The sequence below is a fragment of the Podarcis muralis genome, chromosome 3, assembly GCF_964188315.1.
Source record: "Podarcis muralis chromosome 3, rPodMur119.hap1.1, whole genome shotgun sequence".
Taxonomy (NCBI): domain Eukaryota; kingdom Metazoa; phylum Chordata; class Lepidosauria; order Squamata; family Lacertidae; genus Podarcis; species Podarcis muralis.
Window position 1 is genome coordinate 21222631 of NC_135657.1, and position 72089 is coordinate 21294719.

The 72089-nt window shown below is 44.0% G+C and overlaps 1 long non-coding RNA gene across 3 annotated transcripts; it reads right to left on the reverse strand.

Annotated features, from left to right (window-relative positions):
• Nucleotides 1–4774: 4774 nt before the first annotated feature.
• On the reverse strand, nt 4775–57501 carry LOC114594740 (uncharacterized). 3 transcript variants are annotated; one of them, XR_013392133.1, is made up of 4 exons: nt 57236–57501; nt 54936–55005; nt 8068–8118; nt 4775–5417 (listed from the first exon to the last, which is right to left on the reverse strand). It is a non-coding gene; the product is annotated as an uncharacterized LOC114594740 (long non-coding RNA). The 3 variants fall into 3 exon arrangements; XR_013392134.1 differs by having other exon boundaries at nt 54936–55008; XR_013392135.1 differs by lacking the exons at nt 54936–55005; nt 57236–57501 and adding exons at nt 19471–19576; nt 20140–20297.
• Nucleotides 57502–72089: the final 14588 nt, after the last annotated feature.

The window sequence follows — 72089 nt, forward strand, 5'->3', positions numbered from 1 at the left end:
AAAAGACAAAATTCACTAGATGGCCCCCTCCACAGAAGATAGAAGAACTCCTGTGCTAAGCTAAACTCAGTGCCCCTGGTGATGTTAATAAGCCAAGTGGATTGACAGCACTTGAAAGGATCACCCATTTATTCTGACAACTTAAAGTAGCTGTATGCTTCATGAGCAGATATCTCTCAGTGCATGATCTGGAAAAGAATCGCCTTGAGCAGAAAGGAACTGGCCAAAGTGTGCAGAATATTCTGCGCAGTTGAGGGTTTGCTGTTGTTTTCATGTTCATGTACGAATGCAATGCAAACCTTGAGAAAGTCCATCTTTCTTTGCTATAGTTAACATAAAAAGAAGAATCCTCTGGCTTTGCTAGGTCTCTAGTAGGGTTGGGGAACCTATGGTCCTTTAGATATTTTGGAGCTCTTAACATCTGTCAGGTCCAGGCAGAGTGGCCAAGGCATAGGGGTAATTGAGAGCCCTGTAACATTCTTACAGGCACAGGTTCCCAGATGATAGATAAGGTCCACCAATGGGGCTGCAGAAGCTACACAAGTTAGAACACAGCAGTAAATAAGACTCACTTCTGGGTCAGTTCCCATCTGCACTGTAGGTTTAAAGCAGTCTCATACCACAGTCATGGCTTCCACCTAAGAAACTTGGGATCTGTAGTTATTTAAAGGTGTTAGGAGTTGTTAAGAGACTCTTATTTCCCTGACAGAGCCACAATTTCCATACAGATTCTCAGGTGACCCCACTTTTTATGTCCTCCTATTATGAGAACTTCCCATTTATTCTTGCTTTCTGCTTCCAGCTCTTTAACCAGTTAAAGGTAAAGGTAAAGGGACCCCTGACCATTAGGTCCAGTTGTGGCCGACTCTGGGGTTGCGGCGCTCATCTCGCTTTATTGGCCGAGGGAGCCGGCGTACAGCTTCCGGGTCATGTGGCCAGCATGACTAAGCCGCTTCTGGAGAACCAGAGCAGCGCACGGAAATGCCATTTACCTTCCCACTGGAGAGGTACCTATTTATCTACTTGCACTTTGATGTGCTTTCGAACTGCTAGGTTGGCAGGAGCAGGGACCGAGCAAAGGGAGCTCACCCCATTGCGGGGATTCGAACCACCAACCTTCTGATCAGCAAGTCCTAGGCTCGGTGGTTTAATCCACAGCGCCACTCGCACTGATCCATAAAATGACCTATCCTCTTATCCCAAGGCTTTAAGCTTGCTCATTAGTCTTTGGTGAGAGACTGTATCAAAAACTTTTTGAATGTCCAAGTACACGTCTATTGGATCACCCCTATCCACATGCTTACTGAAACACTCAAATATCTATTAAAATATTAGTTATTTCTAAAAAATTATGTTTGTGGAAGCCATGCTGATCCTTCCTCAGCAAGATTTGTTCTTCTAGATAAGTGGCAATTGCCGTTGCCTATCTTGACCACTCCCTTTGTGTGGTGGCGCAGATTTGGCTCAGAGGGACAGGACAAATGACTAGGGGGTAGCAAAACTGTTGAAGAGGAAGTGGGCTACTCAGGGACAAGAGGCCCTCGAAGGTTTCTTGCCCAAATGCCCCCCAAACCCAGAGCCAACACTGGTCAGAAGCTGGAGGCAGGTTTTGCCTGGACAGGAACAGTGTCTTGGAGTGCAATGCTTCACTTTTGCATACTGCTGTGAATGGCAACCATTTGCTTATGTCCACAGTGACACCAAAGGACATAGGGGAGGCACACTTCCTCCCTTATCCTGGAGTCCCACCCACAGAGAATTAAATATGTTCTTATCTACATAGCCCAATCCTGGCTTCTGCTTCTAGCACTTGTGAGTGACAGGAGAGTGCGATGGAACGGCACACGGCTTTTATTAGGATGCTTCTGATAACTAGGAGCAGTTGAAAGCTATTGTCATTCCTCTTTAGTAGAGGAATTGATGCCAGTGCTTGATTAACTGCTGTTGGAAAGTGTTGAGCACTCTGAGCTCCCAGGCTGTGCTAAATTTCCGAAACAGCATCCCAGCCAATCATTAATGCCTATTCCTAGTGCCATGGACACCATTTACAAAAATAATGGTGCTTCAGATGGAGCTGTAACATAGACACCCCTCTATTTGAGGAATTAGATTAAAATTTTGTGACTGTGGCTTTTTGTTGCTTAGGTAACCACTGTTAACATGGCCTCGTAAAGGTCTACTTCCTCAGTTGAGACTGAAGAGGTAGAATTAATCATGAATATATTGACTGCTGCACTGTTAGAGATAACCTCCAGACAAAATGTCCCCAAATTACTGAGGCTGTCAGTTGATTAGATTTTGTTCATTCATTAATCACCTGTCTTTTAATTGATTAATTGATTATATTTAAATAAATCTGAATACTAGAAAAATCTTAACACATGTTCCTTTTTGAGTCATTTTGCTTGATTTATCTACTAATTAAATCTTGCAACCCAACAAATTACCACTGGAATTTAGAATCTTGTATGTGGCAGAGTTAGTAAAACTAACAAATATCCTACGGATGTTTTAATGGAAGATAAACTAGCAATAACTTTAAATCAATATAGTCTATTTGGTACTGAAAATGTATTTGTTAACTCTCTGGAAGGCTCTGGTTGAACTCAGTGAAGTTTAGTTTTAAGTAACTTGGGGCTAAGAATAGAGTTGCATAATACTGTATTTTGCTATCTCATGGTGACATAAGGTCTCTTCTGCACTTTCCCTGGTTGAATTACATGGGCAATTCATCATCATCATCTTCATCGTCATTTTATTTGTATGCCGTCTTTCCACACACACACAATCACAAAATCATTCTCCTAGGAGCTTCCCTTGGAATACAACAGCTTTAATCAAGCAAATATTGATGAATCTGTTTACATACTAGATCTGGCAAAACAAGCAGCAGCATGAAATCAGCATGGTAGAGAGCCAGTGTGGTGTAGTGGTTAAGAGCGGTAGTCTCGTAATCTGGGGAACCGGGTTCGCGTCTCCGCTCCTCCACATGCAGCTGCTGGGTGACCTTGGGCCAGTCACACTTCTCTGAAGTCTCTCAGCTCCACTCACCTCACAGAGTGTTTGCTGTGGGGGAGGAAGGGAAAGGAGATTGTTAGCCGCTTTGAGACTCCTGAAGGGGAGTGAAAGGCGGGATATCAAATCCAAACTCTTCTTCTTCTTCTTTTTTAAATCAGGCTACAACAGATTGAAAGACCTGGGGAAATCAAAATATATTTGCTTGGCACTGAAATGACATCAAGGTAGGTTCCAGATGAGCCTCTCAGAGGAAAGCATTCCACAATTATGCTGCTGCCACTGAAGGCCCTCATCCTGAAACTACCTTTTGCACCTCATATTGTGAGGAGGCTCCATGTAAGGCCACCATAATTTTCCACATAGACACATATGGAGAGAGCTTACACAGAAGAGAGAGACTGTTAATGTCATCTATTAAGCCAGGAGTAGTCAATGGGTTGTCTCTCCAGATGTTGTTGGACTCCCATCAACCCTAGTCAGGATGGCCAATGGTCAGGGATGATGGGAGTCATAGTCTAACAATTTCAGCAGAACATAAAATTTGCAATCCCTGCACCAAGCTGAAATATGGTTGCACATTGCTTTTCAGGTGTAAGATATTTGCTAAGCTGCTGCAATACATGGAATGTTCATAAATATCCTAACTACCAAGGGGAAAGGTTTCAGCAGCTCCATGTTGAAAAGCAACACTGCTTTTCTGAGAAAAGTGAAAGGTCAGCTTGAGAGAAAACTGTTCCGTGACCTAATGGAATCGCTGTGTGCTTTGGCAATATCTATGGAATGGCAGATGCACCATAGACCAGGGTCTATGTCAGAGTAGACACAGTGAGTCGGAGGCTGAATTTCACATATAGATTTGATCTAACCATAAGAACATTTAGCTGTACACCTCCCCACCTTTTTTTGTTCCATATGAATATGCCTTTGTATCTATATAACTGCATCACTACAGAAATTTAATACAGGGAGAAATGGTCATGTTTTCACTTCATCATCATTTCACCAAGCTGACATGGTGTCGTCTCAATCAAGATTTGATACATCACCTTCACCACAACCTGGACAGCAGCATATCCAAACTGATAAGCTTTTTCGGAGACCGAGACTTGAAGATACGCCGACACTATGCTGACCCTGCACCTAAACAGACTTGGGACGTGTACTTTCTAGCCCAGTAGAACTATGGAAGGGTTTACTGCAAGAGACAGTTTCTCTGTTATTTGAGCACAGGACATGACATGAATTGTCATAACTATTACTCAGTATAATCTGCTCGGCCTGAATCTTGGCTTTGTCAGACACAAAGGTGCAAATTACACAACCATTTCCCCAATGTGGTGGTTGCATGATAAAGTTGCAGAATCAGACGTTTGGAAAGGGCCTTGGAGACCCTATAGTTCAATCCCCTGCCCAATGCAGGAGCATAGCTATCATCTTTTCCCTTTTCTTCAGAGGAATCCTATTCGGAATAAGGGAATTTCCCTTTTTAAAAAAGGGAAACGTTGACAGCTATGTTCAGGAGACAATGACAGCAGCCCAGGCATATGCTCACCCAGCTTCTGCTTCCAGTAAAGGAGAGTCCACCACTTCTCAAGGCAGACTGTTCTTCAATCTGCTAGTTCTTCTGCACAAAGGCATTGAACACAACTGGCTTTAAAAAAAGTGTAATTAGTATGGGGGCTCCTTTATCAGGATAAATGGTAATTCTTCCGTTGGAGCAAAAGTCAGCTTGTGGGGAAGAAGATCCATTGTGGAGCAAGAGAGAAAGGGTTTAATGCCTTTTCCTGTGTGCTACGCTACACACTACAGTGGTACCTCGGGTTACATACGCTTCAGGTTACATACGCTTCAGGTTACAGACTAACCCAGAAATAGTGCTTCAGGTTAAGAACTTTGCTTCAGGATGAGAACAGAAATCAGGCTCCGGAGGTGCGGCGGCAGCGGGAGGCCCCATCAGCTAAAGTGGTGCTTCAGGTTAAGAACAGTTTCAGGTTAAGAATGGACCTCCGGAACGAATTAAGTACTTAACCTGAGGTACCACTGTATTTCTGTATTTGATTTTAAAAAAAATCTATTCAGTACCACAAGATCTGCTTATGGTCACTGTTGTTTTTTTAAAAAGAGGAAGCAGCAGTGGGTACCAGCCATGATAACCAAATGGAACTGCCAAGTTCAAACTTCTGTGTACTTCTGAAGAACAGATGCTGGTGACAAACAACAAGGGAGGGAAAGTTGCCTTCAGGTCCTGCTTTCAGAGGCGTCCAGCTTGATCATGTTTAAAACAGAATGCTGGATTGTATGGCATTTGGTCCAGTCCAGGGGAGGTCTTCTTATTTCTTGCAAATCCCACTTGCTCCCAAGGAATATCCTGACTCACCATTTGACTCCAAGTAAAGTCTCTGGAGAAAATAAAAAAAAGGTATGCACTTGGTATTCAGGATACAGAGCGTTGCAAAACTCAACTCTATGGCACATTCTGGAAAAGTGAATGCAAATCAGACATTTGCCTTTCATTTGACGAACACACAGCCTCCCCCGGATAGTTCTGAGTGGAGTGATTGATTGAATGATTACTTTATAATGATACTTTATAAGCTGTGCCTGTTAATATAGCAGTTTGTTTATAACAGGCACTTATATATAATGTTGTAAATACATAATGCATCAAGAATGATTGAGCTCTGTCTGGAATGCAGCGAGAAACAATACGGTGTCGTGGCACTTCGGGGTATTTTCATTTAGGGCATACTGGAACGCAGTAAGGAACAACAGGACGCTGCGGCAGAGAGGTGTGTTCAGTTGGCTAGGCATGTAGCGAGAAGCGTTAGAGTGCTGTGGTAGACATCTCTGTCTGCTTTGGCCTAGTATGGACTCTGGAATGTAGTCAGGAGCAGCACTATCCTGTTGTGAGTCTTTCCAGGACACAGTAAGAAACAATGGAATGCTGTAGCATGCAGGTATGTTCTCTTTGTTAAGTATGCAAACTGCCTGGCATGCAGTAATAAACAACACAGTGCTATAGTATGCTGGTCTGCTCATTTGACAGAGTGCAAATTCTTGAATATGCAAATTCTTGAATACATGAGGATGTGTTTCTTAGTCTAATTAAATAACTTGGTTGGATTGTTACTGCAGTGAACAGTGCCTTGGCCATCCAACTCAGTATTATCTAGCTCCACTAATGGGCAGGATTCCTTTGTTAAAAATTAAAGGTAAAGGGATCCCTGACCGTTAGGTCCAGTCGTGCCTGACTCTGGGGTTGCGGCACTCATCTCGCTTTATTGGCCGAGGGAGCCAGCGTACAGCTTCCGGGTCATGTGGCCAGCATGACTAAGCCGCTTCTAGCGAACCAGAGCAGTGCACGGAAACACCGTTTACCTTCCCGCCGGAGTGGTACCTATTTATCTACTTGCACTTTGATGTGCTTTCGAACTGCTAGGTTGGCAGGAGCAGGGACCGAGTAACGGGAGCTCACCCCATCGCAGGGATTCGAACCGCCGACCTTCTGATTGGCAAGTCCTAGGCTCTGTGGTTTAACCCACAGCGCCACCTGCGTCCCATATACGTTTCTTAGTCTACTTAAATAACTTGGTTGGATTGATACTGCAGTGCACAGTGCCTTGGCCATCTAACTCAGTATTATCTAGCTCCACTAACAGGCAGGATTCCTTTTTTTAAATTCCTTTTTATTAATGTTTTACCTCCACCTTTTTAAATGTTTCATTAATAACAACCCACATTAATACAATACCAAACCATGCCAAATCTTAATACAACCAAAAGAGCCAATTAAACAATTCCAAACGAAACATTTTTGGACTCTCCAGGACTTCTGTCCCTCAGTCCTATCTGGGGATGCCAGGGATTGAACGTGGAACCTTCTGCACACAAAGAAAATGCTCTTCCAATCAGCTATGAGCATTCTCCATGTGGCACGGTGCAAGGAGAATGCCACTGTAGACAGTGGTGCAGTGGTAAATTGCAAAGTGCAGGAGCCCATCATGACAGCCATCATAGCTACGCCCACAAGGAGAGTCCAAAAATATATGCAACTTGGTTTATTATGTACTCACACACACAGAGAGAGATAGGGCATCAATACATAGCATAATACTCAATATATTAAGATCAGCAGAAAATCATGGAACAGTGAGCTGGGAGTTGGGAAAGGGTGGTGTAGTGGTTAGCCTGCTGTGACTGATCAGCATTTTGAGAGTCAAATCACTGCAAATAGGTTGCCTGGCTTCTCTTCAGATCATATCAGACTGCCATCTTTTTGCAATAAAACCACGAGGATGAAGTAAGAACTCCATCAAAAAAGGGGAACTAAGTATGCAACCTGCTTTTTGGATTTTCCACTGTGCTAAGCTATCAGAAGCAAGAGAGAACTTGGGAGGCTCATTAGCACTGCATTCATCTGCCAGAGCAAGGAAGATCCATCAATAACCCTGGCATTTTGGCACATGAGGCCATCACCCCCGCTCTGAAAATAGTCTCGGAGCAGCACTCCCTTGCATTCCACTTCCACTAAATCGCTGGTAGTAGACAGACATTCATTTGGCTAAGCTGCTGTTTTAATTGGGGTGGCTGAGCGAGGGGTCACAAGGAATAACTGCTACCTGTTCCATCTCATGTGGAGTTCAAGATGAAGTTCATTTCAAACTAAAATGTACATGTCACCATAAATCCCAGATAGTTATGTGTACACACACACACACACAATTTGTGCTTCTTGCAATGTTGTTGCCAGATGTTATCTTTGCTGATAATGGAGCCAGTTAAGACTAGAAAGAGCTATTTTGCTTGCTATATTAGCACTTCCACTTTAGAATAATCCCTCTAGCATGATTCCGTAGTATTTACAATTTTTGTAAGTACCGATTATATTTTCAAAGTCAAAGTGGAATAAAATTAGTGCATTGTAGACAGTCATTGTGCTTTCTTTAGTAGTCAGCCTTACACGTATTTGAATAATGCTCTATGAATGTAATTTGAAAGGTAAGAGCTTGATTCCTTTCCCCCCCTTTTTAAAATAAAAAATACACTTACATGGGCAGTGTGAGCTCTTGCTGAGGATCTTCGGTGCATGGCTATTGTGTCCTTGGAGAGTTAATAAAGAAAAACTTGGTTACGTAAGTTCACAGTGGCATGTGGGTGGCATTCAGGTAAATCAGTATTTATTCGCATTCTTCCAGTAGCCAAGGGGGGGAAACCCCTATTTTGATCATGCCACTTACACAGCCAGTTTCAACTTGAGAAAATGAACAGTATAAATATCTCATTCACAAATGTCAAAAAAATAAGGGAGAGGCTTTATTTTTGGCCATCACCAGCAACTGATTTTTATGAAGGGGCATTTCAAAGGACTTCGTTCTCCATCTGCGATATATGAATAGCTGTCCACAGAAATGATTTAGGAGCATGGGAAACGGTGCTATACCAGAACACCATGCATTTAAAGCACTATAATACCACTGTAAACGCTCCCCCAACTCCAAGAATTCTGGGAGCTACAGTTTGTTAATGTTGTCGACAGGGCTTTTTTTCAGCCGGAACTCACCGGAACTGAGTTCCAGCACCTCTCAGGTGGGCGCCATTGCTATTCTAAGCGAACAAGGGAGGTGTTCATGGTCAGTTCTGGCACCTCTTTCTCTAGAAAAATGGCACTGGTTGTCAAAGACCCCTGCTCCCCTTACAGAACTACAATTTCCCAAGTTGTTTAATAATCATCCTTCTCCACAGGGAATTCTGGGAACTGCAGCTCCTTGAGGGAAATAGGGAGTCTCCTAACAACTCTTGGTATCCTTAACAAACTACAGCTCCCAGAATCCTTTGGGTGAAGCCAGGTCTGTTTAAAATGTAACATAGTGCTTTAAACGTATGGTGTGAATGTCGTCTCTGACCAGCAGCTGAGGTCTTTGAACCTGTCTACCTGTTACCTGATGTTTTAAACAGGTGAATGAACCTGGGGCCTTCTGCATGCAGTATAAGTGAGCCATGGTTTCTCCACATTTGGTAGCAAATGACTTTCCAAATAGGTGCCTTATAAAGTACCCATGACCAATGTCAATAGATTACTCTTTGGCAGCTGAAATACATCTCTGACACTCTTCCCCTCCTCCCCAACCACCACCTCCAATATTATGATGCTGTGGAGCAGGGGGTGGAATTAACAAGCAATGTCATCACTCCTTGTAGATAAACACATGCGTAGAGTGTCAGGCGTAAGTAGGAGATTACAGAACGCATCTTCCTAAGTGCCACTTATAAATACAACACGTGTAGCTTGCGGAAAAATGTCATCTAAAGAGAAAAGCAAGACTTTGCAACCACGGTGGATTATATCATTAGCCAAACTGGAAAGTAATCGCTGCTTGTGGCTGCCAGAATATGTCACTATCCCGGAGTCTGCTGCTTCCTGAGCAGAAAAACAAATCACCAAGTTTAAATTAATACACCAAAGAGCAAGTGGTAAGCTCTATAAAAGGGATATGTAAATTAGACATAGCAAGTGTGTGGGAGAATATGGGAGCAGAACATGGCTTAGGAATGCCAAAGCAAACTCGCAAGATGTGGCAGACAAAAACCTATTTACAAATGCTTATTTGCATTTATTTATTTTCTGTTTAAACCTGTATCATAAAGACAGAAGGGATCTGCTGGTGCTGTGGGCCTCTCACAGACCTCTAGTCGATCAGTGTGAGAACAAGATGCTAGATGGCATCTAAAACTAGCTAAGTTATTTTGGCAATACAATGATAAAGAAACAGTGATGTGCTGTCCTTTCATGACACCACACAACAATTGCCTGAGACAGCCACCTCAGTCTGCCTAAAGATACAGTCATACCTCTTGTTATGTTCAGTTCAGGTTACGTCTTTTCAGGTTGCATCCTGCGGCGACCCGGAAGTACCGGAAAGGGTTATTTCCGGGTTTCGCCGCTCGCGCATGCGCAGACGAGCAAAATGATGTAACGCGCATACGCAGAAGCGGTGAATCACAACCCGCGCGTGCGCAGACGTGGGTTGCATTCCTTTCAGGTTGTGAACGGGGCTCAGGAATGGATCCTGTCTGCAACCAGAGGCCAGTCCAGATAAGCTATTTCATGCCAACTTTTGCCAGCTGAAAGCAAAAACAAACCAACAATGGCAACGTATGGACTCCATTATTTTTCTGGCTCGTTTCAGAAATCTATATTGCCATTGTGCAAATCTATTCTGTTGACACTCTTTCATAAAGTCCCAATGAATCGTACCAACAAAATGAACTTGCTCTTCTTCAAAAGTGAAGCATGCACTGGGTCTCACTTTGTTTTAAATGCATTATATATATACTCAAAGTAGAACCATACTTGTGCAGAAAGTAGAGAGAGAGAGAGAGAGAGAGAGAGAGAGAGAGAGAGAGAGAGAGAGAGAGAGAGACTTGACGGCTTTATGTTTGATTCACAATCGAAACCACAGTAGACGTCACAGGAGGTTTAAGACCAAGCACACACACATATACTTAGTGCACTTGATTACAGATCAGCAGGGAATAAACAAAAACACCCCCTTTTTGTTATATTAAAATCATACTTTTGTTCCCATGTTAGATGCTCATAACACCGCTCTCTCAGAAATGGAACAAGCAGCACGAAGTCGTTGCAGCTGCAAACAAATATCTCATTTACCATTTTCATTTAAATGTATTCTGGAAGGAAATGGTAAAGAGGGTAGCACACTCATTCTTCAAATGAGAAGACGTTTTAGGGGGAGAAAAAACAACAACCCAGAGTCCTTAGGAAGTCTGTCGTAATATGCATAATCCCGAATAATACACAACAATTGGGGAGGGGGAGAGATGAAGAAGATTTGCAGCCACCTCGCCAAGCACTCAGGATGCAGGAGAAAATCAGCACCTGCCTAGAGGGTGATGATGAGCCAGGAAAGCAAGTCCTATTATGAATGGTTGAAAGAGATGGAGAAAAGAAGATTAAGGAGAAACACAACAGTAGCCTTCAAACATCGGAAGGGCTGCCACATAGAACATAGACTGTGTGCGCACCAGCACATTAAAAGCACACTTCTCCAAAGAACCCTGGGAACTGTAGTTAACTCTGCAGCAGAGATACAATTCCCAGGACCTTTAACAAACCACAATTCCCAGGATTCTTTGGGGGAAGTCACATGATTTAAATGCATGGTGCAGAGACAACTTTGTGTGTTCTTCCAGGGCTGGAAATAATGGGTAAGAGTAGCAAGGAAGCAGATTTTGGCTAAAAGCATTAGCAACAACTTCTGGTGGACAGCAGAGCAGGTTGCAAAGCACTCCTGCACTGGAGGGTTTTAAGAAGGGGGATGGTCCCTGCCAGGAGTGCTTTAGTTACATCTTGCATTTATGTCATGCACTGAACAAGGGAGGTGACCTAGATGAACTCTGTGGTCACTTCTGGCTGTAAAATTCTACAAGAGGAGAATTGGAAAGAGGAGCCAAAGAACAGAGGAGGGGGGGTTCTGAAGCACCAAGTAGACATTATAATGCATGTGTATGAAGAGATAGCCGGGACGCGGGTGGCGCTGTGGGTAAAAGCCTCAGCGCCTAGGGCTTGCCGATCGAAAGGTCGGCGGTTCGAATCCCCGTGGCGAGGTGCGCTCCCGTTGCTCGGTCCCAGCGCCTGCCAACCTAGCAGTTCGAAAGCACTCCCGGGTGCAAGTAGATAAATAGGGACCGCTTACTAGCGGGAAGGTAAACGGCGTTTCCGTGTGCTGCGCTGGCCAGATGCAGCTTGTCACGCTGGCCACGTGACCCGGAAGTGTCTCTGGACAGCGCTGGCCCCCGGCCTCTTGAGTGAGATGGGCGCACAACCCCAGAGTCTGTCAAGACTGGCCCGTACGGGCAGGGGTACCTTTACCTTTACCTTTACTAGCGGGAAGGTAAACGGCGTTTCCGTGTGCGGCTCTGGCTCGCCAGAGCAGCGATGTCACGCTGGCCATGTGACCCGGAAGTGTTTCCGGACAGCGCTGGCCCCCGGCCTATAGAGTGAGATGGGCGCACAACCCTAGAGTCTGACAAGACTGGCCCGTACGGGCAGGGGTACCTTTACCTTTTTATGAAGAGATAATTCATAGTTATTAGACATGGGCATTATCAGGTGATGAGTTTATCATTTAATATGTTGCCCCCCCCATGCCAGTTATCCCACTACTGCAATCTGTGGTGACTGATATCTGATAGCCATTTCACACAACCAAGCCAATACAGTGGTACCTCGGGTTAAGAACTTAATTCGTTCTGGAGGTCCGTTCTTAACCTGAAATTGTTCTTAACCTGAGGCAACACTTTAGCTAATGGGGCCTCCTGCTGCTGCCGCGCCACCGGAGCACGATTTCTGTTCTCATCCTGAAGCAAAGTTCTTAACCTGAGGTACTATTTCTGGGTTAGTGGAGCCTGTAACCTAAAGTGTCTGTAACCTGAAGCATCTGTAACCCTAGATACCACTGTATACGGTAGTTTACATTGATCACATGAGATACACACTTTATCAGCAGAAGTGATTTGGAAAACATCTCTAAACTTAGGGATGTTGATGATGAAGAAGAATTTCATTTATTAGTTGCTTCCCACTAGGCACCCTGAAGTGATTTACAAGATAATAAAAACATATATAAGATAGTTACATAATACAGATGGAGACCACATTTATATTGGGTTGGTGGGGTTGTTTAATACATTGGTCCCTTCAATCACAAGGGAGCATCAGGATAATCAGAGGTTGCAGTTTTGGACTGTGCAAATCTTTAACTAAACCTTGCACCGATTGTGCAGCACACAGTTGTGCCCACTCTCCAACTTTGCACCCTGTGACCGTTCAACCAAAAACACCAGTAGTATGGGCCTAAGGTTGCAAACATGAATACGTAGTGGGGCCATATGGTCACTGAGGTTTGTTCCAACAGCTATTGATCACCTGAAGGTAGTCTCTCTCTTTCATGATGTTTGCCCAGAGGGGCGAGAATACCAGGAGGACTCTGCAACAGACAATTGTGTGTCTCTGTGAGGGTTTCTGGTCTTCTAGACAAGGGGCTACCCTGAATGTATTTTGTTGCTGGAAATGAGGGGATATCAGGATCGGTCCTGATGGATCAGAGGAAAAGCTAATCTAGTCCAGCATTCTGTTCTTACAGTGGCCAATGAGAGAGAGAGAAACTTAAAAACATGGTGGATGGGTGAATAGAAAGGAAGAGGGAGTTAGAGTGTAGCCAAGTGGTTGGAGTATTGGCAGAGTGTTGGACTTTGAGAATGGAGAGCAGGATTAAAATTCCGGTACATAGCATGATGTTCCATGGGTGACATTAGACAGCCTAATTCTGGTCACATTCCACATCATACATTTAAAACACATTAAAAGCAGTCAGTGTAGACAACACAAAGATGAATGGACCAATGGGCTCCCATGGTATGAGGCACCTTCCCACGATCTTCTTTATTATTATTATTATTATTATTATTATTATTATTATTATTACTACTACTATTATTATTACTATTATTTTCTTTTAGGATATGCTCATTAGGGAATATGGTACAAGATAGTGACTGATCACCTCATGTGCCCCTGAAGTTGGCTCTAGAAGGTGGGGTTAGGAGAACCCCCCAGAACAGCATATGGGGGAGAGGAGAGGGGAGATTGTTCTGTCTGGTAAGCCAAAATGCATGTCCAGATGGAATGATCGCCTTGGTGTGACACTGAATTCCTCCCTTGGTCTTTCTGTATTCCTAGATACGTTCTCCTGTGAGCTACCCATGCCAACATGAAACAACCTACACACACACACACACCCCAGTGCAGACTCATATAATAGTTGAGTATGTATAACTCTGCTACACTCAATATGCCAGCAAATTTGGAAAACTCAGCAGTGGCCAGAAGATTGGAGAAGATCAGTCTACATCCCAATCCCAAAGAAGGGCAGTGCCAAAGAATGCTCCAACTACCGCACAATTGCACTCATTTCACACGCTAGCAAGGTTATGCTTAAAATTCTACAAGGAAGGCTCAAGCAGTATGTGGATCGAGAACTCCCAGAAGTGCAAGCTGGATTTAGAAGAGGCAGAGGAACCAGAGACCAAATTGCAAACATGCGCTGGATTATGGAGAAAGCTAGAGAGTTCCAGAAAGACATCTACTTCTGTTTCATTGACTATGCAAAAGCCTTTGACTGTGTCGACCACAGCAAACTATGGCAAGTTCTTAAAGAAATGGGAGTGCCTGATCACCTCATCTGTCTCCTGAGAAATCTCTATGTGGGACAAGAAGCTACAGTTAGAACTGGATATGGAACAACTGATTGGTTCAAAATTGGGAAAGGAGTACGACAAGGCTGTATTTTGTCTCCCTGCTTATTTAATTTATATGCAGAATACATCATGCGAAAGGCTGGGCTGGATGAATCCCAAACTGGAATTAAGATTGCCGGAAGAAATATCAACAACCTCAGATATGCAGATGACACAACCTTGATGGCAGAAAGTGAGGAGGAATTAAAGAACCTTTTAATGAGGGTGAAAGAGGAGAGCGCAAAATATGGTCTGAAGCTCAATATCAAAAAAACGAAGATCATGGCCACTGGTCCCATCACCTCCTGGCAAATAGAAGGGGAAGAAATGGAGGCAGTGAGAGATTTTACTTTCTTGGGCTCCATGATCACTGCAGATGGTGACAGCAGCCACGAAATTAAAAGACGCCTGCTTCTTGGGAGAAGGGCAATGACAGGCCTAGACAGCATCTTGAGAAGTAGAGATGTCACCTTGCCAACAAAGGTCCGTATAGTTAAAGCCATGGTCTTCCCAGTAGTGATGTATGGAAGTGAGAGCTGGACCATAAAGAAGGCTGATCGCCGAAGAATTGATGCTTTTGAATTATGGTGCTGGAGAAGACTCTTGAGAGTCCCATGGACGGCAAGAAGATCAAATGCATCCATTCTTAAGGAAATCAGACCTGAGTGCTCACTGGAAGGACAGATCGTGAAGCTGAGGCTCCAGTACTTTGGCCACCTCATGAGAAGAGAAGACTCCCTGGAGAAGACACTGATGCTGGGAAAGATGGAGGGCACAAGGAGAAGGGGGCGACAGAGGACGAGATGGTTGGATAGTGTTTTCGAGGTTACCAGCATGAGTTTGACCAAACTGCGGGAGGTAGTGGAGGACAGAGGTGCCTGGCGTGCTCTGGTCCATGGGGTCACGAAGAGTCGGACACGACTAAACGACTAAACAACAACAATGTATAACTCATGGACATGGGTGGCGCTGTGGGTTAAACTTGCCGATCAGAAGGTCGGCGGTTCGAATCCCCACGACGGGGTGAGCTCCAGTTGCTCAGTCCCTGCTCCTGCCAACCTAGCAGTTTGAAAGCATGTCAAAGTGCAAGGAGATAAATAGGTACCGTTCCGGCAGGAAGGTAAACGGCGTTTCCGTGCACTGCTGTGGTTCGCTAGAAGCGGCTTAGTCATGCTGGCCACATGACCCGGAAGCTGTATGCCAGCTCCCTCGGCCAATAAAGCGAGATGAGCGCCGCAACCCCAGAGTCGGTCACGACTGGACTTAATGGTCAGGGGTCCCTTTACCTTTATGTATAACTCATATAACAGTGCAGACCAGCTTCCTACATATAAACTCAAGCTAGATTTCTGTTATATACGCATTCATATAATGTACGTATATATTATAATTTGCAGCTATATGAGGGTTATTTAGAAACAACAACAACCTGTATTCTTTCTACCCTAGCTAACAAGTTTGTAATTCTGCAAACAAATCCCAACCTGAAAGCAACTGTGCAGGAAGGCGATTGCTGCAAACACGCCACGTAATGAGAAGTTCCCATTTCCTGCATTACGGCGTTAGGCGAGTTGTGTGATATTGCCATTACACTTTGTCGATATTAGGAGAGGGGCCATATTTTAAAAACGTACGCAGGAGTGGAGCACACAAATGGCTGTTTGGTCTCTCCCCCTCCCCCGCCACCCAACAAATCGGGAAGTGGCATTCCGGAGCTACGATGCGGCTGCGATATCTTACAAGTCAATTTGTTCGTCTCATTTTCAGATGATGCAGCTATTTATCTCACATGACTAGGCCTATAGCGAGGTCCCTAAAGAGGAGGCACGCCACCTCACCGATGGCAGCGACAAAAAGGTCAGGTTGTTGGACAGGTCCCTGAAAAAACCATCTCCCTTGTCTTGCAACTTTTCCCTCCCCCGATCTGCTGGACATGTCCAAGCTGAAAAGGTCTAGTTTACCTAAGGGACCAGCACCTCCCCCCCCCAGCCCCATTTTTATATTGCTGTGGGGTTAATAGCTATGTCGTGTGGGGTCAGGGAAGACATCTGTGTCTCAGATAATATGCTTACGGTGATTACCACACATAATTGACTGACCTTCCCTCATTCTTCGCTGGCTGCAGGCCATGCCTGATAGGAGGAGATGCTCTGGAGGAGTTTATTTTCCATCACACACAATTGTGCTGCTGAGCAAATATTTTAGCAAGCTTTGAATGCATCACCTCTCAGGCTCTGGGCTTGACAGTTAAAATATGAAGGCTGCGGCCAACTTAATAATATTAGATTTTAAATCAGCTTGCAGAAGGGAGGGAAAACATGAGCAAATCCTACTTAAAGTACATTTTTAGATACACCTAAATAAGTGCTGAACTCTGGCAGTGGGTTTTTTTTTGGAGTGGGTGGGCAGGGGGGAGAATCTATCTTCCTTGGGTTTCTTTCCTAGCTTCAACCCGCCTTGCCTCAAAGCGTCCGAGGAGAGCTGTATCAAAAGACAGCAGGGGGAAAACTGCAAACAAACCAAATCTGGGAGATGCTGAACCGCAGGTGGTACAAATATGGCAAATGCTGTGTTTGTGCAGCTGCACATTTAAAGTATACCTAAGAGCATCAGGGGAAAGGGGAATGGCTTCAGGAGCGGATTTTAATCTCAGAAGACGTGTGCAAAAAAAAAGGGGGGGAGACTTTCTGCCAAGTTCACCTGACACCTAAGCAACAGTTTGATGCCCTCTCAAAGCATTTCACAGCATCTTCAATCTGTTGTTGTTGTTGTTTAGTCGTTTAGTCGTGTCCGACTCTTTGTGACCCCATGGACCAGAGCACACCAGGCACTCCTGTCTTCCACTGCCTCCCGCAGTTTGGTCAAACTCAGGCTGGTAGCTTTGAGAACACTATCCAACCATCTCATCCTCTGTCGTCCCCTTCCCCTTGTGCCCTCCATCTTTCCCAACATCAGGGTCTTTTCCAGGGAGTCTTCTCTTCTCATGAGGTGGCCAAAGTATTGGAGCCTCAGCTTCAGGATCTGTCCTTCCAGTGAGCACTGAGGGCTGATTTCCTTAAGAATGGATAGGTTTGATCTTCTTGCAGTCCATGGGACTCTCCAGAGTCTCCTCCAGCACCATAATTCAAAAGCATCAATTCTTCAATAGATCTTCAATCTATTGTTTACCTAAAACCCAAGATATGATCATGTGCAAGGGTGCATTCAGACTTGGGGATTATTTCATTAGTTTTCCTGGTTAGAATGCCAGTATTTCTATCCCAAGGTTTCTAACATTTCTTTCATACTGTTCCTTTTAACCTGTTGCATAATGGAGCTGTGGGTGTTAAAAAACTGAAATATGTTGTGCTACATTTAATTCAGTCCCATGGATGTGGTGTGGCGCAATAGCAGATGCCATTGGACATGTCATCACTCATTATGAACACGGGTGCTGCGTCTGTTCCCCCATGGTGAGAACAAAGTGCATGCCAGGAGATCACCCCAAATTTCATCCTGCAGTTTTCCATCTTATATGCGTGTGTTTTTTCTAGATGCAATTAACATGGGAATGGGCATCAGACTTCCACTAGATTCCACTAGATTTCCAGAAGTAGCTTTTACATCATATGAAAGATCACATTAAAAAAAAAAGAAAGTTATCAGGTAAGGAAATGTTAGGAAAATGGAATAAAGTGCTGTCCGAATGCAGCCCAAGACAAGAAACACAATTGATTAAAAAGACACAGCTGGAACAGCTCCACTTCAGTTTTATCATTGGGCCCCAGCACAGTAGTCTTGGTCTCTAGAGAGGGATCTCTTTGTCCTTTTCCAAAAAAGCTGAAGAAAGATAACCAGATGATGCTCCCTTCAAAAAATCTTCTGCAGACAATGTGCCACTACTAAGAAGACCCTGAACGTGATAGCCAGCCACTGGCAAAGGCACCTGTAATGTGGATTCCATTAATAATTAGCCAGAGCAGAGGGAAGAATATAGAAGGAAACCTTGAATGTTCCTCCACCAGTGACTTCAGGGCCAGTGGAATATGAAGATGGGCCACAACCACAGCAGGGCTGGCCAACCACATTTGGAAGTTAATACAGATTACTTCAGAGATGATCCCTGTAAGACCAGAGTTTAAAATTACCCACCTGCAACCCTACCAGTATACCAAGTTTGCTTATTAAAACAGCAACAGATAGATGGCAAGTGTGTTTCTGCTTCAAGAGAACTGAAAGAGAGGACACATTTTAAGGAAAATTTCTGTTGCCTTGGAAAATTGGAGGTCATTTTTGGTGTGGGGGTTTTTTTGGGGGGGGGGGTTCAAAAGAACATGAATCTTCACAGCAGACACATTACCATTGCTGATACTCCCAGTCTTGTGTCACATTGAACTGAGGTGGGCAATGAAACTGTCACAGCAGAGCAAAACAAAGAATATTGCCCTGCAACATGCCGTTGAAAGAACTAGGTCAACACTCTTGCCATGCTTTTTCATTGCTTACCCTCACACCACAGTGCAGAAAAATGGGAAATTTATTCCCCACATCAATAAATTATCCTTTGTGTTGCACTGCCGTGTGAAAACAGGCAATGGAACTGTCACAAGGCAAAGCTGGAAATCTGATTGGCACCCTGCCTCTCTGACATCATCACAGTGAACCCTGACTGGCTGGGATCATGCAGTGGTTGAGAAAGTTGGCCTAATAATAGGGGAGGAAATATCACTGAAGGAGCAACACAACACACTGGGGACAAGTTTGGGGAAACGTTAAAAGGCTAGGAGGGTTTTCAACACCCACAAGAGCAAACCTTACCCCCTCAAAAAGTGTTTGGAGCGCATACATGGTGCAGCTCTAGTTCTTACCCCTACGACTCCACACTTCAATCTCTCCTTCAGTTAGTGATCCTGATACCTCTTCCACACTCCTCCATAGTGTTGAGGGACCCACCAGAACACTATAGTGCTGTATTTTTCGCTCCATAAAATGCACCTAGTTTTTAGAGGAGGAAAGCCCCGTTTTTGGGGGGATCAGCTCACAGTTGTGCAGCTTCTTTTGCAAAAGGGAAAAGCCCCTTTTTTGAGGATCAGCTCAAAGTTGTTGAGCTTACTTTGCAAATGGAAAAAAATCCTGTTTTTATGGGGTTCAACTCACAGTTCTGCAGCTTCTTTAGGAAAGGAAAGAGAGCCGTTTCTACAGTTTCCAGACAGATAATCTAATCAGCCAGTCACATGTCGCTGGGGAAGCAAACGGCCTCCGTCTGCAGAAGAAGAAGAAGAAGAGTTTGGATTTGATATCCCGCCTTTCACTCCCCTTCAGGAGTCTCAAAGCGGCTAACATTCTCCTTTCCCTTCCTCCCCCACAACAAACACTCTGTGAGGTGAGTGGGGCTGAGAGACTTCAAAGAAGTGTGACTGGCCCAAGGTCACCCAGCAGCTGCATGTGGAGGAGCGGGGACGTGAACCCGGTTCACCAGATTACGAGTCTACCGCTCTTAACCACTACACACAGAAAGAACATTCAGCAATTGAGGCCTGGGCAAGGGGGCGGAAAGGGAGCCAGCGATCAACCACACATTCGCTCCATAAGACGCACAGACATCTCCACTTACTTTTTAGGAGGAAAAAAGTGTGTCTTATGGAGTGAAAAATACGGTAGGTGTTGCGGGATCTACCAAAATATCAGTGAAGGAAGCTGCAATGGGTGGAGGCAATCAGCAAAGTTGCCTCCCTCCACAACAGGAAGTTTCTGCTGGGTATAAAGCCTTCCTTCAATGGAAGGAGTCCTTCCATACACAGAAAGTGAAGTCTGGATACAACTCACCTTGATATATGTTACTGAAGGCTTCATGAACTAAGGGATGTTATTTCAAATAGAAGAATAAGAACAGGTTTCTTGCTCCTTCTACAACTTGCTGAGTTATAGAAAATCTTGAATGATCTCGCCATTTCAAGTTCTGACCTTGTAGAAGAGCCCTGGAATCAGGCTAGGAGCTTTACATAAGCCATCATGGACACTAAATAATGGAAAACTATGGTATGAGTGTTATAAATACATTTAAGAAGTACAGGGTGGATTGCGACTTTGACCATAAACATGGCAATATGCCTTATATTGAGTAAGGCCATTGGTCCATCTTATTCAGTATTGCCTAGGCTGATTGGCAGCAGGTCTCCAGATAATTTTTTCTGCCCCACCTGGGGAATTTCTGCATGTGGTTTCATAATTTGTTGGAAGCTGCCCAGACAGTAAAACAACAGTAAAAGTGCAAAGAAATGTGTGCACAGATGTGTGTTCTCCCTGCACGGAATCTGCGAGTGGCTGGGCCCATATCGTGGTAAAGGTAAAGGTAAAGGTACCCCTGCCCGAAGGCCAGTCGTGTCCGACTCTAGGGTTGTGCGCCCATCTCACTTAAGAGGCCGAGGGCCAGCGCTGTCCGGAGACACTTCCGGGTCACGTGGCCAGCGTGACAAAGCTGCTCTGGCGAGCCGGCACCAGCACAGCACACGGAAACGCTGTTTACCTTCCCGCTAGAAAGTGGTACCTATTTATCTACTTGCACTTTAGAGGTGCTTTCAAACTGCTAGGTGGGCAGGAGCTGGGACCGCAGACGGGAGTTCACCCCGCTGCGGGGATTCGAACCGCCGACCATGCGATCGGCAAGCCCTAGGCGCTGAGGATTTACCCACAGCGCCACCTGCGTCCCCACCATATCGTGGTAAGATACTATAAATACACAGGACAAACATCAATCAATCAATTTCCTTTATTGGCATAGTAAGAGTACATCATATACATGGATCAGAACACAACATGGGTAACAAAACATAGTAGGAGGTACTTTAGGATAAAACTGTACAGACATTGTGAGGTACAAAAGTGGCTCTTAGGGCTTATAGTGACGTAATTTCATGGCATCACTCAAAAATCTTGCCACATTCTCCACAATGTCCTTCTTACAATTATTCAGCAGATAGGACACGCTGGAAGAGTCAGTGCGATAGATCCCCTCCTTCAATAAGGGAGTCAAATACTTATACATTTTTGCATAAAGCGGGCAATGAAATAAAACGTGTGTGATGGATTCGACCTGTTTTGTGCCACAAGGGGCAGTCCCTTTCAGAATATGGGATTTTTGAGAATGTACCTTGCAAAACTGCAGACAGCAAAACATTAAATCTTGCAAGGGAAAGAACTCTGCATAAATGGGGATCGTAAACATCCTGGGTTCGAACAGGCCACAACTATACTGATTACAGATGCAAGTAGCTTTTGGCATAGGTATGTATCCTGAATCAACCAACTTGACTGCTGGCTGGCAGACTATTTTGCAGGGTCAATCCTGGGTTAAGGAATTCCCTGTGAAGTACATCAAATAGGGGTGATCCCTTCAGGGCTGCCACTTTTTTGGGGAGTGCTATGGCCATCAGCAGGGACGTGGGTGGCACTGTGGGTTAAACCACAGAGCCTAGGACTTGCTGATCAGAAGGTCGGCGGTTCGAATCCCTGTGACGGGGTGAGCTCCGTTGCTCGGTCCCTGCTCCTGCCAACCTAGCAGTTTGAAAGCACGTCAAAGTGCAAGTAGATAAATAGGTACCGCTCCGGCAGGAAGGTAAATGGCATTTCCGTGCGCTGCTCTGGTTTGCCAGAAGCAGCTTAGTCATGCTGGCCACATGACCCGGAAGCTGTACGCCAGCTCCCTCGGCCAATAAAGCGAGATGAGCGCCGCAACCCCAGAGTCGGTCACAACTGGACCTAATGGTCAGGGGTCCCTTTACCTTTACCTATGGCCATCAGCTCCCAAATGGGCATCCGGATAGAAGCACCTCCCCCTGGACCTCTGTAACATGGCACCCCTGATTCCCCGAGGCGAGGGTAGGTGGCTTCCCAAACTCCTCCGTCACCTAGACTAAAGATCCAATCCAATGCCTTATCCGCCAACAAGTTGTAACAATTGCTATGAGGTTGGCAATACTCTCCATACAGGCCCAATTCATCTGCAGGCAAATTCCTCCCTGGCCCCAAATACGGCAACCGAATATTTCCATAGCAAGGGCATATTCAGAACCTGCCTGCTCCCCACCACTACACAGGGCGGGAGGATGGGGAATCCAGCTTTGACTGAGCTAACGAGTCTTTATATGCCCAGTGAGAGGACCTGAGTGAAGACCAGGAGCTGAGGTTCTCCACAAAGCCAGGCCCACCCCCTGCTTGCTTCTGATAGGTCTGTTCAAACACAGCTTGCCTGTGATAGGTCCCCTTGAATACAAGACTCCCAGCAACCTACATAGCCAGAGGTCACCAGCCTAGCTCCCAGTCACCAGCCTAGCTGCTACATTCTGGATTAGTTGTAGTTTCCGGGTCACCTTCAAAGGTAGCCCCACATAGAGCGCATTGCAGTAGTCCAAGCGGGAGATAACCAGAGCATGCACTACTCTGGTGAGACAGTCTGTGGGCAGATAGGGTCTCAGCCTGCATACCAGGTGGAGCTGGTACACAGCTGCCCTGGAGACAGAATTGACCTGCACCTCCATGGACAGCTGTGAGTCCCAAATGAGCATTCCTTGTGAGTAAGGAAGCAGCATATGACCAAGGGAGCACTACAGTTTCAGCAAACTGGATCAGGGCAATAGCTGCATGTTCACCTCCGGGGGGGGGGGTGTGTCTTTTTTTTTTTTTTTTTTTGCTTTATCCCTAAATTCACCCTTTCCATTATTTCAGTGCTATGCAGGTAAAACATTCCCCAAATGGCTTCCAGGTCTGGTCATTTCACAGATCAGCAATTAGCATTGTGTTTCCCACATCACGATATTTATTTTTTCCTTAATTGTGCAATGCACATGCAGGGAATGAGTCCTGCATCCTCAAAAAGCCCAAAGGAAACATAGTCTATGACTCAACCCTAAGATCATGAACATTTTGTACTGTAGCTGCCACTTACAAAAAATATATATAAAAAATCTGTCCAAAATTCGAACCCGTCATCTCTCAAACATTTAAATATAATTCATTAAAAAGAGAAAGGGAGGGGAGGGAATCATGTAGCAACTGCATAACAAGAAGAGGGAAAATGTACACATTCAAAACATATGGGTGATCTTTAGAAAAATCTCAGCATCACTTCATAATTATATACTACAAGTTTTAATTAACTAAAGCTCTGAAAATCATAATGCCTTATTAAAATGCAATTAATCCTTTGATTAAAAAACAAAAAGCACAAGTATTTACAACAAAAACACAAGTAGAATAATTACAAATATCATGTACCCATTTCTTTTATTTGGGTGTCACTTATGATGTCTCACATTCCCTTCATTAATTCAAATACACACATTATCTCAAATCCACAGCCGATTGAGTGACAGTGGCCACCAAACACACAGCACTATATCCTATTGATTTCGGCAAATCCTGAACAATGCCATTTGCATGCTTGTTTCTGTAATAATAAAGATATGCCATTCAGAATTAAAGGACCGGCCAGACTAGTGGCAACTAATTGTGTTGTGTGTAATGAGTGCAATTTCAATTTGATATAACCCTCAGCTTTTCTTGCAGCACTCGCTAAGTACTTTCAAGTCTTTGTGGGGAAATAATTGATTTTTTTTGTGCTGTGGGCACAAGAAAATTATTATGATCTTTTGAATAATGCCAAAGAAAGGACCATGAATGATTTAAATTGGTATGTGAAGAAGGCTTCACTGTGGATTGCAGTTTGACTGACACCCTACTAATGTAGTATCTAGATTAGCAATTTTTAAGGAGGCAGCCAATGTAAAAACTGGTAAAACAGAAAAACATTGCTAACGGGGATTTTGATTTTGTTCTCCAGCAAGGGAGAACAATACGGTCATTCCATGCATGTCGGACAAGCACTACACCGTTTATTACATAAATGCCCTCGTTTTTGTCTTTATGCCATGTGAGTTGGAGGTTACATTTCAACTGATACGTTTTACATTATATTAAAAAAAAAAAAAATCTAGATGCAATAGCTCAGTGCAAAGTTACCCCAGCAGCTGGAGCATATTGGGCATGAGGGGCTGCTGTGGATATTTATAACATCTATTCCACTGTTCAGCTTAACCCCGAGAGAGAGAAAATTGGGAGAGCCCTTTTTGCCTAAAAGAAAATTATCTTCCCCTCCTTTCCGATATTGCTCACCTTCTCCTTATCACACATTCTTTGTCATATTATGTGGCAGAGATCTTCCAAGCCATCTCAAATCTGAGACAGCTGGCACTCTATCCTCAATATACTTTTACTTGGAATTAAGTCTCATTGATCTCTACTGAGTTTGGTTCCAAACCATTGTGTTTCAGATCACAGCCTATGTGCGTGTGCCTGCGTGCTATCTGCCAGCCCAAGATCAGAAAATTATTAATTGCCCAGTTTTTAAAGCATTTAACTGATCAATTGATTAGGCTTAAATAAATTAACCCGAGAAATCACCTAACATTTAATAAACAAAAGCTACATTTATTGTTTAAAGAGATGGTCATATTTAAAATTTCCCCCTTGTTCCTATAATACACCAAAGTCATTATTATTATTATTTTAAAAAATATAGTTCCTGAACCTTCAGCCTTGGACCTCAAGATTTAAAGAAATCCCCATTGGATTCATCATGGAACAGCTCAACCCTATGCATGTCTGCTCAAAAGTATGTTCCACTTAGTTCAATGGAGCTTACTTCCACGTAAGTGGATGCAGGATTACAGCCTTTTTTTAAAAAAAAAAATAAAGCTGATTAATTCACCAGTTGATTAGAGTTGGTGGTGTCCATTGTAAACTTCTGCATTGATTTTAAGCAGATTCGCACAGAAGTAAATTTAATTCAAATTGATGGAACTTCCTTTTATGTGACTAGTATGGCTGGGAGTGAAATATCCCTTAATGATTGCGCTCTCTCTCTCTCTCTCTCTCTCTCTCTCTCTGTGTGTGTGTGTGTGTGTGTTTGTGTGTTTAAATCACCCATCTGCACATAACCAAATATATACATTCTCCAAAATGTATCACCTACCTATAATCAAACATGTATAGGTAGGTTTGGATCAAATCTACATGTCCATCAATGGCTACTAACTAATTGCATGTACAGGACACGGGCTTCTTCTGTTTAGGCCTCTTTTCTCCGAAATGTAGAACCTATTTTCTTAGGCAGCCCCATCGCCGCCAAATGTGTGCATCTCGTGCGAAGCAAACAAGCACATCTCTCCCCTGTTTTCAAATACAATTCCACCTTAAAATGCATACCTTCCAAACCTTATTCTTCAGAGGCGGGAATGTTGTTAATTTAGTTGGTCGTAACTAAATAGTTTCTAATCTGGAGCAGGAGTCTGCTGAGAATATTGGACAGTTTAAAGGTTAATCACCATCGCCTGGTTACACAAGTGAGGCAGAACTAATTCCTGCAAAGGCAAATGGCTTCCAGTTTTATCAGCAGCGCAGATTAGAAGTGTTAATATACAGAAGAGAATAGATGCTCAAGGGCCAGTTTTCCCCTTATCGGCAAACTTTGCAACAGAACTCGGCTACTGCACAACCTCTGCACTTTCTATAATAAGGCGACTCATTTTGCCTCTCGAGCAGAACTATCAAACAATCCTCCCCAAACCACTGCCACCAAAATCAGGGTATTACAGACCACAGCTAATTGGAAGATCACTATAATGAAGTAAAAAGATAAAATACTTTTGGCTGCAGGCCTAAAACGTGGATCAGCACAACATAGGAAGCTATCTGGCTATGTCACATTCAGAGAGATTTACATAAACAATAAACTCAAACCGACTGCCCCTGCAAATACATCTTTGTTTACAGCTAATGCAATCTAAAGCACTGGTTGTAGAAAAGAAGAAAGCAAGGCGGGGGGCGGGGGGGGGAGAGGGAAGGAGAGGGGAGAGGAGATGTATTTACATATTTCAAGTTATCAACAGATCCAGTAGCCACCGACCCAAACACCCCGCAACCCTGGTTATTTTGAAATGTACTCCATGCAGAGAAAATGTGCTAAGATATGCAAATAGACACACTATACAGTATTTAAATATGGGTGCTCTTCAATGTTCGCCTGTGTTTCTTTTGCCGGAGGAGAACGGGCACCTGCTCTTGTCTAAATGCAGCTCTTGGGCGGAGGAAAGCCAGTACAAGCAAGGAGGGGAAAGCGAGATCCATCAATATTGCAACCGCTATATTTCTCAAATAAAATTTATTGACAGGGAACTTGGTGGGTTTGATTGTTTGCTAAGGGAAAGCTTTCCAAACGGCTGAAGACAATGAGAGGGCAGTGCATAGGAAAGAGTCAGATTAATGCAGTATGATAACAGTAATTCTGTCTCCGATGCTAATAGCTGCACTCTCTCTGCTCTTAAAGACCTGATCCAGTTTCTATTTACTGTCATGGTGACACCGGTCCCATATTCTAGTGTTCTTAGAGAAAAGCCAGAAGAGCTCAGAAAGGCATGCAGTTTGATTTATGAGGCAAGATGCATAGTTTTAACTGCAACAGCAATAACCCGGTTGTCACTTGCCTGCCACATGTTGCCATCTATGAGCCACATCTCCCACAAGTCGTAAGCCAATGCATTGTAATGGCATGGGATTTTCGTGGAAGTGTTAACGAAAGGTGACAGAGAAAGCACACCGACAAACAAATTCTGCAGGGGAAATAAAAGGACAATTGGTATATGAAAACCTTAAAGAAGGCTTAGAGACAGAAGGGGCTCTTTGTGGAAGACAGGAAGGCATATTGGGTTAGTCAAGAAGAGGGAGAACTTAGCAAGAACAAGGGAAATCTTTGTCTGAAACTCTGCTTTCCCTGCTAATAATGTCGAAATTTATATGCATCACATCACATCAGTGGCATGACATATGCATCACGGACATCTGTAATCTATTCCCATGATCCTTCCAACTCAAAAGATGGAGGTATTATGTACACCTAGTGCACATCTTATTGTACAGTGACAGATTTACATGGCCTCCCATAACACCCTGCTTACAATATCTCTACATTTTTAGTAATGTGAATCAGCCACAATATTGGAGATTCTATTGATCTGTTTCCCACTTAAAGCAAAAGCTGCAAAGAGGGCACAAAACTGAAATCAGACAAGAGAGTGAGTCTGTAATTAAAAATACAATGAGTCGCACAACTAATTCAAGTCCATTGATGCCAGTGGCTCTGCTCTGATTTGACTCAGGACAGCATTCAACTAAATAATTGTGCAAGTGCAAGGATTGTCACTACCACAATGGGGCATTCGCCCCTCTTGTCCCCGCCCCTGTGCACCCCGCGTGGTCTCCAAATCTGCTCCAGAAGGTTAGAGGAAAACCTAGAACAGATGTGGTCATTGTGCTGGGGGAGGAGAGTGTTCAGTTGCACAAAGAGAATTCTTGTGCTGATGTCACCTTAGCAATACACTGAATATCGTTCTCTGTTGGTTACAATGCAACGTTTCATCTCATGTTGAATCCTTGGACAGGGTTGACATTCTGTGGAGCTTGCTGGCTTATGGGAGGCCACCGGTAGCCACTTTCCGAGAGTCCGTAACATATAGTTTCAGCGTTCAGCAGGCATTCGACGGAAATATTGACATGGGGCACTTCAGCACGTAGAATCCCAAACAATGCAGGTGGTCTCTTGGAGCTAGTCCCTGTGATTACGAAGAGATGAACTTTGTGAGGATAAGATGAACTGAGAAAATTTGAAAAACCAGGGGTTTGGGGAAATAGGGGGTTATCACCAGAGGTTGCATACAGCTGAAATAATAAAGGGAGAAGGGGAAGCATGAGAACGGCACTGTGAACTTAAGACACACAAGAGTTGTAGCATAGCAGCAAACTGGTATATCAGCTAGCTCTAAGGAATGAGTGAATCTGTTGGTTTCTCATTTCTTTTCAGTCTTTAGTTCTCCCCAGAGACATCTGATTGGCCACTGTGGGAAACAGGACCCTGGGATAGATGAGCATTTGGTTTTTTCCAACAGGGCTCTCAGTCTCCTGTCTTAAGAACATAAGAGCCCCTTTGGAGCAACACTGCCTTGGGATGGAAGAAGCTCAACTGCCTCCCATCAAAATAGATGGTTAAATGTGCCTATGCATTTAATGTGTCTATTTTCTACTTTAAAAAAACCCACCAAAACAGTTATAGAGTTTATCAGGAGAATAACCATGGTGAGTGAATGAAAGGAAAGTTAACCTTGTCCTTCCAGCATGATGAATAGCCACCACACACCAATTTCCCAGCCTTTCTCCCCAGAAGAGAAGCTAGGAATATGTGGAGCTGACTCAACCACTGGCCAGACCTTCGCAGACTTGTAGCAGCTCTCCAGGATTTCAGAATGGAGTCTTCTCCTGCCCTATATGGAATTGAACCTGGCAGCTTTTTTTGCACACATAGTATGTGCACTAGCACAGAGATATCGTTCTTTCCCTGATGCCAATGGCAGTTTACTTCTCAGGGGACACAGCAGCTTGGAGGAAGGAGGTTGACCGATACCGTAGCATAGGGAGAAAGCGTGCAGATGTTTGCGCACTCTGAAATTATATACCTTGGGTGTGGGGACTAACGGGTAGACAGCAAAAGTGGATCCTGCAAGCCAGAATGGTTGCAGAGACTTGTACTTCCAAGGTTGCAAGGATGAACAACCACCTGGTCTGAAGATCTCACTGCCCCTTTCTGTATTTGAATATATAGCTCACCTGCCTATCTGTTAGGACACATGGACTGCTTATATTAATGTTTAAATTAGGAGTGATGGATTATTCATATTGTTAATGTGAGCTGACATTGTTTCCTTCTCTCTCTCCCCCCACCCCCTTTTCTGTTATACTTGCAATCACAAGTATTTTAAAGACCACTGCTGGCAGGGAACAAGGCCATCTTGCAGGATCTTATGGCATGCGGATATATTTACATGAGTTTCCTAACTACATAATTACGAGATATTACTTAAATCTTAGATCAAATGCATCAAGTATTGTCACACTATATCATATTATAAGAACACCCATAGTTATAATTTCTTCTCTCTTTTTTGGTACAGAATAAAAGACCACCAGTTTTGTTGAAAAATCTGGAGTGTTTGCATTCTTCCCTCCCAAAGCAATTTCTAAGTAGTGATTGCCATCCCGTCCCACAGTTTCCTCACCTTCCTGATCGATTTTTGGAAGATTACTGCTTCTCCAGCTTTTTGCTACCATTATCAGAGCTGTTATCAACACATGTGACACCAAAGCCCTTTGCTCTTTCTTTATAATTTATCTACTGGCTAATGCGGCCTAACGGCATCACGATTGGATTCATTTGCAGTTTGTGCCTCTTGATCTCACTTATGGTGCTTCTGCTGCTTTCCCAAAATAGCCTGCACAAGTAGGGAGGAGGGAGGAATCTTTGGGCCAGGATACTCCAGGTGTGTCTCAATCGACTCTCCTGACTCTCCACAGGCCACACACCCCTCCCCAGTCACGCCTTCAATTGGCCCTGCTTCACATCCTCTGTATTTTTGCTTAGCTGGGATGTGTCCTTGAACTTTGATAAGGCTTATCAGAGTTGCCGGGGTGCCTAACAACAACAACAACAACAACAACAACAACAACAACAACAACAACAATTTTATTAGTTGCACCCCACCCATCTGGCTGGGTTTCCCCAGCCACTCTGGGCAGCTCCCAGCATATATAAAACTTGAATTAAATATGGGGGGGGGGGGCCAGGTAAGCCCCATCCCACATAATCCATCACATGATGTGGCATACATGAATGGCAATGCCCATTAACTTTGGGGGGGCTGGGGCCCTCAAATATTTTATTGGGGGAGCTGAAGACCCCTCAACCCCTAAGAGTCAGCTCCTATGCCTCTTGCTTGCCTGCAATGAGGATAGAGATCTGAGTTCACTGTTTTATGGCTCTGTTGGATTTTGACAACTTCTTATGAGCAGCTGCCCTTCATTATTTTAAGGATGAATTTGATGGTATCTCTTTTTACCCTTATTCCTGCCCTCTTCTCAGACCCTCCAAGTGTCCCTATTTTCCAAGGACAGTCCCAGATTTACAGAAGCCATCCTGGTTTCTGATTTGATTCCAGAATGTCCCACTTTTCCTATTTTCATTGGAGAAATGTTAGAGAGCACGGAGTTATCTGATCCCCCAGCCAAGGAAAAAAATAACTATACAACCTTTAGAAGACAACAGAAGGCAGCCCTGTATAGGGGAGGTTTTCTAAAAAATGTTTTATTGTGCTTTTATATATGTTGGAAGCGACCTAGAGTGGCTGGGGCAACCAGTCAGATGGGTGGGGTATAAATAATAAAATTGTTGTTGTTGTTGAATAGGGTGTCCATATTTTCATTGGAGAAATGTTGGAGGGTATGTCATTATACTGAACAGTGGGAGCCTATAAATTTACCAAACAGATAATTAGAATGACCTTCAAGAATACACATCTTTACCATGGTGAGTAGACAAGATGGTTTCCATCCCCTTTGCGGTCCGGGGACCTCTGTCCAGATACAACCACTGCTTAAAAATAAATTACATTATTTATCTCTGCATCCTCCCACCACCACCAGGCAACCTAGCCATCCTCCTCTGTTGTTTTGATTTTCATTCCAATTCCATCACTTTCCCCTTCCCACAGACAAGGTTCCTCAGGAAGCCAGCCTTGCAGCTTTTCAGAAAAAGATTAGATGCCCATCTTCCTGGGGTGCTTTAGGATATTGTTAGGGTAACAATTAGGGACGCGGGTGGCGCTGTGGGTAAAAGCCTCAGCGCCTAGGGCTTGCCGATCGAAAGGTCGGCGGTTCGAATCCCCGCGGCGGGGTGCGCTCCCGTTGTTCGGTCCCAGCGCCTGCCCACCTAGCAGTTCGAAAGCACTCCCGGGTGCAAGTAGATAAATAGGGACCGCTTACTAGCGGGAAGGTAAACGGCGTTTCCGTGTGCAGCTCTGGCTCGCCAGAGCAGCAATGTCACGCTGGCCACATGACCCGGAAGTGTCTCTGGACAGCGCTGGCCCCCGGCCTCTTGAGTGAGATGGGCGCACAACCCCAGAGTCTGTCAAGACTGGCCCGTACGGGCAGGGGTACCTTTACCTTTTTAGGGTAACAATTGTGGTTTCAAACCACTGTTAGAAAAAAGTATGAGTGAAAGACTAGAGTTAACAGGATGAAGGGACAAATGTTGTGCTTTTGAAAAACAGGGATGGGAAGCACCTGACTCCTCAGATGTTAGGCTACAAATCCCATCATGCTTGGCTATGGACCACGCTGGCTGATGGGAGTTTGAGCCCAGCCACATATGGGGATCCACAGCTTCCACACCCCTGATTTAAAACAACAACCAGATACATTTATTTTTTTAATTATTAGCCCCTTCATTTGCAACTTAAAACACCATGGGTAAAAATAACAAAAACAACTTACTGCCTCCATGGAACTTGTGACACAAGAGGTTGTTGGCATTATGAGTGGACGGCTGGTATATTCCTAGGTTATTTTAGCCTCAATACAAGACCTCCCTCTGTTTTTGACCCATCTTCCATCTCGAAACATCCAAAACAATTGCTTTCAGGTGATTAAAAAAACAACAATCCTTCCAACACACTCCAGGCATCTTGGGGAAGGGCACAGAATGTTTTCTGCCTTGTGTAAAAATCACAAACCCGAAGGCATTCCCAAATAATTATTCCCTTGGCCGTGTTGCAGTCATCTCTGCAAACGCTTGAGCTGTCAGCTCCATCCCGCCAGTGACGGCTCCCTCTCAAACTACATCTGTTACATTAGGGATTGCATGATGACCCTGACTCCAAAGATGAAGCAACGTGCCCTGGAGCTGGCAAATCAATCAGGTTACACGCCTCCACTTTAAGCCAATTTCCAATTATTTCAGGTGCAGGTTTTAACATGTGCGGCTTGCCCTCCCACTCTGTTCCCTTTCTTAATTAGCATATTAAGACCCCGTCTTCCCCATTTCCACCCCAAAATAGGAGCCTGAAGGCATCTTGCAAAGCCAGTGATTCTCAATTACACCATCTCACTGATAGCCATGATGGCGGCTTCTTCTTCTTCTTCTTCTTCTTCTTCTTCTTCTTCTTCTTCTTCTTCTTCTGCAATGGGTATGACAGGGTTAGATATGCCTGAGTAGCTGGTTGGTGAAACTTATTTCAATTACTTGCTCAAAGGAAGAGCAGCAATCTGAATTAACAACCAGCCTCCCTTCCTATTGGAATGCCCAGCTGAAGATAGGAAGTGCATAGCCAGGCATCCCCAAATTCGGCCCTCCAGCTGTTTTGGGACTACAGTTCCCATCATCCCTTACCACTGGTCCTGATAGCTAGGGATGATGGGAGTTGTAGTCCCAAAACAGCTAGAGGGCCCAGTTTGGGGATGCCTGTGCATAGCAAAGGGTTTCCTTTCTTGTCACTCCAGAAGACAAGTTGCTGGGAAATAAATGGCCATCAGCAAGCGTGTCATAAGACTGGCAAACAGAACAAGTTAAAGGAAGAAGAGAAAGGTTTGGATCCTAACTTCCCTTTTGTGAATGAACAGACCTTGCTGGGGGTTGGATTAGATTACCTTTGGGGTTCCTTCCAACTCTACAATTCTATGATTCAATGACCTTTCCTACCTCTTCCTTCCTCTGTATGCCCTCTCTCTCTTTCTCTCTGTTGTCCCTCCTGAGGGTTGGAAGAGACCTTTCGGAACAGGATAGCTATGTATCCTATTTTATTGGCTCCTTAATATGAGTCTTAATATGAGTTTTGGTGGTTCAGATCAGGATTGCTTTTGATCCCCTTGCAACTCATCATTTGTGCAGCTTGACTTTATGCCTCGGAAATGAATTGTGCCGAATTTTTAGTGGGGCTCACGCCACGGTTGTTGCAGCCTTAAGAATATTTTCGTTGGAAAGGGCTACCTCATTCCCAGCAAGAAGCAAAATAAATAACAAGGCAAAAACCTCAGTCTGTGGTATGCAACAGGTTGATTGGTAGCTGCTGGAAAAACGGGAGGCGCTAGGATTAGCAGCAGAAACTAACAGCAGCTCTTAACAGAAGTGGTCTTTGTAGCAGCTTCCATTCTGTGAAACCTCACTTCCCCTGGAAGATCACCAGATCCCTAGCCGGAGCACATTTCAGAAGCAATAGGAGAGTTCTCTGATTGGGCAGGCGATTGGTGTGGAGCAAATAGGAGAGTAAGTTTCACGCAGCCAGATGATGCAGTGGCTGTGAACAGGAAAGGCCGTGGTTCTAATCCCACCTGAGCCATGATCTCGCTTATTATCAACTTTGGGCTTATTTGCATGCAGAAGGTCCCATGTTCAAACCATGTAATCTCTAGGTCAGGATGGGGAAAGCACCTGCTTCAGACTGTGGAGAGTAGCTGCTAGTCAGAGTCAACAACACTTAGCTAAATGGACCAATGATCTGGGCTCAGTATAAGGTAGTTTGATTACCACCTTGGCCTGAAAGACCTGCTCCCTGCCTTGCAGGCATCTTTCCACATGGGTAGGAGGATGGAGCATTGACTGACTCCAGCTACAAAAGCTGAGGATGCTGAACAGACTTTTGGACTGGAATGTTGTTTGGGATTTTTGTTTTTGTTTTTTGCATCTTTATTTTAGATTTTGTTGCAATTTATGTAGAAATTGTTTAGTTTGGTTTGGTTTTATATTTTTTAATGTTTTGTTTCTTGTTTACGACTACTTTTGTTATGTTATGTGTTTTTTACATGTTGTAAGCTGCCTTGAGCATGGTTTGAACTGTGGAAAGGCAGCATTCAAATAAAATTATGTATGTGTGTGTTGTTGTTGTTGTTTAGTCGTTTAGTCATGTCCGACTCTTTGTGACCCCATGGACCAGAGCACACCAGGCACTCTTGTCTTCAACTGCATCCCGCAGTTTGGTCAAACTCATGTTAATAGCCATGCCACTGAGGCAATGTACACCAAACATTTAAAAACAGAGCTAAAAACACATAGGCACTAAAAATTTAGTACCAAAGTATTAAAAAGGAGTACAAACAGTGCTAATTAGGAGTTCGTCTTCTATTTATAGAACTGCAAAAGCCTGGATAGATAAAATGTTTTGAGTTGGTGCCTGAAAGAACTCGATAATGTGAGAGACAGATACGCCTTTGAGGGAAGCTTGTTCCAGAGTCAAAGGCCTACTGTGGAAATGGCCCTTCTGTGAATCATCATCATAGCAGGACTTGCTCTTGGGTAGAGTCAAATAGGTTTTTTCAAGTAGATGTATTAATTCAATAACTAAATATTCTCCCACAAATCAGAGTTAAAAAGGAAATATCGGGGGGATTCAAGTGGCACCACTGTGCTGACGAAAAGTATCAGTCAGCTGAATACCAAGCAAGGCAATTTTCAGCACTCCCCACCCTCCATAGCACCTCAGTGAGCCAGTGTGGTGTAGTGGTTAAGAGCGGTAGCCTCGTAATCTGGGGAACCGGATTCGCGTCTCCGCTCCTCCACATGCAGCTGCTGGGTGACCTTGGGCCAGTCACACTTCTTTGAAGTCTCTCAGCCCCACTCACCTCACAGAGTGTTTGTTGTGGGGGAGGAAAGGAAAGGAGAATGTTAGCCGCTTTGAGACTTCTTAAAGGGAGTGAAAGGCGGGATATCAAATCCAAACTCTTCTTCTTCTTCATCTACCCAAAATCTGCTCTGGAGGGTTGAAGGACCCCTTGGAGCAGATTTGGGTGGATGTGGCAGGCTCCAGAGGGAAGAGGAATAGCTGGAAGCTGTCTTCCTTCCTGTTGCAGACTGGCTGGACACAGAGGAAAAGTGGGAGGCACCAGCTGGGGAACCCCCATGGGAAGAAGACTCAGAGCCAGGGGACTGGTGGTGGGACTATGACAAGTGGTCAGAAGGAGGAGCCTGGGAGGAGGAGGAGGTGTCAGAAGCTGAAGAGGTAACAGGGCGTGGTGAGCAGGGAGAGTCAATGGGAGAGAGAAGTTCGGAATCAGAGGCAGAAGCTGAAGTAGGACGGAGGCCAAGAGGCAGAGATGAGTCAGGTTGGTGACAAAGCCAGGGTGTCTCCCCCTCTGGCTGTGACCATCTCTCCTCCCCCTAGTCTCCCAGGACCAGAAGAGGGAGGGGCAGAGACAGGCATGTTGGGCATAGTAAGTCTCTCTGAATTCCAAGGGGCTTACTCCCAGGTAGACGGGTATAGGTTTACAGTGCACGTGTTTAAAAAGAAGACATGTGCCAATGATTGTGCAGTTTCACTGCGTGCTGAAAACCTGCCTGTTTACAGAGGCCTTTGGTTTATGCAACAGGAATTTTCACTACGACGCCTCCACATCATTTGGCTTAAGATATATTTAGTTACTGCTTTCATACATTGCAATCCCTCATGGGGAAAAACAGTTCACATAGAAGGATGATGCATCTAATGCACACGGAACTTCTGAACACAAACTTTGTCCTAGCGATGTGCCAAGATGTTTCCCAGACCATTTATCCTCAATGAATGAGAAAGTAAACTTAGTCAGAAAATTATCCAAGCGAATAATGAGTGGGATGTTGGCTTTTTATCACATTTGCCTTACTTCCCAGGTGACCAGTGTCTTCTCTTTCTTTCTTTCTTTCTTTCTTTCTTTCTTTCTTTCTTTCTTTCTTTCTTTCTTTCGTGATCACTCATAGCCGTGTAAGATTGTCTTCCATAAACACGGTTTTAACAATGAGTCCATAAGTGACTGTGGAGGCCAATTCTGGATCCACACATCCTTCCCCAGTGGGGACATTGGTTTCTGGGCAGGAGTTGATCACGGTGTGGATTTGCCAAGCGTGCCTTTCCTCTTAGCACATTTCTCCCTTGTGTCCTGAGTTCGAGTGTCTTCAAAGCCCATGACACCTTTGGTAAACGCTGTTCTCCAATTGGAATGCTCGCAGGCCAGTGTTTCCTAATTGTTGGTGCTTATACTACATTTTTAAAAAATTGCCTTGTCTTTAAACCTCTTTTGTTGACCACCAGCATTACGCTTTCCATTTTGGAATAGAGTAGTTGCATTGGAAGATGATAATCAGGCATCCAAACAACATGACCAGTCCAACAAAGTTGATGTTGAAGAATCATTGCTTCAACACTGGTGATCTTTGCTTTTTCCAGTATTAGTATTATTGGTATTAGTTCACCTGTATTCCCAAGTGATGTGTAAAAAATTTTGGAGACACTGTTGATGGAATCTTTCGAGAAGTAGGAGATGGCGTCTGTAAGTGGTCCATGTTTCACAAGCATACAGTAAGGTTGGTAGTGCAATAGCTTGGTAAACAAGCATTTTGGTTTGTCTAACCTTTTGTGAGTGCATTCTGCCCATCCGCACTCTTGCAGTCTGCACCCTTCAGCCTTCCAAAGTGCCTGCACTCACCGGAAAGCGCAGCGAGCATGGACATCATGGAGCTTTTAGGAAGTGTGGGCTGGGAAGATTGCAGAGTGCCAAGAAATAATTGCACAATGAAAGAGGCTGTTCACTTACTCACACCCGCTTGGCCACGTCATGTGTAAACTGCAAATTTTGTGAATTTCTCAAGCCTCCTGAGAAAGAGGCAGAGACAAGAGGAATCCAGCCTCTTTCACATGGGACAAAAAATCATCTGGAAATCTGAAGGCAAGATTCGTCATAGCACTAATTGGTAGCATTAAATTCTTATCTCCTTTGGGTGTGCATGTGTGGCTTCAGGTATCCCTACTGCCACACTCTTGCCGAGAGAGAGAGAGAGAGAGAGAGAGAGAGAGAGAGAGAGAGAGGGGTGATCAGTATTATCAGAGCTGATCCTTGAATGCAGCAGCTTATACACAGTCCACTGCTTCTCAAGAGGAACTCTGAATTGGGGCCAGTGGTTTGGTCTGTGCCCCCACCCTGCCCCCTCTTCCTTTTTTTCCTTCTTTTTTTTTTTTTTTTTTGTAGACTTATGTTTTGCAACATGCTGTGAATTCTGGCCTATTGATTAATGGGTCTTTCAACAAAAAGCAACCTTAATCTTTCCTTAATTGCCTTAATGGCTGTACAGCCTCGCTTTTATTCTTTCTTCCCACAATGTTGTTGCAAATGCTTTTGTGTCTTAACTTGGTGCCCAAACTAAGAACTTAGAAGAGACTGGCTCCTGTCTATTTCTCTCTGTGCGTGTCTCTTTCTGTGTCCTTCAAATTCCCATTCCCAAATGCCTTTTCATTTCCTTAGCTGATGGATGGCCCCTTGCTCGATGGCAGATTTCCCAAACTCCGCATAAATAAGCCAACACTTAACACAGCAAACAGTACGTCATGAAGAAAGGGCTCCTTTCTGATTGTTTTCAGTTCTGCAGTCTGGATTCAGAGATCACGCAGGCAACTCCATAGGCACATGCTATATGTAAGTATTTTGTCACTCAGACATCAATAACGTTCAAATCCACACTGAGAATTTCCATTACGGCTATAATCATTCTCCTGCTAAAGACTGCATATGATTTGTGCATTTGAAGGCCATTCTCAGAAATAAATACTGTAGATTTCGAACAAATTCTAAGAATTTACCCATTCCATGGTACTATTCAATAATATCCAACAACATCAGAGTAGACCCCTTGAACTCAATGCACCAAAGTCCATTGGTTTCAACGGATTTGCTTTGAGTCCAATTAACATTGGATACCCCACATTGGATACCCCATATGTGCCTGCCCCATGCCTTTAATAGACATACCTTCCAACATTCCTCGGATAAAAATAGGGACATTTCTTATTCCCTGCCAACTGATCTTCCTTGGCCCCCACATTTTTTATGCCCCCCCCGGGTATTTCCACCACCACTACCTCAATGGGGCACACACACCCTCCAGGCAGAAGTCAGGCAGGCACCCCAGTGCTGGCAGGGGTCTCTCCCAACCCCACCTTGCAGTGCCAGGGACTGAACCTGGGACCACTGAGCTATAGCCCCTCCCCAATGATTTCAATGGGTCTGCACTGATTATGACTAGGTTTTTCTTCAACCCAGTGTATAATTAATAATGATGATGATGATGATGGTGATTATGATAATATATTATTATTATTATTATTATTATTATTATTATTATTATTATTATTATTATTATTTCCCGCCCATCTGGCTGGGTTTCCCCAGCCACTCTGGGCAGCTTTCAACAAAATATTAAAATAGAGTAGTCCATCAAACATTAAAAGCTTCCCTAAACAGGGCTGCCTTCAGATGTCTTCTAAAAGTGTGGTAGTTGTTGTTCTATTTGACATCTAGTGGGAGGGCATTCCACAGGGTGGGTGCTACTACCAAGAAGGCCTTCTGCTGGTTCCCTGTAACTTGGCATCTCACAATGAGGGAACTGCCAGAAGGCCCTCGGCACTAGACCTCTGTGTCAGGGCTGAATGAAAGTGGTGGAGATGCTCCTTCGGGTATACTGGGCCAAGGCCGTTTAGGGCTTTAAAGGTCAACACCAACACTTTGAATTGTGCTTGGAAACGTACTGGGAGCCAATGTAGGTCTTTCAAGACCGGTGTTATGTGGTCTTGGCGGTCGCTCCCAGTCACCAGTCTAGCTGCCGCATTCTGGATTAGTTGTAGTTTCCGGGTCACCTTCAAAGGTAGACCCACATAGAGCGCATTGTAGTAGTCCAAGCGAGAGATAACCAGAGCATGCACCACTCTGGCGAGACAGTCCATGGGCAGATAGGGTCTCAGCCTGTGTACCAGAGGGAGCTGGTAAACAGCTGCCCTGGACACAGAATTGACCTGAACTTCACTCTTCTCTTTTCCAGGCTAAGCTTACCTGGTTCCTCCAGTTTTCCTCTCATGGGACTTTCCCCCCACCGACCACCTTCATTGTACTCCTCTGAAACTGTTCCAGTTTGTCCAGATCAAGGAACCTTTTTTGGCCTGATGGGCCAGATCGCTATCTGTCCTCACCCCCCATAGGCTGGTGCTGACAGGTGGGCTGGACAACCCTCTTGTCAATCACCAGGCATCGTTATGTCAGATGACTGACAGGCGGTTTGTCCCACCCAGGTGTCCCTTGCGCAGCACTTCCCAAGGACTCAATAGCCAGTTGGCTGCCAGGCACTTGGGAACGATAGCGCATGGGGTTTTGCTGGCCCTTTGCTTGGCAAAGCACCAAACATAGGGCTGGCAAAGCTGCTCTCTGCATGGATCGACTCTGTGATTGAGTGTCTCTCCCTGCATCACACATGACATCACATAAGACGTCAGGTATAGGGTAGGTGGGTGTGGTTTGGGGGAAAGGCCAAATTGGGATCTGTGTCAGGCCAGAGGTTCCCCACCCGCAGTTTACAAGCTTTGCACAGAAGAATTCAAACTACAAGATCCAAAATGGGACACTGTACTTCAGATGATATATCGCTAGTGCAGAACAAAGTTCCATTAATTCTGCGTCTATTGATGCAGCCTAAAATTGTGCCCATCCTTTTTGCAGTCATACCACACGGCTGGCTCGTGTTCTGATCAACAACAATCCCATAGCACAAGGTGGTCCAATGCAACCCTCAAGGCATTTTGGGCAGCCCTCGGCAACATTTGAGGGGCCCCTCTCTGCAGCCCTCAAACTGCCTTCCCAAAGCTGGGTAAACAAGGCGCTGGGCTTTGGGACTCTGAGAGAGTCCTAGAGTCTTCCCACCTTCTCCCCTAAGTCTAGTTAGCACCTTCCCAGCTTTGGGAAGGAGGTGGGAGGGCTCTAGGATCCTGACAGAGCCAGAGGCAAAAGTGGGTGGAGCAATGAATGTTAATTTTACCTTTGTATAGTAGGCCTGAAGGGACACGGGTGGCGCTGTGGCTTAAACCACAGAGCCTAGGACTTGACAATCAGAAGGTCGGTGGTTTGAATCCCCGCAACGGGGTGAGCTCCCGTTGCTCGGTCCCTGCTCCTGCCAACCTAGCAGTTCGAAAGTACATCAAAGTGCAAGTAGATAAATAGGTACTGCTCCGGCGGGAAGGTAAATAGTGTTTCTGTGCGCTGTTCTGGTTCGCCAGAGGTGGCTTAGTCATGCTGGCCACATGATCCGGAAGCTGTACGCCGGCTCCCTTGGCTAGTAAAGCGAGATGAGCACCGCAACCCCAGAGTCGGCCATTACTGGACCTAATGGTCAGGGGTCCTTTACCTTTATAGTAGGCCTGGGGACCAAATAGAGTGCCAAATGAGGAGGAGTTTCCCCACCCTGAACCTATGACTAAGCTGCATTCATTTCACTGAAAAGCACTTATGACACAGGATCTGCTGCATCTATTCAATACAGCAGAGATCACCAATGTCTCACTGTACATACTATTTACCAGATGGCCTAAGAACATTGCTAACCTGTAAACTTTACCTGTAAACAAGTCATGACCTTGTTTGGCAACTGCATCTGACACACCTTCAGGTGCCAAATGAAAACATACCTCTGCCTTTGCAGGAGTCTGATGGCATTGATGGGACTCTCTGTCAAAGTTTTATGACAGTCCAGAGTTATAGATGATAACTTCATTTGTTATATTTTACCTGATTTCATTGCTTATTTGAGTGTGATGGCACCATTTTATTTTTCTACGCTGTAATCTGCCCTGTTTTAGCAATCTGAGTAATGAATATAACAATAAAATTAATTTGCTGGCATGTACTACATTTCAAAATCTTGGCTATTTTTGTTAAGAGCAGGGAATGGCGAATATGCCTGTTTCTAATTGTTCCTGTCTTGAATTCAGTTCTCAACATTTCTGCAGCAATTTGTGAATTTTGGTTAAATTGCAAATACAAATTTATAAACATTTCCGTGCACATTCCCCCTAATGAACACACTTTTCATGCAGTTTTGGCTAAGGCACACATTTTTGAAAAGCAATTTCCCCTTACTATGATGCATTTTGTACGTTATTTTCACTAACCTATGCATTTATTTGCACACTTTACCCTAGTATGGGCATGTTTGCACACCTTAGTTGGCTGGAGAACTGAACTGCAAATCTATTAAAAGTGCAATTTTTGAAGGGTGGCCTCTTTTTTATTTCCATATTGTTCAGAAAGTTTTAATTAAATGTGAACTGAACAGAAATTTCTACCCCATCAATAGTTATGAGTAGAATGAGTAAGGAAAACCATATAGATTTGTTAGATTATGGCTGATGGCGGCGGCGGGGTGGTGGGGAGATCACTAATAAATCAATGGGAGATGATAGATGATAGATAGATAGATAGATAGATAGATAGATAGATAGATAGATAGATAGATGATAGATAGACAGACAGACAGACAGACAGATGAATGCAGCATTATTCATGTGTTTAGTTGCTATAATTCTAGTGGTCAGTCCTACAGAAAACCTGGGCTCAGTAGGGCTATCTGAAGACAATATTTCTAGTGCAGGAGGTTTTTTTTAATCATTGGTGGAAATTGTTAAGCCTAGGGAATTAATTGGATATTGATTACAAATGATGGTTTCTTCTTTCCTGTACAAGTCCATGAATTATCTCCAGGAGGGTTCACACATTTATAGCACAATTTTATTTTATTTTTATTAAAGATTTTCTTGGTTTACAAAAGTATGTGCAATCTCTCTCTCTATTTTTCAAGTAACATTTTTTACAGATCAGTTTCATTTGTTGAGACATTAGGAAGAAAAGGGGGGAAGAGGTGGACGGGAAAAGGTGAGTGGGGGTGGGGTGGCAATAGTTCTATTTTACTTAATATATGTGGGGTTTTGTGTCAGCGTCGCTTGTGCAGGTTCTTTGCTGTTCACTTGTGCTCCTTTGGTGGTGAGAGAGGTTGGGGTTGGCCCAGGGTGTGGTTGTTTGTTTGTGATTGGCTGTGGTGATCTTTGTTTTCATGTGTGAGTGGGGTGGGTGGGTGTTTTGGATCAGGTTAGCCATATTGATTTGTATGCTGTTGGTGGATTTTTGTCATTTGTCTTGTTGGGCTGTGTATGTGATAAAGGGGAAGGGGAAGGTGTTTGTCCCCGTGTTAGTTTCAGTTTATTGGTTAATTTTTCTAGTAAGGCTGTTTCCCATACTACTTGGTACCATTGGTCCATGCTTACTCCTGACAGGTCTCTCCAGTGTCTGGTTATGATGTTTCTGGCTGTTGAAAGTAGGTCGGTTATGAGTTCTTTGTGGTGTAAGTGGGCATTATTGTCTTGGAAGATGTTTAGTAGGGCCAATTCTGGGGTGATTTCTAATACTTGCTTAGTTATTTTACATATTTCTCGTATGGCTCTTGTCCAGAATAGTTGGATTTTGGGGCACTCCCACCACATGTGGAGGTATGTGCCTGTGGAGGTGCACCCTCTCCAGCATTTTGGTGAGGTTCCTGGTCGTATTAGCGCTAGTTTTCTTGGTGTTAGGTACCACCTGTAGGTAAGTTTCAGAGTGAGTTCTTTTCTTTTTGTTGATATGGATTTAAAGGGGGGTTTAGAGCACATTCTGGTCCATTGAGTGGGGTTAATCTCATAGCCTATGTCACCCTCCCATTGTTTTTTTATTGCATCTAGGGGGTTCGTGGGATTTTGGAGTAGTATTTTGTATATTGCGGATACCATCCCTTTACCGTGTCCCTTTGTTGTCAGGAGAAGGTTTTCGAAGGTTGTCAGGGGCCTAGTTGCTGCTGATTTTACTGCTGGATTGTTTAAGATGGCATGTAATTGGTGTTGTGCTAACCAGGGCATTTGGGTGTCTTCTAGTTTGTCCTGTATTTCTTGTGTTGACAAAGGTTTGTTATTTTTATAGAATATTAGACGATATAAGCCTTTGGTTTGCCAGGTTTTTATCTGGAGGTTTTGTGCTGCATGGTGGAATAATGGGTGGTACACCAGGGGAATTAGTGGGGATGGGGTTGGGGATAGTTTGCCTATTTCTGTTTTCCATGCTTTGAGCATGGTCTGTGTGTACCTGTTAAGTGTTGTGGGAATTTTCCTTAGTTTGGGAGGAGTGGGTATGCTGTGGTGCAGGTATTTTCAATTGTGTCCCTCTCTAGGTGTATCCATTGTTTTGTCTCATCTTCTAGTATATATGGGATTATATGGCATATTTGGTTGGCAATGTAATATGCTTCTATGTTGGGGATTCCCCATCCTCCTTCTGAGGTGGGGAGGTGCTGGTATTTGGGGCTTATTCTTGGCTTTTTATGTGAAAAGAAAAAAGAGTGTAGTTTTCTCTGCCATCTGCGGAGTTGGGTTGGGGGAATCCAGATTGGGAGGGTTTGGAATAGGTAGGTTAATTTTGGGAGGGTGATCATTTTGATCATGGCTATTTTGCCTGAAGGAGTGGAATTCATGTTGTTCCATCTCTTTAGGTCTTTGTTAATTTGTTGTCACAGGGGCTTGTAGTTGTGGAGGTAAAATTTATTGAGGTTTCTGGTTATTTGTACCCCTAGGTATCTGAACTCGGTGTGGCAAAGTTTTATTTTGGTGACATTAGTGAGTTCTTTTTGGGTGTGAGGAGAGGTGAAGAAGCACATAGCTTCTGACTTTGCAAAGTTTACCTGTGGGCCCGACTTTGTGTTGTTTAACGAACCAATGGGGTTGTGCTGACCTAGCGAGTGGTGGGTGGGGGAATAGTGGGATTAGGATTAGATTTGGGTTAAAGAGTTGGGGGTAAATTATAAAGAGTATCCTATATGTAGTCATATAGATGTTTTTATGGGTATTTTGGGCCTTCTGGTGTTTAGCCGGTTGGTCCTAAGTCTCAGCTGGTGTGGAGGGCCTTGTTCAGGGGCAGGCCATCCTCCCTGTCATTTGCGATAGGGGATGGTCAGTGAGACGGTGTTAAGCGTCTTTGTGACACCAGTGTTGGGTATGTTGGTAGCCATGTGTTGTGTTCTGTTGGTTGTTACAATGAGGCAGAAGGGGAAGCCCCATCGGTACTTGATCCCTGCTTGTTGGAGATGCTGGGTGCATGGGCGTAGGCTTTCCCTCCGATTTAGGTGTCCTGAGATAAATCCTGTAAGGCCAATATTGGGTTGTCTCCGTATCGAAGGTTGGTTGAGTTTCTGAGGTTGTTGCATACCTCTTCTTTCTTTTTGTAGGGTGTGAAGCACACAATTATTATTATTATTATTATTATTATTATTATTATTATTATTATTACAATGATGTCTCTTGGGGGGGGGGGGGTTCGGCATATGTTTTAGGGCTCTGTGAGCCCTCCCCAGGTCGTCTACCTTGAGTGCCAGGTTTGGGATAGTATTTTTCAGCCAGCGAACAATTAGGTTTGCTGGGCTTTTCTCTTCCACTTTTTCAGGAAAGTTGCAGAAGTGGATGTTGCAGCATCTACTGCGATCTTCGGGGTCTGCTTGTTTGATTTTCATTTCTGTGTTTTCCGTTTCTATTCTTTCCAGGTGGGTTTCTAGTTCAGCCAACTTATTATTAAAAAAGGATGTATACAAAAAATGGAAAAGGGGGGAAACCACCAAAGAGGAATTCAAACAAATAGCCAGCACATGTAGACACAAAGTCAGAAAAGCTAAAGGACAGAATGAACTCAGGCTTGCTAGAGAGGTTAAAAGCAACAAAAAAGGCTTTTATGGGTATGTCCGTAGCAAAAGGAAGAACAAAGAAACAGTGGGGTCACTCAGAGGGGAAGATGGTGAAATGCAAACAGGTGACACAGAAAGGACTGAACTCCTCAATGCCTTCTTTGCCTCAGTCTTCTCTGATAAAGAAAACAATGCCCGACCTGAAGAATTTGGAGCAAATGATTCAACAGAGGAAACACAGCCCAGAATAACTAAGGAGATAGTACAAGAATACTTGGCTAGTCTAGATGCATTCAAGTCTCCAGGGCCAGATGAACTGCATCCAAGAGTATTAAAAGAACTGGCAGATGTGATTTCAGAACCACTGGCAGTCATCTTTGAGAATTCCTGGAGAACAGGAGAAGTCCCGGCAGACTGGAGGAGGGCAAATGTTGTCCCTATTTTCAAAAAGGGGAAAAGAGAGGACCCAAATAATTATCGCCCAGTCAGTCTGACATCAATACCATGGAAGATTCTGGAGCAGATCATTAAGCAAACAGTCTGTGAGCACCTAGAAAGGAATGCTGTGATCACCAATAGTCAGCATGGATTTCTGAAAAATAAGTCATGTCAGACTAACCTGATCTCGTTTTTTGACAGAATTACAAGCCTGGTAGATGAAGGGAACACAGTGGATGTAGCCTACCTTGATTTCAGCAAGGCATTTGACAAGGTGCCCCATGATATTCTTGTAAAGAAGCTGGTAAAATGCGGTCTTGACTATGCTACCACTCAGTGGATTTGTAACTGGCTGACTGACTGAACCCAAAGGGTGCTCATCAATGGTTCCTCTTCATCTTGGAGAAGAGTGACTAGTGGAGTGCCACAGGGTTCTGTCTTGGGCCCGGTCTTATTCAACATCTTTATCAACGACTTGGATGATGGACTCAAGGGCATCCTGATCAAATTTGCAGATGACACCAAACTGGGGGGTGGGGGGGGTGGCTAACACCCCAGAGGACAGGATCACACTTCAAAATGACCTTGACAGATTAGAGAACTGGGCCAAAACAAACAAGATGAACTTTAACAGGGAGAAATGTAAAGTATTGCACTTGGGCAAAAAAAATGAGAGGCACAAATACACCTGGCTTGAGAGCAGTACATGTGAAAAGGATCTAGGAGTCTTGGTTGACCACAAACTTGACATGAGCCAACAGTGTGACGCGGCAGCTAAAAAAGCCAATGCAATTCTGGGCTGCATCAATAGGAGTATAGCATCTAGATCAAGGGAAGTAATAGTGCCACTGTATTCTGCTCTGGTCAGACCTCACCTAGAGTACTGTGTCCAGTTCTGGGCACCACAGTTCAAGAAGGACACTGACAAACTGGAACGTGTCCAGAGGAGGGCAACAAAAATGGTCAAAGGCCTGGAAATGATGCCTTATGAGGAACGGCTAAGGGAGCTGGGCATGTTTAGCCTCGAGAAGAGGAGGTTAAGGGGTGATATGATAGCCATGTTCAAATACCGTAATTTTCGCTCCAAAACACGCACTTTTTTGCTCCTAGAAAGTAAGGGGAAATGCCTGTGCGTGTTAAGGAGCGAATGCACTCGACTGGATCCATGGCTGCCGTCAGTCAAGCAAAGCAAGCTTTGCTTGCTTTACAGCCAGGAGGAGGGGGAGGAGCCGAGGAGGGAGGGAGGGAAGGAGAGCCGTGGCAGCAAAGCGGGCAGCAGCCGCTTACACGCGAGGAGGGACAGACGGGAGCCATAGGGAGCCGGAAAAGCGCCGCGTAGCCAGCAACAGCTGCTGCAGCCTCAGCTACCAACGCTCTCTAAACGGAGCAATGAGGCTGCAGAGGGACGGCAGGGCACAGGAGGGCTCTGAGCCACGAGCGCAGTGAAAACCAGTAAAAAAGTTTTTAAAAAGGCTGCTGGGGACAGGAGGGCACGGGATGAGGGAGAGAGGGAAATTACGATTCTCCCAGCGTCTCAGCTGATCCGCTGAGCAGGACTTGGGTTGCAGGGGATTCGCCATTAGCTGCGTAAAGCAGCAAAGAGGGAGAGAAGGAGCAAAGTGGGAGAGGAAAGGAGCTGCTTACACTGCTGTAAGTGGCTGCTGTCTGGTTGGCTCCTTTAAAGCAACAGTGCTCTTTCCCTCCCCCTCCCCTCTCATCTCGCCGAAAAGCTCCTTTTCCACACACCCCACTCGAGCTCCTTCTCCCCTTAAATCCCTCTCCTGCATCATTAGCCACATCCTTCTCTACACACCCCACGCGTGTTCCTTCTCCCCTTAAATCCCTCTCCTGCATCATTAGCCACATCCTTCTCCACCCACCCCACGCGTGTTCCTTCTCCCCTTAAATCCCTCTCCTGCATCATTAGCCACATCCTTCTCCACCCACCCCACGCGTGTTCCTTCTCCCCTTAAATCCCTCTCCTGCATCATTAGCCACATCCTTCTCCACCCACCCCACGCGTGTTCCTTCTCCCCTTAAATCCCTCTCCTGCATCATTAGCCACATCCTTCTCTACACACCCCACGCGTGTTCCTTCTCCCCTTAAATCCCTCTCCTGCATCATTAGCCACATCCTTCTCTACACACCCCACGCGTGTTCCTTCTCCCCTTAAATCCCTCTCCTGCATCATTAGCCACATCCTTCTCTACACACCCCACGCGTGTTCCTTCTCCCCTTTAACCGCTCGCCTGCATCATTAGCCACATCCTTCTCTACACACCCCACGCATGCTCCTTGTCCCTTGAATGCTTTTCCTTCCCTCCCTACTTAAAACGTGGTTACAAAGCACAGATCCACATGGATCCTCAGGATTTTTGCACTGGGTCACCCCAGGTTCACCATCAGATCACATAAAATGTCCATGGCTACAGCCTGCACCAAAAAAATCACGCACCCACTGTTTCATGGGGCTGCAATGGCGCAAAAACGTGGTTACAAAGCATGGATCCACATGGATCCACAGGATTTTTGCATTGGGCTACCCCAAACTCACCGTCAGATCACGTTTGTGGCCACAGCATGAACCACAAAAATCATACATCCACTGTTTTGTTTAGAATATTTTTTTCTTGCTTTCCTCCTCTAAAAACTACGTGCGTGTTATGGTCAGGTGCGTGTTATAGAGCGAAAAATACGGTATATAAAAGGATGTTGTCAGGGGCTCAGGAGCAGAGGCGCAGGGGATAGAGGAAATGGAGAGTGAAGGGGAAGAATCTGAGGGCAGCGGAGGGCAGAATGACAGTGACCCGAGAGATTCCATAAGCCTCTCCAGTGAATCAGAAGATTCCCAGAAGGGGGCGCCGATGGCCAGGGCAAGGGGGGTCCCAGGGGGGACACACCAGAAGCAGGGGGCCAGCGGAGACTCCCAAAGCAGTAGCTGGAAATCAGGGCCAGCTTCCCCACCAGAGCGTAGTGGGGGGGAAGAGCCCCATAGGTCAGAGTCAGCGTCTCCTCCGGCAAGCAGGGAGGAGGAGTCAGGCCCAGCTGGCATCCCCGAAGAGGGAAGCAGCGACAGGAGCAGTATAACGGTCAGAAGGAAGGTGGCAGGCTGGGCGCGCGCGCCAAGTTCAAATGTACAGGCGCGCGGGACAGCAGAAAACACGGATTGGGAACCAGGTCCTAAAGCTCGCCGGAGGGAGGGGGAAGACTCAGGGGATTCAGCTTCAGAAGAGTCTAGGAAGGGCAAGACCTCGGCGGACAAGCGGACCCAGAGGAAGAGGGAGCAGAGGAAGAGGTGGAGCAAGGCTAGGGTCTTAAACTGGTGTCTGGGGGGAGGAGACTCAGACGGAGCTTCGGCGGTCTAGGGTTTAAGACGTAGAGCTGCGCGCCGTGGCTGTAAATGAGAAACTGAACTTCAATAAAAACTATTTAATATAACAACGGACTGGCGTTGGTCCTCTGTGAGCTGGGACCAGGGGCAGCTCTGACAGATGTCATATAGAGGAGGGAGAAAGGTTGTTTTCTGCTGCTCCAGAGAAGCGGACACGGAGCAATGGATCCAAACTACAAGAAAGAAGATTCCACCTAAACATTAGGAAGAACTTCCTGGCAGTAAGAGCTGTTCGACAGTGGAATTTGCTGCCAAGGAGTGTGGTGGAGTCTCCGTCTTTGGAGGTCTTTAAGCAGAGGCTTGACAACCATATGTCAGGAGTGCTCTGATGGTGTTTCCTGCTTGGCAGGGGGTTGGACTCGATGGCCCTTGTGGTCTATTCCAACTCTATGATTCTATGATTCTATGATTATTCACAAGTGTGTTTTTCTCTCGGTACTCCTCTATTATTCTTTCTTGTATTTGGTTCTTGTTTTCTAGGGTTTCCACTTTGGAGGTCAGGTCACTGAACGCTTTCAGTAGTTCTGTTAGTCTTGTTTTCACTTCCTACAGTTCTTGTTTTGTTGCTGTTTCATTCTCATCTTGGTGGGGGGGGGGGTGTTGTGTTCTCAGTGATGTTTGCCATCTCCCTGGTTGGTGTCAATGCAGTTTCACAGATGTTTTTGGTTTAAGACCTGCTTGATGTCCTCTTGGGGAGGAGGGTGTTGTGATTTGGAGTGGTGGTGGTTCCTTGATGTTGCTGAGCTGCACAGGTGTTGTTGACTGGTGGCTTTTACAGAACATCTGGATTAGGCGGTCATTTGTGTCCCATCTGGGTTGTGTCTTGAGGGCTTCTCTGGGGTTCCCACAGCCTCCTCAGCGGTGCGCACTCTCCTCTTCTTTCCCGTCAGCGGCAGCGATGGCAGCAGCAACAGTAAGGTTGGGGCTCCTTTTTCTTTCTCTCTTTCTCTTCCTCTTTTCCCCTTTCCTTCCCCCTCTTCGCGTTAGCTCTGCGGTCCTCCTGGCCCTGGAGCTCCTCTGGGTTGTTGGGTGAGTGGCCGGGTGCCTTCCCGGCTCGATCAAGGTTGTGGGGGGGAGGTGTTTCGGCTCCTCTGATAAACACACCAGGCACCCCCGATTCCTCTCTGCTAGCGGCGCTGGCGGCAGCAGTCCTGGCAACCCGGGAGCCAGCCAGCCAGAGCCGTTTAATCGGCTGGATTCAGGAGCTGTTTTCTGCTGTGGCAGCCACCATGGTGCCTCACCTTTATGGCACAATTAAGGTATAATTCTGAAACTTCTGAATGGACTGTACTGCCATAAAGAGGAAGGGTGGTGTGTGACAAGAGATAGCATACATTTTTTGAATACTTACGGCAGCCTGGACCAACCTGGTGCCCTCTATGTGTATCTGCAGGCCACCTTGAAACGATTTGTGTTGTAGAGCGGCACTCTTTTTTTAAAAAATAAAACATTTTGGACTACAGCTCCCAACAGTCCCAATCAGCACCTATTGACAGGGGCTGATGGGAGTTGTAGTTCAAAACATATGGAGGACACCAGGTTGGCCAAGGCTGACTTATGGTGTCAATTACCTTTCTGTGTGATTATTTTCAAATACAGCAAATATATTTGGTCCACATGCACACACATATTGATTTAATGCTGGAATGGGAAACCTGGATGTTAGCATGTCCAAGAGTCAGAAATAGTTGGGCTGCCAACAATGCCTGGAAGGCCACAAGTTCCTCAGTCCTGGCCTAATGGAACAGTACTTTTGGGCTGCATTTGGGTTTATGCTAGGGTTGCCATATTCTGAAAAGTGAAAAACATCTCCTCCCAAAAGCAAAGTTTTTGGCCTTTCTTAAATTTTAATTTTTTATTATTATTATTATCTCCCCCTTTGTCATATGTCCGGGTTTCCCCAGACATTTATTTCCTCCCAATTTGCTGAAAATCTGCCTAGATGCCATTTTCCATCCGAATTCCCTGACGTGTCCAGGAAAACCCAGACATATGGCAGCCCTTAGCTTATGCACATTTCCCTGGGAGTAGACACATGTTCTAATTCTGGCATGCATAGAATTACACTGTTGTTTCCCCCCCATATATAATCACTGCCTCCTCTCTCTCTGATTTGTGATATATTTGGTGCTTGACATCCCCATCCTTCTTGAAGCACCAGGCTGGCTGTCAAAATGTAAGATTTATTGAGTCACAAGTTGTAAGATTGGTCACAAGTTGTGAGAACCTGATTTATGGCACCTGAATACTTACTGAGACACGGGTTGCTAAATTGCAACCCATAAGCCCTGTTGGATCAAATCAAAGGCCTATCTAATCCAGCATTCTATTCCCATGACACTCTCCACACAGATGATTCCTAGCAGCTGTTATCACTTCCTATAAAACTGGAAGTAATATGTAGCCATCATGACTAGTAGCTATTGATCACTTTATGCTCCATGAACTTGTTTTTCCCCTCCTATTACAGCCATCCTTATAGGTGGTTATCGCTACATTTTATTGGTAGCAAATCCCATAGTTTAACTATGGGCTGAGTTAAGAAGTACTTCCTTCTGCCTGTCCCGAATCTCTCACCATTCACTTTCTGTGGCTGAACCCAGGTTCTGGTGTTGTGAGAAAGAAAGGTGGGAGGAAACACTTCTGTATATCCACTTCCTTCACACAATATACAGACTTTTGCAGCTCTATCATGTCTTCCCCTTGCCTGCTATTTTTCTAGACTGAAAAAAACCCCAAACCCAAAGAACCATCTTGTCTCTCTAACATCCTCGTAGCCATGCAGGTTGCAACATGACTTTTCTACCACTCATCTTCCACACCTGTTAGCTAGAGCCACCAGGAATCCAATTTCATCTTATACTAGATCAAGGTGGGTGTTGGCAGTGATAAAGCTGAGACCACTGATGTACCCAGAACGACAGATTGCATGCACTAGTGTGATGCTGGTGAAAACAGCAACCTCCATATGGAATTCTCCCTCTCATTTCTGCCACAAGGCAAGGTGATGTCTCTACTTTTTAAGATGCTGTCTAGGTTTGTCATTGCTTTTCTCCCCTGCTTCTTGGGAGAAAAGCAATGACAAACCTAGACAGCATCTTAAAAAGTAGAGACATCACCTTGCCAACAAAGGTCCGTATAGTAAAAGCTATGGTTTTCCCAGTAGTGATGTATGGAAGTGAAAGCTGGACCATAAAGAAGGCTGATCACCGAAGAATTGATGCTTTTGAATTATGGTGCTGGAGGAGACCCTTGAGAGTCCCATGGACTGCAAGAAGATCAAACCTATCCATTCTTAATAATTTGGCCACCTCATGAGACGAGAAGACTCCCTGGAAAAGACCCTGATGTTGGGAAAGATTGAGGGCACAAGGAGAAGGGGACGACAGAGGACGAGATGGCTGGACAGTGTTCTCGAAGCTACTAACATGAGTCTGACCAAACTGCGGGAGGCAGTGGAAGACAGGAGTGCCTGGCGTGCTCTGGCCCATGGGGTCACGGTCGGACACAACTAAACGACTAAGCAACAACATTCTGCCACACCTCTCCATGACACAGCTTCACCATCATGTGAGTTTCCTCATCCACATTAGTTGGGCAGGGAAATAGACAAAGTGAGGCCATCAGATATTATGTGTTGACTACATGTTTGGGGCTGACGTCAACACGAAGGGGCCATTTTTAGCAGTAATGTTTAGGGATGGGGGAACTTATGACCACCAGATGTTATTGGACTACAACACCTGTTATCCCTAACCATTGGCCATGCTTCATGAGGCTGATGGGAGTTGGAGTCCAACAGCATATGAGGATCAACAGTTTCCCATTCCTGGTCTAACCTATGACATCTTTCACAGCTGCGGGGATGTTGAACAGATAGACGGACCCCTGTTGTGACTTCCCAGGTCAATAGGAAAGGGGTCTTTGAAGCTGGCATGTAAAAAAAAACCACACAATAATTCTTAGGTGGTGCACAACACCAAACCACAACGACATCACAGTTATCTTGCTCACTATGAAAATGCCTTATTTACTTATGGAAAAGCAAATATATCTATTTTCTTTTTTTCAAATATTCAAGACCATGCCAGCATGCCATGACTAATGATAAGTGCATATGTTTTTCATGGATCAAGGCCTAATAATCTATCCAGGGCCTTCAAATTAGGGACTGGAAATATAGTGTACATTGCAAAGTTTTTGTACATATTCTTAGCAATGACTTTAAATAAATAAATAAATAAATACACACTGATTTGCAGAAATTTGTTTAAGCATAAAAAACATTTTTATAAAAAAAGGGGGGGGGGAGAAGTATCTTGAATATTTATTTTGCCGGCCACAATATGCATCTTAAAACTACCCTTCCAAGCAAATTTGCTAATCAGGCTATTAAGGGAAAGAAGCATATCTTGAAATATTAAAATTGTGTCTGGCAATGACACATTTTTTGCTATTAAAACATGTATAATGACTCTTAGATTGAGCTTGCCAGATATGTTTAATACATAACTTAAATTGCTAATCCTCAGAATAGGAGCAGAAGAAATTCAGAACTGCAGAGGGCAGGAGAAAAATGCAGCACAGCAGAATTTGTAAGAACATTTTCCAATTTTATTTACCTGGAAATTGGAAGTGCATTTTAGTCTTGCATGCTACACTTCATACACTTTCTTCAGATTCGTGATCCACCTCTTTAATGAGAGTATTTTACACACACACACAAATATATACATATATGCAAAGCGATGATAATTTAGCATTTTAAAAGTTTTCCCCAACCATTCAGTTATATACCCCAAACCAAATATCCACTGCAAATACACCCTCCTAGTGACTGCATGCATTGAATTAATTGTATACTTAGAATCAGAAATCAGAAATGGGCACTTCTTTTCTATGCACACTTACTTGGAAGTAAGTGTCATAGACAAAGTGGTTTTTCCTTCTAGGACTGGTCTGTATATGTTTGATATATTTTCCCAAGGGAACAATTTTTAAAAATTGTTTCAAACTGAATTCCATCAATTGTAAAAAAGAAACCGTATAGTTTTTGAGCAAATAAATGTAATGTTTTTATGTTAACAACATTGACAGGGGGGGGGGGAATGGGTGTCACTTTTAAAAACCCAGCCTAAAGTTTGTTAGGAAATAGCAATTTATTAAGAATTATGATATTGTTAAAAGTCTAATACAATTATGTAAGAGTATTTGAAATGGCTACTTCTAGGCATTTCTAAAACACTACCTTGGTTGTGATCCTAAATTCAGTTGGAATTAATGGAATCTTACTTCCAGGTACATATTTTCTAAGAATGGGGTGTTTGTCGAAAATTATCCATTTTAGCTACACCAGCACATATTTCTAAAATTATATGGGGTGAGAATCTCTGAATCTGTAAATATTGTGTTGTCCATGGGCATATGTCTACCCATTCAATGTCATTTTTCACATCTGCTTGAATAGAAATATTAAAATATAGGTAGCGTCACAGGGCTGAGCTTATACTTGGAATTACATCTAAGCAGTAATAGCCTATATTTATATATCAGCTAGGTGCATCACTGATAGCAACATCTTCAACATTCTGATACATTTGGAAATATATTTTTCCTCCTTTTCTGGGTAAATTAATACTGGATAAAAAGCACATACCTCAAGGTAATTTTTTTTCTCTTTCTTGAATAAATATATATATATTTGTAATAAAAGTTCCTTTATTGCAAATTCTCTCTCTTCAGATTATGCTTTTTTTACAAGTTGCAAATACAGTGTACTGTATTGTGATACTTCCACTTGTAGTGTTCTTTACTGCAAACTTGTGATTAGTATTTGGTGTGTTACATTTTGGTGGTGTTAGTCATTTATTTGACTGCAGTTGTTAGTAAAAGGTGCATCTCCATGTTGTTTGTTTTTTTAATGAAACAAAATACAAACAAAAACCTTCCACAATAACTGATATTTAATGCTTCTGAGCACTGCTGTAAATTTTAAAATAGAACAGATCGGTTAAATAGTTAAAGCATGAAAGAAAGTGCTAGCAATATGGACAGATATGAAATGTTAGTAACTCAATAAAGAGACTCACACCATTCTACGGGCATGTTTTCAAAAACACCAAATTCTCATTTGGAGAGCTCACCTTTTGCTAAAAGGAGTGGAAAGCTGCATAAAACATGGGGCATCTGAAATATCTCTGAATGCAAATGCTAAATTGGTTTTAAACGGATGTATGTTTTAACTCGGCTGCACCATTTCAAATAATTCTTTATGTAGCAAAACAGAATCCATTATTCACACATGAAAAAGAGAGTGTTAAGCCTACCTTTTAAAAAATTGACTGGTAGGGTTACAAGTCGCTGCCGCAGTTCTCTTATGCAAAGACGTCAGCTTCTCTGCTTGTTTGTTGCCAAAGGGGGGGGGGAAGGATGGGGAGGGGGAAGAGAATAATTATTTTGTGTCTGAGCAAAAAGAAGAAGAAGAAAAACCACTCTTTGATAACAGCAGATTCTCCTGTGCATTAGCAAGGCTGTTGTTCCCACTTCCTGAAGATTATCCACCTTTTTTTCCTAAGGCATCTTGCTCAAGAGAAATAAATGGGGAGAAAACCCAGGACAGATCAACTTGCAACCCCAAGTCAATGGAACACTTTTGACTGATGTCTGCTGAGCAGAATTAGACCCCCCAATCCAAGATAAATATTTCAATATTCTGCCCAAGACAGAATGAGAGACAATGAAGCACTTATCCAAAACAGACCTGGCTTCGAAACAGAGGCAGAATGCCTGAATCAGGAAGCCTTGCTATAGAAAAGTCTGCCTTTTAAAAGCTTCTCACACGCGCTAAAAATTGAATGAGAGAACGGGCAGATAGATATGTGGACATTAGTGTTCCAAGCAGGCTATGCCACTGTCTCAAGACAGCCGTTTCTTTCTATCAAGGGCAATGCAGCATCACAATATGGGTGCAATTGCAGAAAAGTAGCCCATCAGCTTTAAACTGCACTCTCTTCTCAGGTACAAAACTGAACAATAGTTTAAAAATTGACCTCTGCAAAACAATTGTGTGCAAAAGGTCATTTATGAACACCACTGCTTCGCAAAATGATGAAATTAGATACTCTCTCAGTTCTGCATCCATGATGCGCTCCCTCTCTCTCTCTTTCTCTATCCAGAAATGAAACATGTAGCACAATCAATTCTCTGCATGTTTACAAAAAAAAAAGCAAGTTCCACTGTATCCGTGGGGTTTACTTTGTGTTAAGTGTTTTTAGGATTACAGCCTAAAGCTCTCAAAATGTAATGATAATGACTTACTTGTCTTATTTGAAAATGAGCATTAAAATTAACTTTACAGCCTAATTGCACATTAAATATCACACTGACATCATCACATGCAAGTGATCTATAGCCTCAGAATCAAACACAACTCTGTGTTTCAATGAGACTTACTTTTAAAAAGCATGCTTTGAGACTTTGCTGTCAGTTCCTTCCATTTGGATGAGTTTAGGCACAGATTTTACTTTTATCTCCTGGGTATGGATCATATAGGCAGCATGAACATTACAGCAGCATTGCAGCTACAGAGTGTGATCACTTTCCTTTCGGAAATTAATTTTTAAAGAAAAATTCACTTGCTATGAGCCTTGTGGAGAAGAACAGAACCATTTAACAACCTTCCTCTTAACAAGCTGCAGTCTTCTGAGGTAAAACAAAACAAAACAAAGCCCCACAGGGAATAAATGTTAATAATCTGGGTTCATTTGCAGCAAGAACCATGGATTTTCAAAACAACTTTTAATGAGAGATAAGAGAGCAAAGGAAGTGTCGCCGTCAAAATCTGTGATAAAACCATGTGGGGAAATGATAGATACTGACAGACAGACAGACAGACAGACAGACAGACAGACAGACAGACAAATAGACTGAAAGACATATAGACACAAATAGACAGATAGATAACCCATCTGTGCAAATGGGTCTGTTTCCGAATTGTCTTCAACAACACTATTAATTATTTAAGCAACTATGTGATGCTTTTGCAGAGTTTTTACATGCCGCATAAATAATAGGCAGGTCTCTTCCCACAAGGCGCTTACAATCTAAATTAGGCTATGGGAAAGGCAACAGAGGTGGAAAAGAATGATGGATGGATGGATGGATGGATGGATGGATGGATGGATGGATGAATGAATGTGTTCCTGAACAAATGCAGATGTGTTGCATTTGGAAACAAGGACAAACTTGCTTTCTTCCCCAACGAGAATGTGAAAGTGGATGGCATGTAGACCACTATCTGCCAAGATACAAGTGCCTATCTATATCTGTATCTGCTGTTTAAAACGCCTACTTATTTGGCTCATGTGTTTATTCTGTTGCTTGTTTTGTAAACCTCTTTGAGGCCCTTTATAGTGAAAAGGGGCCTACAGAAAAAAGAGGGAGCTATATATAATATATATAAACGTATAAATATAGAAATAAATCCTTTCCCTATTTTTCTCTCTGCACATGGATTCAGAAAAAGGTATCTTCCCATGTCAAGCAAGCAATATGCAAATAGGTCGGGGCCATCTTGACCCGCAGCTTACACCTGTACCAACAACAACGCTGGCGCAATTTCTCTTACCTTAATGAACTTACATCTTTAATTTCACAGCTTGGCCCCTTTTGCGCTTGGCCTGCTAAACAAAGACGCCGAACTGTTTCCAGTCCGTAGGCGCCACCCTCCCCTCCAAACAGCTGTGGAAACTTTAAACCATGACAAGGATTTTTGCCCCTTGTGAAACTGTCAAAAGCAATAAATATTTTTCTTTTCCCCCCCATCATTAGACACTCTTAAGAATGCCTCCTCCATTGTCCACTGTAATTCCCAGCGCTCACTGGCCAGAAGCTTTATTGTCTAAAACGAATCTTGAAGTGTGAACAATACCGGGGGGGGGGGGGGTTGATGGTAGAAGGACCTACACTTTTTCCCCCTCTCCCTCTCTCTCCCTCTCTCAATCTCTCTCTCTTTTTTTCTGTAGAGGGTGTAACCGTTAGGAATGTGGTGCTTCTCCATAGACAGCTTTGCCAAAAGAGCACTTGTGTTTTTTAACACTGGTCTTTCAGAAAGACGCTCAAGTTAAAGCATTGTGCCCCACTGTAAATAGATGCACTCACTAGAATAGGCCTTCTTCACTCCTAATTAGGGAAGTAACTCTAGAAAGACAGAATGTCACTTGCAAGACTGGAGTCTTTGTTGGGTTTGTGTGCGTCCCCACTATGTGAGGTAATTGGAGTTGTACCTTTTAGAAAGCTGCTAATTTCGCATAGGAAGTGCTAACAAGACCTTTGTGTAGCCTGTTTTCCTTCTTCCTTTTTAAGGAAGTTACAGACCTTGAGTACTGGGGGGGATTGGCTGGGCCAAGGCCCGGCGAAGGAAGCCGCAGTAATGAACCACTTCAGCTTGCAGTTAGGAAAAGGAGGCCTAATTTTCAGGCCTGAGAATACTGGGCTTGACAAAAGGTTCTGTTTAAGCTTATTATACGGGACATTCTTACGGCCTATACAGCTTCCCTTTGCAATGACCCTCTCAAAATAAGTGCATCAAGTTTGTGCAAATAGAAACATGCAACTTTCCAGGTTTACGGTATAGTTTTCTTTACAAAGCCATTTGTAATATAATGCAAGCTGCAATTAGCATGGACCAGAGCAACAAGATCCAGCCAGAAAAGTTCCTTTAACAAAAGGCAGAGAATTAAGTAACAGTTAAATATTAGCTGGCCTGTCAAACCATATGCCACTATATATAACAAAATTAAATCATTTCACATCCTCCGATTAGGCGGATGCTTTTAAGTTCCCGATTTATTAATTCTGCCAATTTTAAATTATTCAAGCAGGGCGGGGGGCACCTGGTTTTAAAACAAACAAACACTCCACCTTGCATTCAGCTTTTATAGCTGTCGATGTCATCAAAATGCCGACTAGAACTACATGTAAAACATCCAGATGCAATGAAATGAATTTCATTGCAGGGATGAAAAATAGTTTCACCAAAGATTTTTCCCCCCTCCCCATGCTTGAAATATAGAAGTTATAAAAAGAACTAACTGCAAAGAATGAGAAAGTGACCTTTTCAGATCAGGGGCTAAAATGAAAAGTCTTCTGGTAAGAAAAGGGAGGGAAATTCCATTGCTCATAATAGCTTTTAATGCTTTTTTCCTACACACTGTCTATCCGATAATAATGGCAAGGTTAGGGTAAACAATGAAGACTATGTTTGCACATATTCCACTTTTGGCATTCTCCATATAAATTTTCTGAAACACTTAAAGAGAATAGATACATAAACCTGTGACCTTCAAATGAGCTTTTTGATATTGTCGACACTTTGGATTATGAAAAAAAAGAGGTCACAAAATTGAGCCATTTTTGCATCGTAATGAATTCCATTCTGTTGGGTAAACAAAGCTAAATTTTAAAACAGGGGCCTGACATCTGTCTGGCTCAATATGCTTTCCTATTCTTCAGAGAGGGGAGGGAAAGTGAAATGTAAGTTCTTCATGCAGGTTGTAAATGATTATATATACATAAAAAATAACAATCCAGGAAAACACACAAGGAGGACATTTGGTCCAATTCAGTATTTTCCAGACAAAGGCAACCAGAAAATGTTCCATTTTATGGCTTTATTTTTCAAAAATAAAATAAAACAGCTTACAAACAACAGTCCTGCAATACAATAGAGGGGCCAATGCTACCATTATGGCGCTAACTCTTATTGACAAGAGCTATGAGGGCCTCCAAAAGTTACTCCTATTTCCGCCGTGCCTTTGTCCGTCTGTTGTCCTCTCTCAAAAGCTCAGTTTGGTATTGTTGCAAAAAAGAAGGGGGGGGACCCCAACCACCACAAAAAAACCCTCTGCACCCACATTTATTTCCACCATCCCACCCCCCACCCCTCCCTTCTAATTCATACTCCGCATTGTGAAGTTTTGCCATTCAGGAATTGATTGGACAACAGCAAATGAGAATGGCCAAGTGATTAGTCTCCCGGCAGGGGCCAGGATTGTGGGTATAAACCTGGGGCTACGGCTTCAGTTCTATGTGGCATTCAGCTCGGCTTCCTCCTCCCCGTCCCTCTCTGGTTCCTGATCGCTCATGCATCCTTTGCTGCAGGTAGCACATTCCTTCATACCAGGAAACTGAATCCTTATAATTAGCCGGCACAGTAGTGTCCACTCCCTACTTGAAAGTCGAAGGGCTGGTGGCCCTGGAAGCAATCTCACTTTGGTATTTATGAGAGCGAGGCGGGTGGGGTAGCGCCGAATCCTCCCCAGCCCGCTTCTTAATACATTTTTTTAAGAAGAGAGATTGATTTGAGAGCAGTTGCAAGGGGGGAACGGACCCAAAAATCTTTTCATACAGTCCTCTTAAAAGTTACCACGGCGTGGATTGCTGAGGTTATATTCAGCCAAGTCCTGCTTTAGAGTAGACTCGCTGAATAAAAAGAAACCATATTCACTAACATCAATGGGTCTACTCCAGGCTGGACTAGCATTGAAAACCACCCATTGGTGTTGCGATCGAATTTAGCTGGGAACCCCTAAAACAGCCCAGTAAGGACGAAGTGTGCTTAGTGACTGTGGAATGCTGACTGGCTGCAGAGAGAAGAAGAAGAGGACCGCCTCTTTCCTTAGGAATCTACCTGGACTCTGAGATCATCTTCTGAGGCCCTTCTTCATGTGCCTCCTCCACGAAAGGTCCAGAGGGTAGCAACACAAGAATGGGCCTTCTCTGCAGTGGCTCCCCGTCTGTGGAATGCTCTCCCCAAGGAAGTTCGCCTGGTGCCTTCATTATACACCTTTGGGCACCAAGCAAAAACGTTCCTCTTTAACCAGGCCTTGGGCTGATTGACATCCAATGCCCTTTTAAAATGTGTTGGGGGAGGGGGTTGTTTTTGTATTGATTATGTATTTTGTGTTTTTATATTCTGATTTTATGTTGTAACCGCCCTGAGACCTGTGGGTATAGGGTTGTATACAAATTTTAATAATAATAATAATAATAATACCAGGACAGAGAATGAATGGTGTGTTTAAACAGTAAGCAACCCACATTGCAACACTGTGCTGCTGATCCAACATGTATTACATTTATTATATATTTTTTGCCCTGCCATTCCCCCAAGGAACTCTGGCTGGTGTAATGGTTCTTTTTCTCTCCCTTACAATCTTCACAACAGCTGCCTGAGGTAGGCAAAGCTGAAAAACAACAACGACTAGACCAAAGTCGTCCAGTGAACTTCATGCCTTGAGTGGTGAGATTGACACAAACCTCCCTGATCCTACTCTGGGGCTCTAACCACTATACCATGTTGTGTTCTGTTTCTTAGTCACACCAGCATATGATTAATTATTTGAAACTGGTTTTATTAAAAATACTTGTTCACTCATTACACTCAACGTAAGTACAAGTCGTCTCCACGCATGTGCAAGTGTATAGTGTGAACAAGTGTACTCCTGCTGATTTATATAGCTCAACTGGTTTGTACACTAACTGACTGCTCATTGAATCTAACGTGATGACGACCGTACAGTTACTTTATATAGAAATGCTCATCCATCACTCACTCATGGGTGGGATATCAAAACAATTAGTATCCTTCTTGATAAACTAGAGCTCTGATGTTGTCAGGGTCTGTGGGATCTATCTGAGACTGCACCGAGTAGTGAATCCAGTGCTTTTTTTTTCCTGGGGGAACACAGGTGTATGCATACCCCTAAACATTTTAAGTTTGGCCTCATTGAGGGTCTTCAATGAGTATTTCAATGAGATGTACCCCTAAATATTTTTTTAGAAAAAAAAAGCACTGGGTGAATCACTTCACTTGCAAGAACCTTTAGGCTCATAACCGACTACCATACCCATGGTGGCTCATGGGATCTTCCTGGGCAGGAAGGAATATAAGGACTTCCTGTTTCACTTGCTTGACCTTACCAGTGTGTTATTGTACCCTTGGATATTTGTTGGTTCTGCCTCCTGTTTTCTCTTACGGTTTATGACTTGCTGCACAGTTCTGACTCCTGACTTGCTCTTTGGCATAAGTAAATATGGAGTATAAGAAAAACACATTTGCACAAAAATACATGCAATTCGTAAAAGGCAACACCGGAAGCAAACCCCAATAACAGCAGCAGAAAGCGCCGGCAGCACAACTAAAAGCGAACAACATCACCGTAGTCCATCAAAAGCCCAGAGCGGGGGAGGTGTATTTTTACCTGACACCAAAAAGATGTCAGTACAGGTACCAGGTGGACCTCACCTGGGAGAGCATTCCACAAATGGGCAAGGGAGTAGCCAGGATTTTTGTTAGGGAGACAGAACCTAAGTTAGTTAAGTATTTTTATTGATTTTTATTGATTTGGGGGGCAGCTGCCCCCCCCCGCCCCCCAGCTATGCCCATGCAAATAGGGAGCCACAACTAAAAAGGCCCTCTTCCTAGGCTCCTTTTTGCATTACAAATCAGTGCAACAAAGGAGCTGGGGGTATTTGTGGTGGCTTGCCTTTGCATACCAGCCTGGCAATGAAATCCCATTTCAGCCACTGCAGGACAAATATCTGTTTCCACTGCAGCAACCATAACAGCACATGGGATCGGGCAGGTTTCCATTGGACTTACTTCCTCTCTTAGAAAAAGCATTAATTCCAATGCTTTCATAGATCTGAGCAAAGGATGACTTTCCCCAACCCTTCTTATACCTCACTCTTACTTTATGTGTAATAAAGCAGAGCTTTGGAAGTTGTTAAGTGTACAGATGTCAGTCTAAGCGTTTTACATGTCACCAGCCTGAATTCATTTACATTTATTTTCCTATTGTTTTATATCTCTTTATGACAATGTACCGCATAATACAGTTTCAATCTTTAATGTACAACTAATTCTCTACCATTAATTTGTCAACATGATTACTGGATACGCCACAAGTAAAGCAGGATGATTTGAAATATGTACCAGACGTTCCCCGTTCTCTCAAGGAGGAAGAAGTGACAAAGATTCAGAGAGGAAATTTGTTTTTCTGCCTTGGGACTGTCTATAATTTTTTTGAAAACTACAATTTGGTTGTGATATTGCAAATGGAAGAATTCTAAACCCCAGCCTGAAATAAAAATAAAACATCCATCTAATATATTAATTACCTAAGTTAGAGAGTCCCAACAGAAATGTGAGTTGAGAAACAGTCTCGGAGTGAAGAAGACTGACATCGTGCTTGACGGTAGCAATTCAATTCTAGGCCAAATGTTCCTTTAATATTTCACCTGCCTGCTGTAGGCCTTGCTCGTACTTTGTATAAGGCAGAGCTTCTCACAGCCTTATAGGAGAACGATTCAAGATTGAGGCGTCAGTCACTAATTAGGGGTTGAATTTGCATGCACAGGAGGGGGTTAAGTACAAAGACAACATTGTTTTCCAGAAGAATGAGTTTTATCCTATCTTTACCTATGGGGAAACTGAGGTTTACCCAAGTATGTCCACAGGAGGCGCTACATCCCGTTTCACTGCTTGAGGTAAAATGAAACAAACAACCCCACCATGCTGTCACCACTGCTCCACGCTGCCAGCCTCCCTTACCTGCATGGCATGGCAGAGCTGGAATATTATGAGATCTTGTGTGGCCCGCAAGATCTCGTGAGATTTCAGTGAGTGGGGCAGGTGGGGTGCCTAGGACTTTTGCTGCTCAAGGCAGCTGCCTTACCACACCTCATGGGCAGGTCAGCCCTGCATGTTCATTGCTTCATTGCAGAACCAGGTGGTAGCTTGCACAGGTAAGGGAGACATCACACCACAGACCCAAGGCTTTCCAATGGACTCCATTGACACTTTCAACTGTATTGTGTGCCGAATGTGTGGTCAGGTGCAAATGTGTGAGTTGGCCCAGAGAGGGCTACTTAAGATCTATGCCCCCCACATCAGATTGACTCTTTCGTTCAGAAACGAAAGATCTTCCTGCTCATTTTTATTTATTTTTTTACAAGTTGAACTGCACAAGTGTGGCACTTTCTCTCTGCCTAACCTACCTCACAGGGCTGTTAATGAGGATAAATTGTGGCCTTGGGCTCCTTGGAGGCAAGGCACAATATAAATGTGATAAATGAATGAATGAATGAGTGAATATAGGGCTTAAAAAGGTCTTAACCTCCACTTTTGAATTATGTTTGGAAGCAGACCATTAGCCAGTGTAGTTGTTTCAACGCACAGTTACAGTTTTGCAGATCTCTCCTACTTGATCGGAATGGGTGTCCGCAAATTTGGCCCAGTCTGTGGACTCAGAAGAAGATACATGCCCGGTACATTATCTGAAAATTGTATCCCACTATTATTTGTTATACAGTGGTACCTCGGGTTACAGACGGTTCAGGTTACAGATGCTTCAGGTTACAGACTCCGCTAACCCAGAAATAGTATCTCGGGTTAAGAACTTTGCTTCAGGATGAGAACAGAAATCGCACAGCGGCAGTAGGAGGCCCCATTAGCTAAAGTGGTACCTCAGGTTAAGAACAGTTTCAGGTTAAGAACAGACCTCCAGAACGAATTAAGTTCTTAACCCGAGGTACCACTGTACAGGTGATCTTCACTATCCCATAGGAAATCCCAAATGGGGGGCTTCTTTTTTCCCCTTGTGGCTACACACACCACAGTAAGTGGGGCCAATTTAGTGGTCAATCACAACCAACTGCAATCCTTAGAAAATGTGAGGAGCTAGACATAGCAGGCAAAAACTGAGCTACTTCCTCCATTGAAAAGCCAAGGCCAAGCTGATTAAAAATTCAAACAGGAAGGTTTGGGGGGGGGGGAGAGAAATGAAGATATTTTGTGAAAAAGAAGTGTTTAGACACAGGCTGTCTGCTTCAATTCCCCTACTAAGTAAAGCCTCCTTGCCCTGAGAATGACAGTCGATTCCATAAATTAACTGGAAATCCCTCTTCTCAAGAGTCTAAGTTATCTCTCCGTTGCCTGCAGCTCTGATTTAGAATAGGAGCTCGTTTGTTTACTGTTTTAATTAATGCTCCTTTTCAGCGTGGAGCCGGGGAGGGGGAAATGAACTGACTCGATAAACAGGTGTAGCTGTTTGGCGTTATATTTGTGATCGTTCAGGGCTCGGTCCAGATTAATGAAGCTTGACTGGACATGAACCTCCCAACAGAAAAGGTAGATCAACTCCACTAGATGCCCAGTAGGTGAGGATTATTTTAACTGCTAGCCTGTGATTGGAAAGGGTTAGAGAAAGACAGCCATCAGCTGGGATTTCTCTCTCCCTCTCCCTCTCTCCCTCCCTCTCTTTTCAGAGTACATTTTCAATCTACACTACAGAGCAGTTAGGAAGACTTAAAGGATGCTTCTGACAAAGTGGGGCCTAATCCATCAAATCTTGTGCCGTATAATAAATTTGTTAGTCTTAAAGGCACCACAAGATTCTTTGTTTTCGCTGCATCAGACTCATGTGGCCAGTGCCGGATTAAACCCTGTGGAAGCAGCCGAAATCTTGGGGTCCCCCCTCACATTGAACTAAGAAAGCTTGATTGTAATTTTCTCTCAAGATCAAATCAATATTATTTTGATCCATTGTCGCAGGGCCCCTAAAAGGCTGGTGTCTACTCTGCCTATTTGGTAATCTGGCGCTGCATGTGGCTGTCCAACATTCTGTCCTCTGGAAATTGTTCTAATGAAACCAGCAACTTTTCCTTCTCCTCTATCTTGGTTCCCCCTCCCCAGTTTTGAAGTAACAGCAGAGTGTCAATACTACTGGGGGGGAAACAACATTTTGCATGTTGCATGGGGAAGGAGACAGAAAAGACTTAAGTACCTGTACACACAGGGGCTTCCAGTGTTAATCAGAACACCTTTTGGTTTCTAACATGCTTTTGGAAACTTATGGATACAGTTGTTGTACTAGGTGATGCAGATCTTGATTTGAACCACAGTTCCTAGAAAGATGGATTTAATCCTAATGGTGTGGGGAATGCCTTTATTTCACTTTTCCCCCTGATCCTGTGAACACATAGGACCCTGTGTAAAAGCGACCGTGTGTAGTTCTGGAGCAGCTTTGTAGCTAAGGGCCAAAATGTATTCAGCTGCAGAAAGCTATTGAGCAACCATATTGTGACATTTTCATTTTTACTTAAAAATAGCTGGAGAGGGGGCAGGGAATACATGTTTTATTGCAATAGCAATTGTTCCTCTCTCCCTTTTTTGGGGCGGGGGGAGGTGTCAAATTGCCATCATCACCAAGCTGGTCCATTTCTTATTCTTTTCTCTGTGGTGGGGCTATTTGCATTTTGGAGGAGGTGGATGCAAAGGGAAAAGGCTATAGACTTCCTGCCCCTAAACCCATTCTCCCATGGCTTATCTATTTTTATTTTTATTTTGCAAAAATTGTTCTAATGTAAGAGCAAGGAACTCTCTGATCCAAAATCATAGAGCTGGAAGGGAACTTGAGGCTCATCTAAACCCCCTATAATGCAGGAATCTCAACATGAGATCTCCCATCCCATTTGAAACCATACTGGCTTCTGCTTCGTTTTGCAAATGTGCTAGCAGTTTTATTGCTACAGTACTAGGAGATAAGCCCTACATATTCTCCAGTGGGCATGGGGAGGTCCTGCATATTCTGTCTTCTCCATTTGCTTCAGTGGAGGAGACTTCCATCTCTTCAAGAGCAAAGAAGGGATGTCTGCAGAAGACTGCCTCATCCATTGAACTGAAAGGCTGAGGCTTTTCAGGCAGCAAAGCTGTGTGTCTGTTGGGTCCATTGTACCTGCAAGAAATTGGATCAAGCGATAGAGCAGCACTGCATCATACGCTGCCCTTGCTTTCCCACATAACAGGCAGATGAAGCCAGGAACCAAAATCACTTTAAAGCACACCCACACGCACAAATCAGCTTCTGCTTCAAGACAACGTCTCACATCCTCTAGGGGGAAAGTGTAGAACAGAAAAGGAGGAGGCTTCTGTGGAAACAGCCAGCATGCTCATCTTAGAGGGTCTGCATCCCTAGATTAGCAACCACATGATGCATTTTAAATAAATATTGGAGAGAAGGGAGAAATGGGAAGGCGGGCAAGTGTGGAAGCAGAGTCTGCTGTATGACAGCCGCATCCAAAATATAAAAAGTGATTGCGTATGTGCCTTGGTCAGGGGTCAGCAAACTTTTTCAGCATGGGGCTGGTCTACTGTCCCTCAGACCTTGTAGGGGCCAGACTATATTTTGGAAAATAAATGAACGAATTCCTATGCCCTACAAATAACCCAGAGGTGCATTTTAAATAAAAGCACACATTCTACTCATGTAAAAACACGCTGATTCCCGGACCGTCTGGGGGCTGGATTTAGAAGGTGATTGGGCCGGATCTGGCCCCCGGGCCTTAGTTTGCCTACCCATGGCCTTGGTGAACGAAACTCATTTTCACAAGAAGTTAACAATGAAAATGTTAATGGTCCTATTTGTGATTTCATTCAATATTTTTTGCTTGGAAATAAGTTTCGCTGAAATTTATGCCTTAAAATGTTCAGGGTAGGGTTGGTAGCATACCACGACCACATACCTAGGGGTGAATGTGGCAAAGCATGCAGAAAGTCCTGGGTTCAATTCCTGGCATTTCTAGGTAGGCCTGGGAATGTCCCCAGTCTGAAACCCTGGAGAGCTGGTGTCAGTCAGTGCAGACCAGTAGTTCCCAATCATTTCCCCCAATGAACCACTTGAAAATGGATGAGGGCTTTGGGGGTCACTCAATGATTTTTCTGCCTATTATAGCAATTGTAAAAAAAAAAAAAATATGAAACTACCTACCTACACACAAATCCAGTTGAAATACTCTCAGTATCTTACATAATAAAATAAAGTGCAGAGAGAGAGAGAGAAAGGTGATAGCACTCACCATGAAGTTGTTACAGTAAGTGCCACACTCACAGGATAGCTCAGTCGGTAGAGCATGAGACTCATAATCTCAGGGTTGTGGGTTTGAGTCCCAGGTTGGGCGAAAGACTCCTGCACTGCAGGGGTTTGGACTAGATGGCCCTTGAGGTCCCTTCAAACTTTATGATTCTATGAAACTTTTAACATTTGGGGAGGGGAGAGAGTGCTGGTACAGTGGTACCTCGGGTTAAGAACTTAATTCGTTTTGGAGGTCTGTTCTTAACCTGACACTGTTCTTAACCTGAAGCACCACTTTAGCTAATGTGGCCTCCCGCTGCCGCTGCGTGATTTCTGTTCTCATCCTGAAGCAAAGTTCTTAACCCAAGGTATTATTTTTGGGTTAGTGGAGTCTGTAACCTGAAGCGTCTGTAACCCAAGGTACCACTGTGCTGTGTACCCATGAGTACCCCCAGGGTGGGGAAAACCACTTGGGTGGATAGAGGATGACCAGCCATACAGTATCAGATGAAGGGGGAAGTGGCAAGCAGGCCTGGCATTAGCATCTGGGCTGGCATGGGCATATTCACCAGGGCTGATGCTGGTTGCCACAACTTACTTTCTTTCTTTCTTTCTTTCTTTCTTTCTTTCTTTCTTTCTTTCTTTCTTTCTTTCTTTCTTTGTCTCTCCCTCTTAAAATAAAAGTAAACAATAATATGTATTTACTTTAAATTATATATTAATCTTTTCCACAAGAAAATTATGTCGTCCCCCCAAGTAAATGTGTTTAGCAACAGGGCGGCGGCAGCAGCAAACCCCATTACGTCCCTGTTGTCCAGATGGTGCTATTATTAAAATGAATTAAAAAAGCAAAATTGCACATGCTAAGAGTATCCCTACGTTTACCAGGGTGAGCAAGCTTTACTTTTTAAAAACATCAGGAATGTAGAGACTGTTGTAGGACATGGGAGGGTGAGGAAGAAATGTTTATGGTGTGCTTCATCCTTTCCGGTGACCATCTAAAACGATGGTCCAGGTTAGGTCCAGGTTCTAGCATAATCTGCTGGCTATGCTGTGCCTCCACAGTTGGAGACAGTAACACTTCTGAACACAATAAACAGTTCTAAACAGTCTTGGCCCAGTACCTGAAGAAACGTCTCCATCCCCATTGTCCAGCCTGTATACTGAGGTCTAGCGCCGAGGGCCTTCTGGCGGTTCCCTCACTGTGAGAAGTAAGGTTACAGGGAACCAGGAAAAGGGCCTTCTTGGTAGTGGCGTCCGCCCTGTGGAACGCCCTCCCATCAGAAGTCAAGGAAATACAGTGGTACCTTGGCTTACAGACGCTTCAGGTTACAAACTCCGCTAATCCAGAAATAGTACCTTGGGTTAAGAACTTTGCTTCAGGATGAGAACAGAAATTGTGTGGCGGCAGCAGGGCAGCAGCGGGAGACCCCATTAGTTAAAGTGGTACCTCAGGTTAAGAACAGTTTCAGCTTAAGAACGAACCTCCAGAATGAATTAAGTTCTTAACCCAAGGTACCACTGTAAAACAGCTATCTGATTTTTAGAAGACATCTGAAAGAAGCCTTGTATAGGGAAGCTATTTAAGGTTTCACTATGCTTTTATATATGCTGGAAGCTGCCCAGAGATGGGCGGGGTACAAATAATAAAATTATTATTGTTATTGTTATTATTGATTTCCCACACAGGTATCTTGGTGGCCACTGTGAGATCAGGATGCTGGACTAGATGGGTCATTCGTCAGGCTCTCCTTATCGTCTTATGTATTATTTGGAAGAAAGTAGGAGTCCAGAGGCTGCTAACAAAGAGTTGGCAGGTTCATAGAGGGCTATGGTGCTGTGTAGGGACTTGATAGATTGCATCTGTTAAATCGTGACTATCTCATCAAAGCTGGTCTTCAGAACATGGCTGTGGCAGATCTTCCACAAGTAGATAGGGCATTTCCCTGGGGTACTAGAACAGTTCTTGAATATCTCACCCACAGTCCAGATATTGCAGGAGACACCCACAGCATCCATTTTGGGATGCCACCCAATACTAGCTCAAATCCACACCCTTCATTTCAAGGGCTTTTAATACCACTTTAACAGTGGTATTAATTTAACCATTAGCTTCCCCCCAAAGTATTATGGGAGCTGCAGTTTATTAAGGGTGCTGAGAGTCGTTAGGAGACCCCTTCGTACTGCTACAATTCCCAATATCCTTAACAAATTGCACTTGCTTTGATTATTTGGGGGCAGGGGGTGGCTACAAGTGTTGAAGTAATGTGAGAGCACTTTAAATATATGATAAGGATGTGACCTGCATGAACTCCAGGTGAAAACAGGCGAGAAGCCACAGGGCTTAATTTAAAATTGAGTTAGTTTAGCAGGGTTAAGCCCCGGATGTAATAGGGAAGGACAGAGCCGTCTCAGCAAATGTGCACAGGTTGTTGTTGTTTTTATTCTGACAGTGCTCTTGTGACTTTAGCATCTACATAATAGGCCATAAAAATATATATATTAGCCAGCAAATATATTTCCCCAGCAAGGGTAGGACCTCCTCAAATCCAACACCACCTTCGTAAGCAATTCTGAAAGCAATAGGAGTCCTGTAAGGAAGGCTGTGTGTGTTCAAAACTGTAAGGGTAAATCCAGGTTGTTTTCTGATATTGGGTGAAATGCTCCTATCACACACACACACACACACAAAATTCTGGCTTAATGATACCGGAATGGACAAAGCAGCTTCTTAACAACTCCCATCTTCCCTCTCCTGATCCCAGATAACGGGCATGAAATATAGGAGGCAGGTTGGTTACTTTGACCCATCATGTGAACCCAAAATAAATGACTTTTAAAAAAAAAAAAAAAGAAGAGAGTGGGAGAGGAGAGAAGAAAAGAGAGGAGATATCAGTAACATTAAAGTATCTTGCAGCAGCTATCAGCTCAGGCTTCACGATGGTGGCTGATAGAGCAGGCAATACCTACTGTGCGACAATAAACCATTTATCTTATCTGTGTTTATATAAGGCTAAATGCTGCCCTACTGTGTTAAAAACCATGGGGGAGCCCAGGGAAACTGCTTGGCAGTGTCTTTGTGGAGCATCGATGATTCTCAACAGACTTCCTTCCTTTATTTCAATTTATGCCATGCCATTCTACACGTGGCACCCGGGGCAGTTAACAACAACAATAAAAAAATACAAATAAAGTTGTTTTTTAAAAGCCAACACACACACACACACACACACACACACACACACACACACACACACACAGGAGCTTCCTACAGTACAAGTTGCTTATAAACTTGCATAGGGAAACAGGAAGGAAGGTGCTGATGTAGGTCTTGAGAGTCATCTTGGGAGTTCCCACAGGCATCTGCTTGGCCACTGTGAGAGCAGGATGCTGACCTAAACGGGCCATTGGTCTGATCCAGGACCATCAGGCTCATTGTATAGCCTTATGTTCTTCAGAGTTGTTTACACTGGGCATCTTTTACAGTTTACCATATTGGTGTTTGCTGCCCTGGGAGGAAGGGCAGGATAGAAATGTATTATTATTATTAGGCACTGTGCTCTAAACCACTGAGCCTCTTGGGCTGGCTGATCAGAAGGTCGGCGGTTCGAATCCCCGCAACGGGGTGAGCTCCCATCGCTCCGTCCCAGCTCCTGCCAACCTAGCAGTTCAAAAGCATGCCAGTGCAAGTGGATAAATAGGAACTGCTGCAGCGGGAAGGTGAACGGCATTTCCGTGCGCTCTGGTTTCCATCACGGTATTCCATTGCGCCAGAAGTGGTTGAGTCATGCTGGCCACATGACCTGGACAGCTGTCTGTGGACAAGCGCTGGCTCCCTCAGCCTGAAAACGAGATGAGCACTGAACCCCATAGTTGCCTTTGACTGGACTTAATCGTCCAGGAGTCCTTTACCTTACCTTTTACCTATTATTATTATTACTATTACTATTATTACTACTACTACTATTACTACAACTACTATTCATGACTCTGACCGTCACATTTAGTTGGTGCTATCTGCATCAAGTTACATGCCACATTTCAGATATCACAGTATGTCCTTGTGGTTATTTCCCCCTACTAATGGTACTACAGTGGTACTTCGGGTTACAGACGCTTCAAGTTACAGACCCTGCTAACCCAGGAATAGTACCTCAGGTTAAGAACTTTACCTCAGGATGAGAACAGAAATTGCGTGCCAGCGGTGTGGTGGCAGCGGGAGCCCCATTAGCTAAAGTGGTGCTTCAGATTAAGAATAGTTTCAGGTTAAGAACGGACCTCCAGAACGAATTAAGTTCTTAACCTGAGGTACCACTGTATTTTTAAAAGGCAGACTATTAAAAGTTCATAGAAATCCCCTCCCCGGCTAGTTAAGATTCAAATGCATTTCATGATACACAGTGCTTATGAAAAGAACTTTGCTTGCCAAATGCTGCCATAAGAGAATGAATAAACTTTAGTTCCTTACATCAAGCACAGTCCACTTTTGACATATCAGGGAGTTGCATGGCAGTTGGTTAGAGCATGGTGCTGATAACTTCAAGGTTGCAAGTTGGATCAGCTGCA